Genomic DNA, 60,948 nt, shown 5'->3' on the forward strand with positions numbered 1-60,948 from the left:
TCGACCTTTTATTGATAACAATTAAGAAAGCATTTCCAGAGTATTATGGCGACTTTACCCGTATCCGGTTCGATACCTTTAATCCCTGGAGTACAATTTCCTCTCACGTCACCCGGCAAGATAGCAAAGGAATTGTCGATTGATACGACGTAAGTCCAACGTAACCCATGACAGTAGTCCCGGAGGAATGATGACAAAAAACTCCCCAAAGCTCTCTGACAGGTTAACTAATTCAAACTTCCCAATACGGCATTACTAAACCTTTAAAAGTACCGCATAGTGACGTTTGACATTTCTCCCCAGTAACCCATAACAAACTCAAAAAAAACGTAGCAGAAGTTCTAACTAGACCCAAGAGGACTCCTTATAAGAAACTACAAAAAATCCCAGGTGACCCCTGGCATTAGCCCCAGGTGATGTATGACAAAAAGTCCCTGAATGAAAATTTTTTTTTCTTAAAAAAAAAAGTCATCATGACACAGCTTTCTCACCTGTGTTCACGCGTGACGGAAAACGTGATTGATGGTGCTTCACACATACCACCCTCCACCCACCCTTCCCCATCGCTCCCTCCGCCCATCAATCTCTCTAATCACCTCTTGAATATTTATCGGTTATCATACAGGCTCTAAATAACTGAAACCATTATTACATAAAATATTCAGTTTAAATCATCACATACTGGATTTGCATATTGGGTAATGTCAGATCATATCTATACATATCAATTTCCGTAGAATTAATCTGGTCTGTCGAGCTCTTTGCAATAACTGAAAAACCATATGATATCGTTTCATGAATGACACTGATCGGATTGGCTAATTGCCACACACCATAATACTGGATTTTTTGGCAGAGTCCCGATTCAAATTTGGCCGTAGAAACCCATACCGAATCGAAAGAAAAACACGATCTCTTTTGTAAGTTGATTAATAATGAGAGACCACAGAATTGTATTTTGGCATAACCTCGATTCAAGATTTTATACCATTGCTAAAACACAAATATTGATTGCGACGAAGGAAAAAAAATTGGGACATTACCTTTATAATATCATGGTACTATCACGAAGCATTTCGCAGACATAATACGCTGTCTAGACCTGGAAGTCGATAGTCCCCAGTTCATTATCTTGAGTAACATGTACCTGAAAAGGATATAAAAATTTCGTGTATTCCTTGACTCCGATATAAACAAGTAGAAAATGCGCCGGAGTTTCTTCGGCGCAATCGAGTTTTCTGTACAGCGTAAAATCAAGGCCACCGAAAATCGATCTATAATCAAGGTCACTGAAAATAGATCTATCTTTCGGTGATCTCGCTATAATGTTGTATGGGCCGCAGCCCACGAGACTTCCAGCCTTGGCTCAAGGGTGGCCTGTCCTACAGCGTTGCTAACGCACGATCATGGTTAATTTTAACCTTAAATAAAATAAAAACTACTGAGGCTAGAGGGCTGCAATTTGGTACGTTTGATGATTGGAGGGCGGATAATCAACATTCCAATTTGCAGCCCTCTAGCCTCAGTAGTTTTTAAGATCTGAGGCCGGACAGAAAAAATGCGGACGGACAGACAAAGCCATCTCAATGGTTTTCTTTTGCAGAAAACTAAAAAGGTTTTAAATCGTTCGTCAAAGAACAACTTGAACAAAATTATTTTTATTTACAACACACACTACGATGCATCAGAGGTTTTAAATTCACGATTCATTTAGGAATGGAATATAAAATTTAGGCCAAAGGCCAAGCGCTGGGACCTATGAGGTCACTCAGCGCTGAAATACTGTTGAAACATTTGTTAGGAGAGGGTGGAAAGTAAGATGAAAGAAAGAGAATGTGCACGGAGGTAAAGTAAAAAGAATGAAAGGGGCTGCAGATAAAGGCCGAAGGGACGCTAGAAAAAACCTCAAGTAATACCAACAGTTTACCGCTTGAGTTGCAGTGACAGCACTAACACCCCCCCCCTAAAAAACCAACACCCCCCTACGGGATTTTATAATCATAATAAACATTTTTTTCGTCGATTAAATACAGAACAATATTACATTTCCATTTGTTTATGAAATGCTATAATCATAACTCTTTATTCCCTCCTTGCTTAATAATAATAATAATAATAATAATAATAATAATAATAATAATAATAACCCCACAGATCCGGCGAAAGTAATGCGGAGTATGAATCGCATGACAGAGTCTGCAAGGTTAAATAAACAGCTGAGCGACATATGGCGCCAGGCGCAATAAAAAGATAATTCAAGGAATGCAAACTGTCACTGATTTCTAAATACAGTATGTGTAAATAATTTTTAATCGATGATTGTATAAATAAACAGATCTTGGAAATATTCTATACTTATTATTATTATTATTATTATTAAATAATAATAATTATTATTATTATTATTATTATTATTATTATTATTATTATTATTATTATTATTATTATTATTATTATTATTATTATTATGTTAAGAAGAATGGCAGCATCAGCGGAAATGATTTTACATAAAGTCTTTGCAATTCTTCTCACTAGTCTCTTTTCTTCAGGGCTGATATCTGCTTTATATAAAATCATTTCCACTGATGTTGTCGTTCTTTTTAACAGAACATGCTTAAAAGAGGGTTTACTCCCTTCATATACTATTATTATTATTAAGTGATGTCCAAGTATTTTTTTTAATCAGACTTTGCCATCAACTTTCTGCCCGTGGCAACCTGCCAAGAATTGATTGTTTTACGCCTCATCAGCTAATGAGGGGGTCCAAAACATTCCCCTTCCTTGCAACCTCTTGCAATGTTATAACCATACCATGACTGAAGCAGACAGCAGATGACTGAACAACATCAGTCACTGGTGTTGCTTTCTGTCGAGTCACGAAACCGCACACTGATGACGGCTAGAGCACCATTATATCCGTTCAGATTGAGAGGATCGGTAATCCCGGTTCTCTGGGAATCTCCACAGCTTCTGTAATCCCAGATTCATATAATCTCAGATTTGGATTAATTAAGAGCATGGTGATCGCATCATTCCTTTGAAAGCAGTCTCCTTGCTCCTGCATGTCAAACTGGTGTAATTAATGTCCGAGCGTTGCATAACTCACTTGTTGCTTACTGGTTAGTTGTGGCGTTACAATTACCTTTCTCTCTCTCTCTCTCTCTCTCTCTCTCTCTCTCTCTCTCTCTCTCTCTCTCTCTCTCTTTCAAAGGGTTCTATAACCCTTTAGAGTGCTTATTAAAGTTTGTGCTGACGCCCTAGTTCAAATTCACTCCAAAAGCCACTATTACTCCGATGTATGTTTTTATGTGGGTATTCTTATTATATATTATTTTAACAATTTGCCTCCTAACAGCATAAAGTATTCTGCTGTATATATGATACATCCCTCTTTAAAATGCTGAAATAGCTGATGTACGATATCTCACATAACTAAGGAAACAAGCAATGTCGCTTCCCTGTCATCATCAGATTGTGCCAGGTATTTTTTGTGATGAAGCAAACTTTCTTGAAGTAGCGCCGTTCTGCACTAAGCACCAGCAGCGTTGTAGCAAAGAAAAAAAAAACTACTCACCATCCGTATTTTCACAAACAATAACAATAACAGTAAATGACATTAGGTTTACACTATTCAAAACATGAAAATATTATGGTTAATAAATAACCTCGCTACCAATATCATCTATCAACAAAGTGAAGAGTAGGCAACATTATTATGAAATATATTCTGCAAAGTCAACTTTAAGCATATTGCACGCTATGTAATTCCCACAATGACCTCTCAACTTGTCGATTCTTCACACTTTTCCGATACGCTCGCCACAACGGCGGCTTAGATCCAAATGAAGTCATTCTGATGTCCGTAGCAAGTTTCGAACCCGCAACCAGAATGAAATAAATGAATAAAACTATTTCTAGAAGTGAAGATTCTCAGCATCCGCAGTGAAATAAATAAATTAAATTAATTAATTAAATTAAACTGTGTCAAGAAGTTAAGATTCTCAGCATCCAGAGTGAAATATATAGAATAGATAAATAAATAAATACATAAATAAATAAAAATGTTACAAGGCAAACAAAATTCTCTACACCCTTCGTCCTCGTTATTTAAAACATTTCCATCTTTCTACATCTCCCATCTCAAACGTAACCGTCACAAGCAATCTTAAACGAAACCGTCACAAGCAACCTTAAACGGAACCGTCACAAGCAACCTTAAACGGAACCGTCACAAGCAACCTTAAACGAAACCGTCACAAGCAACCTTAAACGGAACCATCACAAACCTTAAAGCGGAACCGTCCAAGCAACCTTAAACCAAACCGTACAAAGCAACTTAAACGGAACCGTCGCAAGGCGACCTTAAGCTAAAACCGTCTGACAAGCAATCTTAAACGAAACCGTCACGAGCAACCTTTAAACGAACCGTCAAACGATCTTAACGAAACTATCACAAGCAATCTTAATCCAGAGGCAATCACGAAGGCAATCTTAAACAAGAAGCCGTCACCAACGATCTTAAATGAGCATCACAAGCGAATCTTAGCGAAACCGTCACAAACAATCTTAAAGCGAGCTATCACAAGCAATCTTAAAGCAGAACCGTCTGCAAGAAGCAATCTTAAACAGAAGCATCAGCGAACAAGCATCTTAAAAGAAACAGAAATACGCAATCTTAAAGCGAACCATCTGAAGCAGTCTTAAAGCGAAACTATCACAAGCAATCTTAAACGAAACCGTCACAAGCAATCTTAAACGAAACCGTCACAAGCAATCTTAAACGAAACTATCACAAGCAATCTTAAACGAAATCGTCACAAGCAATCTTAAACGAAACTATCACAAGCAATCTTAAACGAAACCGTCACAAGCAATCTTAAACGAAACCGTCACAAGCAATCTTAAACGAAACTATCGCAAGCAATCTTAGACGAAACTATCACAAGCAATCTTAAACGAAACTATCGCAAGCAATCTTAAACGAAACCGTCACAAGCAATCTTAAAAGAAACCGTCACGAGCAATCTTAAACGAAACCGTCACAAGCAATCTTAAAACCGGGCAAGCAATCTTAAACGAAATCACAAGCAATCTTAAACGAAACTATCAGAAAGCAATCTTAGAGTAAACTATCACAAGCACTTAAACGAAACTATATAAGCAATCTTAAACGAAACCGTCACAAGCAATCTTAAACGAAACCGTCACGAGCAATCTTAAACGAAACCGTCACAAGCAATCTTAAACGAAACCGTCACAAGCAATCTTAAACGAAACTATCACGGCTGATCTTAAAACGAAACTATACGCCACGCAATCTTAAACGAAACTACAAGCAATCTTTAAAAGAAACCGCTTACAATCGCAATCTTAAAAGAAATCATCACAGCAATCTTAAAGAAACTGTCACAAGCAATCTTAAAAGAAACTATCGCAAGCAATCTTAAAAGAAACCGTCACAAGCAATCTTAAAAGAAACCGTCACAAGCAATCTTAAAAGAAACCGTCACAAGCAATCTTAAACGAAACCGTCACAAGCAATCTTAAAAGAAACCGTCACAAGCAATCTTAAACGAAACCGTCACAAGCAATCTTAAACTAAACCGCTACAAACAGTCTTAAGCTAAACCGTCACAAACAATCTTAAAAGAAACTATCACAAGTAATCTTAAAGAAAAACCGTCACAAGCAATTCTTAAACGAACCATGCAACGATCTTAAACGAGCCGTCACAAGCAATCTTAAAGAGCATCACAAGATCTTCGAGAGCGTCACGAACGATCTTAAACGCGAAACCGTCTCAAAGCAATCTTAAAGCGGAAGGCTAGCCAATCAAAAACAATCTTAGGAGAGCAATCTTCAAGCAATCTTCACAGAAACGTCTAAGCAATCTTAGACCGTCCACAAGCAATCTTAAGCGAGAACATCACAAGCAATCTTAAAAGACGTCACAAGCAATCTTAAAGAAACGTCAGAAACAGTCTTAAAAAGAAACCGTCACAATCTAAACAGGAGTCACCCAAACGATGCATGGGAACTGCAGTCTTAGAGAGCCGTCACCAAGCAATCTTCAAGAAACGCCAACAAAGTCTTAAAAGAGACCGTCACAAGCAATCTTAAGCGAAACTATCACAAGCAATCTTAAAAAAGAAACATACAAGCAAATCTTAAAAGAAACAAATCTTCAAAAGCAATCTTAAAGCCGAGAACTACAAGAAACCAGTCTTGAACGAAACTTTATCTGAAACAATCTTTAAACGAAACCGTTACAAGCAATCTTAAAAGAAACCGTCACAAGCAGTCTAAACGAAGGCTATCACAAGCAATCTTAAAAGAAACCGTCACAAACGATCTTAAAAGAAAACCGTACAAACAGTCTTAAAAGAAACCGTCACGAGCAGTCTTAAAAGAAACCGCACGAGCAGTCTTAAAAGAAACCAGCCATCGAAAGCAATCTTAAAAGAAACAGTCACGAGCAATCTTAAAAGAAACTGAGTCACAAGAACAGTCTAAACGAAACCGCTCACGAGCAATCTTAAAGAAACCGTCACGCAGCAATCTTAAAAGAAACCGTCACGAAAACAATCTTAAACGAAACAAGTCACGAGCAATCTTAAACGAAACAAGTCACGAAGCAATCGAAAGAAGAAACCACGAGCAATCTTAAAAGAAACCGTCACAAGCAATCTTAAAAGAAACTGCAAGCAATCTTAAAGAAACCGTCCAGCAATCTTAAAGAAACCGAAATCCACGTAGCAATCTTAAAAGAAACCGTCACGAGCAATCTTAAACGAAACCGTCACGAGCAATCTTAAAAGAAACCGTCACAAGCAATCTTAAAAGAAACCGTCACAAGCAATCTTAAAAGAAACCGTCACAAGCAATCTTAAAAGAAACCGTCACGAGCAATCTTAAAAGAAACCGTCTGAAACATAATCTTTAAAAGAAACCGTCACGAGCATCTCTTAAAAGAAAAATCACGAGCAATCTTAAAAAGAAACCGTCACTAGCAATCTTAAAAGAAACCACGAGCAATCTTAAACAAAGAACCACAAAGCAATTAAAGAAACCGTCACGAGCAATCTTAAAAGAAACCGTCACGAGCAATCTTAAAAGAAACCGTCACGAGCAATCTTAAAAGAAACCGGCCACGGTAATCAGTCTTAAAGAAAACCGTCACAAGCAATCTTAAAAGAAACCGTCACAAGCAATCTTAAAAGAAACCGTCACGAGCAATCTTAAAAGAAACCGTCACAAGCAATCTTAAAAGAAACCGTCACGAGCAATCTTAAAAGAAACCGTCACGAGCAATCTTAAAAGAAACCGTCACGAGCAATCTTAAAAGAAACCGTCACGAGCAATCTTAGGCTCAGCATTCGAAAGCTGTAAAGACAAACAGATCAAACCTACACCAACTTCAATCGAGTCGGCATTTCTATTGACTTTCAGATCGTTCGTGTCTAGGGGGATTTGAGGGATTGCGTTTTATTCAGTGAATGGGATTTGGGGATGTATTTGTAACCCCGCAGCGTGGTTCCTATTTCACATATAAGAAAAAAAAACACGTTTTGCTACTTGGCATGTTCCCTAGGCTCTACCATAGCTCCTTTTTTTATGTCTGTAAAGAGTAGGTCTTCGCGAATTACGAAATATTACTGAAAATTAAGTAAATAAAAGTTCTTTTTGTACGCATTAGCAAAATTATTATTTTGATGTAAACATGTACAAAATCCTTCTGAGATCATTCTTTTGAAGTACGTATGTGCTAACCAATTTCTTGTAAACTGGGAGTGCATTACGTTCTTTGAAAAAATATACAGTATGCTTTTAGTTTTCTATAAAAGAAAACTACTGAGATGGCTATTTGTCTGTCCGTCCGCACTTTTTCTGTCCGCCCTCAGATCTTAAAAACTACTGAGGCTAGAAGGCTGCAAATTGGTATGTTGATCATCCATCCTCCAATCATCAAAAGTACCAAATTGCAGCCCTCTAACCTCATGAGTTTTTATTTAATTTAAGGTTAAAGTTAGCCATGATCGTGCGTCTGGCACCGCTATAGGTGCCAACAACACAGGCCACCACGGCCCGTGTCTGAAAGTTTCATGAGGCAGCGGCTGAGAGTTTCATGGGACGTGGCTGAACGTTTCATACAGCATTATACAATGTATAGAAAACTCCACTGCGCCGAAGAAACTTAGGCGCATTTTTTACTTGTTTATCACTGGTAACAGTATCATGCAAGATGTATCGTATAATCTTTTACAAACAAAATGGTGTCAGTTACTTTCGTTGTTGTGAAACCAATCTAAATTACAATCTACTAACTGTAAATTAAAAAACAAACTTGAGGCAAACGAGAGAACTAATCTCCGGCCCAATCTGCACTCCACCCGCACTGGCATATGGCAGAAGTCAGGGATATAATTCTCCCGCAAGTCGTCCTCGAACTGAAATAATACCGAAGTCAAACAGGTGTCCGAGATGGGCGAATGCCAAGAACCGTCGCTGAGAACAAATAGGGAGTTAAACCTCCTCTTTATTTATATCGGAAGGTGGGTCTGTCTTACGCGATGCAAGGGGGCCCTTAATTACCCCCTTTCCCTGGCGGGCCAAGAGCCCTACTGACCCCACTAAATGGAATACCAAGTTACAAAAGATACAGGGCCATGATCAGCCTGTGGACGAGGGGAAAAAAATAAAGGGGGCCACAATAGGCAACAGAAATAGTGAGTGAGTCTGCGAGCTAGGCCTCTGGGGGCAACAGCGTCTACATACCTCAGTCCATGAGGTGACAGATTAGTGACGTTCGCGCCACATCACCATGTGGAATGTTGGCCTGGGTTTAGGAATGCTGAAGATGAAAATGAATTGTGGGATTATCAGGTTCAAGGTTTAGACCTTAACCCTAATACTGATTTGAGTGCATAGCGAAGGTCCACGGGAAATGATATGACGTTCGAACTACCAAGAAAATACGTGCGGGTATCATTCATAAGATAAGAGATGCAGTGCTTAAAATCCGTCTTAAACAATCCTTTTTCATGTGTGCATCAAGATAGGTTCACAAAATTTTCCCAAAGCCTGTGAGAGATGATAGTCATAAAATTACTATTTCATTTAAACAAATTTGTTCAGTGATCATAAGAGTGTATATCTTCAAAACGCCATAAGATTCTTCATCTCGGTCTATTTCTTGAGACCACTGATTCCTCAAGGAAGGGATCTGGTATTCACAAATTTCCCAGATAGCCTTCCTAAAGAATAATACCCATCATACATTTACGTTGATGGTGACGCGAAGGAGTAAGGGTTCGAAGTATTTTTTCACGTTATTACTGGGGTATCTTCCCATAAAAATCGAATATCCATGCATGATTTGGCAGGAGAATTTTCTTGAATTTTCTTACGCAGCAAGGCGTTTAAATCATTATTAACACGTACTGCTTTAATTCCCACACATACACATTCAACATACATACGTACAAACATATAGTATATACATATATATATATATATATATATATATATATATATATATATAATATATACTGTATATATATTATATATATTTATAATATATAATATAACGCGCGTATATATATGTATATATATAAGTATATATATATATATTTTTTTATATAGTATATATTATATTTAAACTATGAAATATATGGCAATAATGAGTTTTTTTAGGGCATAGTTTTCTCTTAAACAATTTTCGAAAAATACGCAATTCCGAGTGGCAACGATGAGTTTCTTGCGCAGTCTTCATAACGTGAAGTTTTCCCGATTCTCGGGGGCAATTTCTGACGTGAAAAAGACGCAAGAATCTTCATTGACTGGAAGGAAGAAGTCTGCGCATTTTTCAGAAAACTGAGCCCTAAAGCACACGAAAATCGGAAAAAAAAATCTCGAGGTTATATATATATATATAATATATATTGATGCATATTACTTTCAGCGAAAATTTTATATATATATGCCCTAAAAGCATACACACACACACACACATAATATATATACATATATATATATATATATATATATATATATATATATATACTTCGCTGGGTAGGCAGGTTCCCGCTGGGTGAGGGTTCCATTCTCAGCGCTACCACTCTGTTGGTCGAGTTCGAATCTCCGACCGGCCAGTGAAGAATAAGAGGAATTTGTTTCTGGTGATAGAAATTCATTTCTCGCTATAATGTGGTTCGGATTCCACAATAAGCTGTAGGTCCCGTTGCTAGGTAACCAATTGGTTCTTAGCCACGTAAAAATAAATCTAATCCTTCGGGCCAGCCCTAGGAGAGCTGTTAATCAGCTCAGTGGTCTGGTTAAACTAAGATATACTTAACTTTTGTATATGTACATTATACACACACACATATATATATATTTAATTACTAAAAGGACCGATAATGTGGACTGTTTGTCCAAGAAAGCTTGTAACTTTTTCTGAATAAATACTCCATTCAGATACCATCCAGTTTGAATGAGGTCCTTTTAGTAATTCTACTGGTGCACAGAACAATTGTGTATGTGATAAAGTTAACATTTATACATATATATGGTTTCAAGTATATTAGTGCGTTGTGTACCTGTCAATGCTGAAGTAGCTCAGATTTTGTTTTAAACTTTTTAGTCACAAAACAAAATCCATGCAACAAAAAGGCAGTGCCAACGCACAGCCTTTTCTTTCTTTAACTCAAAAACTTGAAAAGACTCTACCTTCCCCTGGGATGTTTGTAAGAGCTGGATATGACTACCCCTTGGCTCTGGCCCTTCAGGAAGGATGAGTAATTTCAGAAACCAACAACTTCAAAGGGCCCCTGGCATTTAATTAAAACGAATCATACCTCAGAGAGAGAGAGAGAGAGAGAGAGAGAGAGAGAGAGAGAGAAGAGATAGATTTTTACTCCTTACAGAGGGTGGCCAATAGACAGAAAGATATATTTACCATACATGTGTATGTTTAATATATAGTATGTATGTATGTATGTATGTATGTGTGTGTGTTTTGTGTGTATGTATATGTGTATGTATATATATATATATATATATATATCATATGTGTGTATATATGTATATATAATCAACATTATTAGGCTTCTTCTCTTTACAAGGAATAGGTTCAAAGAAAAATAAGGCAATGAATTGAATTGAAAACAGAATTTAGGCCAAAGGCCAAGCACTGGGACCTATGCGGTCATTCAGCGCTGAAACGGAAATTGAGAGTAAAGGCAGTGGTTACCGCCCTGTTCACAATTGAAGAAAACTTCCTGGAGGATCCTGAGATCTTTACTTTGCAGTACCCCTTTGTAGCATTTCTCCACTCCGCCCTCTTTAACACTTAAGAATTATACGCTTTTCAAAAATCTAGCGTCCACTATACTACGCATCTTCAGCAGTTTCCACATTGCCTCTCTGTCAGTACTATTCAAGGCTTTTTCTAAGTCCATGTGTTCACAGATCACTTTTCATTTTACTTTCAAACTTCTCATATTACATTGTTTCACATTACTGTTTTCTCACATTACTATTTCATTAAACATTCGCATTACTGTTTCAATAAACTTCTCACATTACTACTTCATTAAGCTTCCCACATTACTGTTTCATTAAGCATCTCACATTACTGTTTCATAACAAACACTGAACGTTCCACAAACCCTTTTCCTTGTATAAAACCCTACTGTTCTTCCCCTTTCAATCCTTCTATTGTGTGTCGTACTTGATGTAAATCTTGCCATGCACCTTACCCCATATGTTTAGGAGTTATGTCCATGTATAATTCTTAGAACCTTCTCAATCACTTTTACCTTTGAATAGTGGAACAATTATCCTTCTTTACCCTCCCTTAAAAATCTTGTCCTCAAGTAGAGAAATAACTTCCATGCATTAGTCAGCCACAGAATCACACTGTCACACTGCACCCCAGTATCTCGCATACAATCCTGGGGTCTTTCCATTCTTCAACCTCTTTATTATTCTCTTTAAATCTTTAGCAGTCACTTCCACATGCATTATCCTTTTAACTCATTCCACTCTGCCTCTCTTTTATACTCCATGCTCAACTTACCTTCAAAACACTCATTCCATCGACCAAAGGCTGCGTTCACATCAAACATTTCTTCATGTGCATTTTTTTTTTTGTGACCAATTTGTTCACCAACCTTCCGACCTGCATTGACCTACCTTTTTAACAACTTATTCTTCATTAAATCCTTGCTCGTCTTTATCCGTGCATTTTATTACCTACCTTCTTTTTCTCCCCTGCTTTTTCTCGACAACCCCAATCCATCCTCCTGTATGTGACCTTCCCTTCTGTTATGCAATTACACATCAATTTTTCTTTATCCTTTACTAATCCTCTCGTTTCCTCATCCCACCATTTACCGTGTTGACTCTCTCTACCCTCCTGCACTCGTAAACATTTCCTGTGGGTCACGTAAGCCCCTAATGAGACTTCACGAATTCTGTTTTTAATCAACCAAACTACTTTTTCTTTTCCATTTTCTCGTTTTTTCTCAAATATACTTATATGTGTGTGCGTTCAGAGAGAGAGAGAGAGAGAGAGAGAGAGAGAGAGAGAGAGAGAGAGAGAGAGAGAGAGAGATTAGGAAGTGGCGTTCTGCTCTGAGATTCATTTACGAACCATTGATCCCAACAAAAACCTACAAATGAAGACGACTTTTACTGAAACGCCAAAGATATATTTCGAAGCTTCACGTCTCGGACCTAGAGTGTGTGGTTTCGATAAGAAACGTGCTCTGAAACCTGTATGTGGCTTTCCAAGAAAACTCTCCATCACCTGAGTTTTCTATTTGAAGCGTTGGCTTTTTAATCAGTTGATTCACTCTCCAGTTTAACATTTTCTTGGTATTCATCCAAGGCGGAGAAACAATATTTTATTCCTCAACCTTATGACAGATGTTACTAAGTCCATTTAAAAGCATGACAGGTGTTATAAGTCCATTTAAAAGCCAAAGCTGAAAATTATTTTGTCCACCCAACTTCCTTGGACCATTCTCTCAAAATTCTGTACACACGTTGAAGGACATACTTCACCCCTCCCACACACACCTACAGTCAAAGACAAGGAAAAATTAATTTCGTGATGATTAACAGTTTCCAACGTTACCCATCTTATTCTTTCAGCAGCTTGAACCTTCACAAATGTTTACCTTAGGCTTTTGTACCGTTTCTCTTAATATCTCGTCTTGGTCCTCGACTGAGTAATGTTCCTCTAATCTTTCAAAGGCATATCTCATGGCGTCAGCATAGCCTATCCATTTCGAATATTGAACCAACAGTTTAACCAGCTGAACTTAAATGCTGTTTCGAAAAACAAAACAGATTATACACTTCTTGATTCTCCACTTTCGTTTTTTTGATATGTCGACTCTGTTAGCCTCTACCTCATCAGGTTTTCTCGAGGCTGCTTTATTCCTGTCTACGTATGGCCCACGTTTCTCCTAATTAACTTTTTGTAACATTAACCCTAATCTTCAAATGGATCCTTGTTGCTTTAAACCACGCCCACTCCCTGCTTCCAAACAATCCGTGCCGCGTTAACTTCACTTCCTAAGAAATTTAGCTCCTCTAATGGTGTTCTATAGCCATTCTAAAATGATTTTTGCTTAGTGTGCGTTCCATTCTTCCAGCGACCCCTGAATGAGAAGTCTAAAAGTACTGGAACCGTTAAAGAACATTAAAATTCGTTCAAAGTAACTGATACTCAGTGAGGACATGTTCGTTATCTTGGCTTATTAACTTAAATTTTCTTTAATAAACGCTATTTAGTAATTTTTAGGAGCATAATATATATATATATATATATATATATATATATATATATATATATATATTATATATATATATATATATATATATAGTTTTCATAAATATATACAATATATACCGTTTTTAATATATATATATATATATATATTTCTGAGATGTTTGGTTTATGACTTATATATCATTTATATTACTATATATATCCAAATCAGGAAAAAGAACTCCAAAACTCCTCTTTTTTTGCAGATAAGATATATATATATATATATATATATATATATATAGGGTTTTTCAGTGATAGGTATATCAACACCCGTTTTTAACAGACCAGGAGAGAAGGCCGTGGAAAATATAAAGTTATTAAAAATTTCTGAGATGTTTGGGCGGTTTTACACCTTGACTTACCACCAGGTCATTTTCATACAGGACGCAACATCTTTCGTCACATTACTATGTTATAAATTAATCAGCCGTGTCCAAAGTCAGGAAAAAGAACTCCAAAACTCCTAAGTTTTACATTTTTTTTTTTTACGGAATAAGATATTTTTTCGATAAGTTCAAATATTTTTATAATTTTTTTATGTTTTATGTATATATACTTTATATATATATATAATATCCTATTTAATTTTATAATATAGATGACACATGATGATGTGACCATGGGAAAAAATATATATACATATATATATATGTATATATATATATATGTTATACATATTATATATATATATATATATATATATATATATATATATATATAATCCTGTGTGTGTGTTTGTATATTCACCCCTTAGACTGGCAGCCACGAAGTGTAACCTCAGCTCTGTGTAAGCACTTTAGTTTTCTGTAAAGAAAACTATTGTGCGGGTTTTGTCTGTCCGTCCGCCCTCAGATCTTAAAAACTATTGAGGCTAGAGGGCTAAATTGGTATGTTGATCATCCACCCTCCAGTCATCAAATATACCATATTGCAGACCCGTAGCCTCAATAGTTTTTATTTTACTTAAGGTTAAAGTTAGCTATAATCGTGTATCTGGCGACTACATAGGACAGGCCACCACCGGGCCGTGGTTAAGATTCATGGACCGCGGCTCATACAGCATTATACCGAGACCATCAAAAGATAGGTCTATTTTCGGTGGCCTTGATTATAAGCTGTACAGAAAACTCGACTGCGCCGTAGAAACTTCGACGCATTTTTCTTGTTTACTGATTGGATGAGGTTGTCAACCACATGGTTTTTCCTTCCTGGTTGTAAACGAATAGAATAAACTAGATATTATGTACATGAGCTAAAACTTCAGTCAACAGAAAAAAATGGGATTTAAAGGAATATGCCTCATGCGTTCCACCTAAATTGGAAACTGAGCTCAGGTCTACTCGCTAGTTAGGAGAGCATCTTGACCTAAAATACAAGGATCAATGAGTATGTGTATAATATATACTGTGTGTGTAAATATATATATATATATATATATATATATATATATATATATATATATATATATATATATATATATATACATATATATATATATACATATATATATATATATTATTATTATATATATATATATATATATATATATACGTTCTCAACAGCCCATTGTATTATAGCTTTATATTGTTTATAGTTTAGTTACATTCATTTGAACTCTATTTTTATATTATAATGGAGATAAACAAACTGTGTAATGTGTATACATGTATGTATGTATATATATAAAAATTTGTATGTCTGTATATACACATACATAAACACAGTTTGTTTATCTCCACTATAATGAAAAATACAACTTCATTGAATGTTACCGACAAATATAAAGCTGTAAACAACGGTCTGTTGAAAACAGTGTCCTAAATTCAAGACGAACTTCTATAACAGGATTAGCCCATCATGAAGATCGTACAAACAAAAGTATCCTACATATTAAGGTGCGTAAATAACGGAAGTATTTCCCTGAGATTGCTAAAAAGAACAGAAATTGTTAAAAAAAGACAGAAACAGCTAATGGTGAAAGATATCTATTAATAAGAAAGGCTAAATGCAATAACATCGGTTAGCATCTCGTTTTTGTTTACTCCCGCCATGGGTGCGTTCTCTTCTACCTTCCAGGATTAGGAGCCTGCCTTCTGCTTTGACGTGATAAGACCCCTATTGACGGCAGCATCGCTGCTGACAAGTTATGCTTGCTCCACTGGGCTTGAGACGACCATTTCGAGAGCCTTGGCAGAAGCTGCGCTGCGTAAGATAAACTGTTTGGTAGCAAATATAAACACACACACATACACACTAGTTCTATTTATATATATATATATATATATATATATATGTATATATATATATATATACATATATATATAAATGTGTACATGCGTATGTGCTTGCGCGTGTGTTTATTTGTTACCAAACAGGTTATCTAATGCAGCACAACTTCTGCCAAGGCTCTCGAAATGATCGCCTTAAACCCAGTGGAGCAAGCATCACCTGTCAAAAGGTATATATATGTATGTATGTATGTGTACGTGTATATATACTATATATATATATATATATATATATATATATATATATATATATATATATATATATCATTCTAAATATTACATAAACCAGTTCCTCATACGGCTCATTGACAAAATAATTATGTCATAATTATCAGTAACCAGTTTCCTCATCCTCATTAACGTGTGAATGGATGATGAGCTATTTCTGTAATTCCGATGAAAATCATGAAGGAACTGAATTACCTTTCCCAATACGAAAACATAGTGGCATATACACGTACTATTATTATCATTAGCATCGTTATCACAGCCACGTACGTAACATCTAAATATGGTATCATTCACACAAACACGCATACATACATACATTATATATATATATATATATATATATATATATATATATATATATATATATATATATATATATATATATCCACTCCATACCTTATCAACGAATGCAGTATTGATGCCTTCTGCCATCAACCAAATACCGCCCTTCCTAAATATCTCATATTATAAAATTGCGTCATTTCTGTCGGCCCTGAACCAACTGGTTAGGCAGCATTACTTAATCGATACACTGTAATTATGTTTAATGGCCTTGAAATGTTCATCAGTGATGATCGCTATCAACAACATGCAAAATAAACCTCCTCTTCGTATAAAAGTTAAAATAGTATTCCCTGTAATGGCAGGTTTATACCTATTTTTTTTTATTGTTCATCGATGACTAATACCTGTCATTTTCTGTTGTTTACGAAATTATTTCCAGTCAATACTTAATCGTTTATAATTTCTTATCCTGTCTAACGAAAAGTCGATTTTCTTGGTGATAGCTGGGAAAATTCAAAACTATGTCGCTTGAAGCAAAATTATTGTCAGGAAAAATAAATGTTCATCATCTGTAATATACATACACACAGACACGTATGTGCGTGTGAGTGCATAACTTACCTTTAACAGAACTTCGCTGTCTATTGGATATGAAATCTCTATCCTCTGAAAACTTGGTACAAGAACCTACCTTACACAATTATACGTACTACTTTAAGTGAAATATATGATATATGAACTCTCCAGTATCTACAATTACCGTACTTTATAAATATAGGTACTGTCAACTATATACTAAAGTTACTGATGAATTTTAGAACGAAGAACATCCAAAGCATATGCTTAACTCTTTATTTTTGAGGTTTCGGTACAAATCTGGTACCATTTTCGAAGAATCAGCTGAAATGAGCAAAAGACATGGGTATGGTAAAAGTACATACAATATTACAAGGTCTAAAAATTAAAGGAAAAATCTAAAGAATATTTTAAAAACTAGGACATGATAATATAAAACATATTTACATTATGTACAAAGGATATGCACTGCCATCAGGGTTTAATGCTTGTTTATTTAATCTAATCAGTATAGATTCTAAAATTCTAAGTTCTTGTTCATTCCTGGACCTTTAAAGTCCTCTCTGTTTACAGCTGCGTGACATAAATTTTTACAGCGATCTCTTGTTGCTGACTGTAGTATCATCTCCGTTGCGTACAAGAAGGCTTTCACCATAATTGTGCTACATGCAATAAAATGCTTCATCACAGAATAGGCGAAGCAAGGAAGGTAGCGAGGTGGATGCAAAAGTTGTGGTTTATGAATGGAATGTTGAGCCAACTCTCCTTTAAGGAGATGAGGTGTAGATGTTGAATGCAGATGAAAGTATAGAGGTTAAAAGTAGACGGGCATGGTCAATTAACGACCTACACTGATGAACTAAGCACTAAACTGGGCATTCGCTAATCAGTATAGCCAACTGCAAAGGTTGCAAACATAGCTGAATAGGGTATAGGGCCATCAGCTTTATCCCAAAGACTTACGATAAGAACACACAAACACACACATATAATATATATATATATATATATATATATATATATATATATATATATATATATATATATATATCATTAAGATGTTGTCCTTGTTTCACAGATAAACAAGTCACTGCCATGTTTATATTTCAAAACTGATGAACCAACGATTAAGCCCTGTGCAGAAAACCTCCCTAACACTAGCAGTTTCATAACTTACATAGAAGGCTCATCAGTAGTGCACTGTGCCCTTACAAACATTCAGCCATTCACCTTTACCTTGCACAGGTTCTTTCATTTCCTAGATATTTAGGTTCTTTCTTTTCAACACCTCTTCCATCCACCTGTTCAACCCTTTCCAGGTCGTCTCTTTCCTACAAAAGCTTCTGATGAATTATACACTTTTTTCGCCCAACTATCATCCACCATTCTTTCCACATGATCAACACCTCTCGATACACTCTGATCCATCTTTCACTTAAAAAAAAGTGTTTACACCCTCCAGTGTTCCTTCAAATTTCTCAACCTTCTGAATTCCTCAAATGTCACGAACACTTTGCAAACAGATTATCTCAACAGCTTCAATTTTTTTTCGATGCCTCCTACATTCAAACTCTACCTCCACGAGGGAGACTGGTTCTAGGTTCACTTTGTACATTAATATCTTAGCTTCCATAACCAAATCAAGTCTCTTCCCAACCTTTTGCACACACCCTGACACTTCTATAGCCTCACCTATTCTTTGACCCAACACTTGTCTCATCCTATTATCATACTTATTCTTTACTCCCAAAGACCTAAGTGAGTCAACGCTTTCTTTCTTCCATCAGTTATATTGCATTCATTGCTGTATGCCTACAAATGACCTTTTCTTGCAGAACAACTGAATTAACCTCGATTTTACCTTCACTAAACCTTTCGTCCCTGCGTCCCATATACTTACTGCTTTTTATCCCATCTTCCCACATTCCTAAATGTACAAACATTCCCTGGTGTCTCTGTGGCACATCCTAGGATTATTTGAGCTCCTAATCTCCTCTGTCTATATCCTTGTCTTTAACCCTGACCCTTATTTCATCCATTTGCACCTTATAATTTTCAATTCCTTCACATCAGACTCACTTGTCTCAGGTGCATTTACAGCCACATCTCCTCGTAGTCCTTTCAACTTACAATCTTAACACTTGCTTCAACCAAATAATGATCAGATGTACTTCCTGCCGCTGCTCTCCTCACCTTAACATTCATATACTTGCCCAGAAAAATAATTTAGCAAAGCCTTTTCCTCACTGTTCCCTCTTGCCCTTGTATTTCCTTCAGGAAATTCATCTTTGGAAACCATCTGCAAAAGACCCTCTTCATTCTTACCTACTCCAGGAACTTTATATATATATATATATATATAGTATATATATATATATATATATATATATATATATATATATATATATATATATATATATATATATATATATATATAATATCTACGGATACTTGACAATGAGGACCGTTGGTCATAGAAGCTTGCAACTTTTCCTGATTAAATATCTCAGTTTTAATGAGGTCCTGTTAGTAACTGTATTAATGCACAGAACAACTGTGTAACAACTGTGTAAGTGATATATATATATATATATATATATATATATATATATATATATATATATATATATATATATAACATATCACTTACACAATTGTTCACTTCATAATTGTCTTGTTATATATATATATATATATATATATATATATATATATATATATATATATATAGCACGTGTTGGCCGTAGGGACAGGTGTAGTTTTACGTAGTGCCATTTTGAACAGTATGCATAGTTATGGTAATTTTTTCTTAACGATACTGATGACTCTTGGTGAAATTAGAATTTGCTAATCAAGGAGATGGAATCTGACGTCCAGTAAAGAAATTTGTAGTTCCCCTGGCGCGTTACTTTTATATTGTGTATAGTAATAAGATTGGAGTTACTTGCATATTTTTTATTTTTCTTTGGGGATGTTTTACATCTTTCCATTTACACAAATATATATATATATATATATATATATATATATATATATATATATATATATATATATATATATATATATATATATATATTATATATATATATATAATCATATATATTAAATACACACACATATATATATATATATATATATATATATATATATATATATATATATGTATGTATGTATAATCCCAATATCCTGGCATCCTAATCATTTGCGTCTGATAAATTTTTGCGATGGCAAAGGCCGATAGGACAAGCAACACCAAAGCACCTAGCTATCCCACACCTGGTGGGAAAAAAGGCAAAGATTAATTAAAAATGCATTCACACCGGTGTCGTGGCGAACAGCAGCCTAAAAAAAAGCAATTCGACAGCTGCTGATTTCCACTGCAGATAATAAGAGAATAGGGCCACTTACCAAAATACGACCTGTAGAATATATTTTCCGAGTATACCAACATAGAGTAGAAGAGAAAAATATAGGAGTGCCTTACTTATTCTTGATAGCTCATTATTTTACACTGGGAAATATATATGAAATTTTGGCCAAAAGGCCAAGCGCTGGGACCTATGAGGTCATTCAGCGCTGAAAGGGAAATTAAGAGTAGAAAGGTTTGAAAGGTGTAACAGAAGGAACACTCGAAGTTGCACTATGAATCAATTGTTAGGAGAGGGAGGAAAGTAAGGTAAAAGAAAGAGAATATGAACGCAGGTACAGCAATAGGAATGGAAGGGGTTGCAGCGAGGGTTCGAAGGGACGCTGCAAAGAACCTTAAGTAATGCCTACAGTGCCCCACGTGAGGTACACTGACGGCACTACCCTCCTACAGGAATTAATTTCTATTTAAAAGGTATTCAAGTATGATAATCGATATTCATTTAACATTCTGTAATGCTGATGTATTTCTGTTACTGCATCTCCATATTTAAAATAAATAAATAAATAGAAATCGTCGCTGACATACCAAAATCCACCATTACCGTAATGTGACGATGATTCATCGGAAAGAAAAACCTCCCGCACAAGAGCTATTTTCTTCATAGCGCTCACCTTTACCGCATTACTGAAGGTCACCAACCATAGGGCCTTAACTGCACACTGCCTATTACCTCCACGTGGTTAGGGAAAGTGAAAGGGGGGAACTGAGACGTCTCACCGCAACACTCAGGAGTTTTCGTCATTACATCCACTGATGAAGTTGTTTTTATCTTACTGATGTGCAATCTCCTTTCAGAACGCTTTCAAGATTCATCTTTCACCATTCTGTTTCAGGTATTTTAAGCAATACTTGATCTGTACTTGCTTAGTTGCTGTGTAAGTTACAATAACTAAACAAGAGCAGGTCAAGTGTTGCTTACAGTTACCTGGGAATGTTTGGCTGACTATAAATAGGTCTGCGCAATGATCATTGTTAAGACTACTGATTACGGTGTTCCAAAGACTTAAATTATAGCTATGCAATGAAAACTCAACCTTGGCTTAATCGCTCAAACATGATATGAATAATAAACTGGGCAAGGTTACAAATTTTTAGCGTTCTTTCACTCCTGAAAGAGAAAACCTGACCTTTAAATTGGAGGACCGTCATATATTCCCGAAAGCAAAAACTACGACGACCGGGAATTCAGTCGTGGAAACAGAAAATAAAGGAGGGCAATCAATGTTTTGTTTCTGGGTCCACAATCTCCATGCACTGGTAAACTCACTTTTCCAAAACATACACAAAAATAATGACAAACTTGAGGAGTTGACGAGAAGGCCCCAATTAAAGAGAAATCCTAACAAAAACAAGGACATATGAGCCTTCAAGCATAAATCACGACATTGGGTGTATGGATATTATAAAGCAAAGATCCCAAATCGAAAGGAATTAATCTGGTCAGTTCTATGGAATTCGCAAAACAATGCATATTATAAGGGATAAGTGTTGACACAGACATGCAGAATATTGTGTGTGGAAGAACAAAATAGTATGTTTGCCAGAAAGCTACCAAAAATAATCACAGACAGAGGCGCATATAACACACATAACTGTCAGTTACAGCGCTCGTATAACCCACTATACATAAATGGCCTTAATATTCGGAAAGACTGAGAGTGCACGAATATAGAAGTGAAAGGCACAGTGTATAAAAGGGTAGTGGACATTCTGCTAATGCAACTTCTGTGTACGTACATGAAACAGCTGTAATGCAATGGAAGATATTTCCATAACGGCTTTATCCTCGCTGACAGTGACTGCTGCCTTGTCTTCTCAAAGGCCCTCCTTTTAGGGAAAGACCTGTGAGGGGGGGGGGGACCAGACCTTTTTAATATGCTATCGTCAAATTTACGAGTCTTAGAAGAATTAAAATTCCTTGTACGTAAACTCAAATATTCACACTTAGGCTTCGCTCTTCCCTTGACCTTTCCTGTAAGCGCCATATCAATTAGGCCCTGTGCCAACTCCTGCAACTTTGGAACCTAAACGGTCTGCGAATAATTGAACAAGTTTATAAGAGGTTTCTCTGCTAAATCTGAATTAGAGAGAGAGAGAGAGAGAGAGAGAGAGAGAGAGAGAGAGAGAGAGAGAGAGAGAGAGAGAGTGGTTGTGTACAGCGAATCATGGTCCACAGACTATCTAACCTTTCTCATCTCCGTTCCAAAATAGCCCCCCATTTCCTGGTTAATTTTCGCATGTCACTACCAGAAATGCACCTCATTTTTGCTTCCAGACAAAAATATTCATTGGCAAATTGTTTTTAGGCAAAGACTGAATACTCAAGCACTGTACGCCTTCAGTGGAAGAGGTTGAATTGAACTGAATTGAATACAGAATTTAGGCCAAAGGCCAAGCACTGGGACCAATGAGGTCATTCAGCGCTGAAACGGAAATTGTCAGTAAGAAGGTTTGAAAGGTGTAACAGGAGGAAAACCTCGCAGTTGCACTATGAATCAATTGTTAGGAGAGGGTGGAAAGTAAGATGGAAGAAAGACTATGAAAGGAGGTACAGTAATGGGAACGAGAGGGGTTGCAGCTAGGGGCCGAAGGGGCGCTGCAAAAAGCTCATTTCTAAGACAACAACAGACATATGAACGACATTTAAGACTCACATTTAGATTTTGAAACGTCACAATTACGACAACTTGAATGTTCATTTCTCAACTTAATCAATTTCCCCGTGATTCCAAAAGGCTTTGATCCAATCAAGATTAGGATTCTCTTCGTTATCCAAGAGCCTCCGTAATTCCCTAGAGGAAATTGGCATCGAATGACATAAGAAATTCTTGTCCAGCCTCAAGTCATCGTCTCCTTCTTTCTTTCTTTCTTTCTTTTCTCTCTGGCGTCTTCCGCGAACGGGTTTTATTTCTATCCCCTTGTCTGAGTCACCGGTCACGTTCCGATACGATGTTCCCTTTATCTATTTCCTTTAACTATGTCCCCTTTTTTTTTGTTTTTCGGTTTATATCCTTTTTCCTATTTTTTATTTCAAGTCTTAGTTTTCTGAAAAAGAAAACTATTGTGCTGGCTTTGTCTGTCCGTCCTACCCTTTGCTGTCCGCACTTTTCGTCCGCTCCTCAGATCTTTAAAACTACTGAGGCTAGGAGGGATGCAAATCGGCGTTGACTATCCACCCTCCGCTTATCAAACATACCAAACTCCTGATCTCTAGCCTCAGTAGTTTTTTTTATTTACGGTTAAAGTTAGCCATAATCGTGCATCTGGCAACGATATAGGCCAGGCCACCACCAGGCCGAGGTTAAAGTTTCATGGGCCGCGGCTCATACAGCATTATACCGAGACCACCGAAAGATAGAGTTATTTTCGGTGGCCTTAATTATACGATGTACAGAAAACTCGATTGAGACGAAGAAACTTCGGCGCATTATTTACTTGTTTACTGTTATCTCTTCTTGTAGTCTGAAGATTTGTTCAGAGTCTTTCCCAAAATTTCCCTGTTTATCCTGTGGAAAGTTTTATCTTCGAGCTGATCCCAGAGTTTTCCTATTACGAGTGTTGTGCATTATATAGCTGCCGAGGAAGAAGGCAACTTGGAACACATAGCCAACTTGCATGTCTTTTAGGTATATCTGTTCGTCATTATCTGTTTTAATACGTTTAGCTTTTTTTTTTCTTATGTTTACTTTTTTTGGGGAAGTTAAGTATATCTTAGTTTAACCAGACCACTGAGCTGATTAACAGCTCTCCAGGGCTGGCCTGAAGGATTAGATTTATTTTACGGGCTAAAAACCAATTGGTTACCTAGCAACGGAACCTCCCAGGCTTATTGTGGAATCTGAACCACATTTATAGCGAGAAATTAATTTCTATCACCAGAAATAAATTCTCTTATTCTTCACTGGCCGGTGGAGATCTGAACCGCGGCCAGCTGCTCCCCAACAAGGGAACTTTTTTGAAGCTTTATATATTTGTTGAAATGATGTTACTTCTATGTTTAATACTGCTTTGATGCAACAGAATGTGTACAAAGTCTAAGCTGAAGGACATATACTGTATAACTTGAATGAAATTACTGAAACAGTTTATTTTTTCTAATAGTCAGTAGACCTTCAACTTCTTTCGTCTGAGCACAGTTCATTCAAGTTCAAGCTAAGCACAAAACAAACAGATAATCTGTTTTCATTCAATTTTATACTGGCTTAAAATCATCATCATCACTATTTTCATTATTCGCATGCGCATATGATCTCATGAGACATGACAATAGACGAGCGACTCCATCCATAAAACCATCAGAGCAAAAAATAAAACTGGATAAAACTGGATCGTACTTAATTACTGAGAAAAATCATTCCAAAACAAACAGAAAGCTTGAGTTTAAGTGGTTCCAATCTTATCAGTTCCTGCTGTTTTAAATATAAACATCTAGGGATGACAAGCCCCCCCGACCCCCAACCAAGCAACTTGAACAGAGGGGTACCACCTGACTCTGTGACGGAGTGACGGTGTGAAAAATGTGGCCTGCGTTTAGCTAAGGGAAGCGCCGAAGCCATTGCGCATGCGTTTAGGGGAAGCGTCGAAGCCATTGCGCAACGGAAGTAGAAGGCTATTAAATGTTTCTCAACAAAGCTGGAAAGTTCATGGTTAACTTTCATCTGAAGGCTGTCGTGTGTCTCAGTATGAAACAAACAGCTTGCGATCTATGTAGCCTGTATTTAAATCGACTCTAAGTGATTCAGAAAACTAGCATATTTCAACTTGATGAACCCAAATATTTGCTCACATAGCTCTTGTGCGACTACCGGGTCTTTGCCAGCGGTGCAAGTGTCCCAAAATAACACGAATATTTAGGAAAACCATCTTTTTCGGAATTCATGCTATTTTGATGTTTTGTTAGCACAAGCATCTCTATCCCACCTCGAAATTTCAATGGACTACACAGTGGTCTGACTCCTATGGTTTGTTTAATTCAAGCCCCTGCAGAGGATGAGAGTAGTTCGGTCTTTCTCGACTGATGGGATCTCTGGTTATTCTCAATGATGAGAATATTTCAGTCACTTCAGTCGTTCTTATTGATGAGAATATGACAATAACTTCAGTCTTTCTTAATGATGAGAATATTGTAATCATTTCAGTCTTTCTTAATGATGAGAATATTTCGGTCATTTCAGTCTTTCTTAATGATGAGAATATTTCGGTCATTTCAGTCTTTCTTAATGATGAGAATATTTCGGTCATTTCAGTCTTTCTTAATGATGATAACATTACAATCACTTCAGTCTTTCTTAATGATGAGAATATTACAATCATTTTAGTCTTTCTTAATGATGAGAATATGACAATCATTTCAGTCTATTTTAATATGAGCATATTACAATCATTTCAGTCTTTCTTAATGATGAAAACATTACAATCATTTCAGTCCTTCTCAATGATGAGCATATTATAGTCATTTCAGTCTTTCTCAATGATGAGAATATTTCGGTCATTCCAGTGGGTAATCTTACTCGTAGGTTTACTTCGAGGACTCCACGCAGAAACAGACAACAAACAAACGAACGAACGGACGATTCTCCCTTCCCAACAGCCATCATAGAAGTAAAATAACCAGATTACAAATCCTCTCCTAAGAGGAGGCAACAGCATATTCGGAGAACATGGTAGCAGAAGATACGTGGGTTGGTGGTGATTGTAATGTAGCCTGAAGGCACAGCCCGAGCGGAGGACACTTCTGACGAGAACTCTCTTCCTTCCTTCTCCATTCTTCGAGGGCACCATTATACCGTAAGAAATTTCGTGAGGAACATCTGCTGGTTCGGGGGAAACGAGTTTTCAGTTTTGCTTAAAACTTCGAGAAACGAGTTTTAAGTTTTGCTTAAAACTTCGAGAAACGAGTTTTAAGTTTTGCTTAAAACTTCGAGAAACGCGTTGTAAGTCTGCCTGCAACTGCGAGCCATATAAAAAGTATTTCATGTATGTATGTGTACAAATACATACAAATATACAAACGTGTGTAAATAGATAGATAGAAAGACAGATAGATAGATATATAGATAGATAGACATAAGGTCAAGATATAACAGAAACGAAAAAGTCCAAGACACCTTAATTTCTTAGAAAGGTTTCTTGGGATTTTTTTTTTTTTTTGTATGATTACTACAGACTTCGGCCGTTAAACTGCCAAAAATTAATTGGGTATCAAAACATTCCTATTTTAATTTGTTTTTAGCTTGGTATTACACTGGCGTCGAATTTAAATATACAAATTGAACCAAGTGTACAACAGCTTCTAAAAGCTTTGGAAGAAAAAACGCCCCCTACATTTGCCTACACCCAGACTTCAGGTCGCATCATGAATGGATGAATGCACTATAGTTGGGCCATATGGCCAGGTGCAGCAGGGGCCGGTGTTGAATCATGGGTTACCCCTACGAGTTCCTAATCCAGTTCCTGCCTTTTCGTAAATGTGATGGAGAGTTTCACCCCTTTTTTCCGCCTACGTAGAATGCAGGGTCCTGGTAGAATGTAAAAGTGGTGGGGTTAAGGTCTGCGGGAGATTTCAAAGATTACATCTGGATTTTCTGATTGAGATACACACACACACACACACACACACACACACACACACACACACACACACACACAGGCTTGTACAAAGAAACGTAAAATAAACTCTGCTTAGTCTAGGCTGTGAGTCAGTGGATGTATATCACTTCAGAGTAGCCATTAAAAGAGCTGTAATGTTGAATATGCTGAATGGTTCGGCTATAGTCATGGCCAAATTGATTATTTCAAGTGTTGTCGCATTTTTAGAGTTCCCGCCGAATATTTATAAATATCACAGAAGCACAATAATTCACGCATTTAAATATCGCTACATAAAAAGCTACCAACGCCTGTTGCTTACAATAATAATACAATTTTCATATTGGAATTATAAGAAATTCAAGACCCCAGCCTTCCATGAATACCAAAATCGCATACCCTACACAAGCTACGGCAACAAAAGCTAGTACAATAATATGCTTAACTGAATGATCTCATGCCATAAAGAGGCTTTACAACAACTATGGTCAATAACGCCGAACAAAAAAAGTAATTTCTAAAATAATTACTTGCACGTGGCACCACTCACGCAGCATTAAGTAACGAAAAACAAATAAAATTAAATTTCACTATATTTATCTCTTTTCCAGTACAAATGAGCCTGTCATATCGGTTCTTCCGTTTGCGAGAGAGAGAGAGAGAGAGAGAGAGAGAGATTTATGATTCCCAATCTTCAATGATTCACACCTGATGCAGGGTCATGCAAGGACTGGCGGTGACGTAACAAACAATACTGTACCAGATAACCGAGATAAGAATAAGATGGAATTTGAGGAAACGGCACAAGACTCTTCCTAACTTCTTCTAAAAACATTATCACATTAAAGAAATGAAATCCGAGATACTTTTCAAAACTGGAATCTTGAAATCACGCCCATATTAAAATTTCTTACTTATTTACTAAAACTGTAAGATATACGATTGTAAATAACAAATTTACCCCTGATAATATGACCAGAATCCGGGTTTACAATATAATCAGCGTTTATTTCCCTTGATGTTTTAACACAAGTTGAATAAAATAATCACTCGGCCACAACACATCCGTTCAACTTCAGAATCTAAACTTATATTGTAAAGTTGTGCAATAAATTCTGTGGCCTTAAGAGAACTCAATACAAACTTGATTTCTCAAATATGAGGCCAGCCTACTGAAACTATCTTAAAACCATTAAATTGGATCGATTTAAGAAAATAATTAAATCTTCTGTCTACACGTTACATATCAAGTCGTAGAAGAGATTACATCGGATTCAAAGAGAAAACACTCAACACACAAGTTCTGCATACAGTACATACAGTCTATAAGTGACAACACTTTCAGTCCGTCATTGTAATAACATGAATAAGCTTATCGTAACTTATTTACCATGCCAGGCGAATAATTTGCAGAAGTTAGTTACGCTAAGAGTCAAATCCCTAAACTCCTAAAAATAACATACAACACAAGGGAATGCTCTCGATGTTATACAAGCCAGTTAAGACAAACGAGAAACCTTCATACATCGGCACGTCCTAAATTCCTAAAACAACAACAAAAATATGGAAATCATAATGGTACCGCCATCCCGCCCTTCCGCAAACCCCCAACCTGATCAATTACCCTCGCCATTATGGTCCCGGCAAATGATTTGTAAACACCTCTTCTCTCTCTCTCTCTCTCTCTCTCTCTCTCTCTCTCTCTCTCTACCGTCTAGCAAGCTAGCGGTCGTATTTGGAAACAGCGATTAGTACTCACTGGTTTGTCGAGGAGAGAGAGTGATGATCAAGTGAGCTGTGTACATTGCACGTCGGACTGACACTTCTGTTTGAATGGGAATTGTTATTGTTTTCATGTGACGAAATACTGTAACTTTTTCTTATATGATTTGGCATTGATACGTTCGATGAATAGTTAAATTCCTTAACGGAATGGTGTGACAATGAATTCACTTGCAGTGCACAAACACACACACATGCACACATACACATAGCAAACAGCTTAGTTGAACTATTTCAAGTCATTTGGTGTTTAGGAAGTGAAACCAAACATACATATATACATTATATATACAGTATACATATATATAATATATATATATATATATATATAGAAAGACAAAAAGGTCCATAAAGACACTATATACACGTTGGTTGGCGTACAGAGTATAGTGTTTTTATGGGCCTTTCCATCTTCATAGTGTACAGTTAGATCACAATAAAAAGACACTCGGTGTGTATACATATACATACATATATATACACACATATATATATATATATATATATATATATATATATATATATATATATATATATATATAAACCCTTTCAAAACTTCTCTTCTTGATAAATAGGAACTAAATGACTTCGTTAAGTCAGTGACCTTTGAAGTGGACATGTAACAAAAGCAACAAGAGCAAAGCAAAGTCTTACACAGCATCGTTCCGAAACGAAAAAAAAAATCCGATTCGAAAAAAAATGGCGAAACCGACCAACTGGAAGCATCTACGAGACCGTAGCGTGGGTGAGTAAATGAATTTAAATGCAAGTTTATTTGCAATGGCAGTAGAGTAAACAGACGTAGAGCATATGCAGGGAAATCTCGAGTAATAGAGTTAAACGCAAGTTTATATGTAGACGCCTTTGGCTGAGTAGAATTAAAAGCAAGTTTATTTGCCACGGCAGTACAGTAAACAGGCGTACAGCAAATGCAAGGAAATCTCGAGTAATAGAATTAAACGCAAGTTTGTATGTAGACGCTTTTGTCTGAGTAGAATTAAATGCAAGTTTATACGTAAAAGGCCTTGATCGCACAGAATTAAATGCAAGTTTATAAGCAGGTAAATTTATGAGCAAACGCCCTCGGTAGAACGGAATTAGATGCAAGTTTATAAGCAAGCAAATTTATGAGCAAACGCCCTCGGTAGAACAGAATTAAATGCAAGTTTATAAGCAAGCAAATTTATGAGCAAATGCCCTCGGTAGAACAGAATTAAATGCAAGTTTATAAGCAAGCAAATTTATGAGCAAACGCAAGTTGATAAGCAAGCAAATTTACGAGCCAACGCCCTTGGTAGAACAGAATCAAATGCAAGTTTGTAAGCAAATCAATGGCAAATCCTATGCTAGCGCCAATGGTTGAATGGAATTAAATGTTAGTTGAATTAACAGGAGTAAATGTTAACTGTCTAAACGCCTTAACGTAAACAGAATTAGATTCAAGTTGAAATGCAAGTGCTGTCGAATAAATATGCTAGCTTTACATACAAATTTATATGCAAACGCCTTAAAGTAAACAGAATTAAGTCCCATTTATATGCAAAATGCCTTTCGCCCCAATATTAGTAAATGCTAGTTTATATGTAAACGACTTTCAACTAATAAACTTACTGCACATTTCTATATATACATTTTTACAGAATAATTGAAAGTTTTATGTAAATGTCTGGTAAAGAAAAATAGAATCAAGGTTTGTAAGTAATCATCTTTGAACCAGTTATAATCAATGAATGTTTTCCATAAAAACTCTTGACTGATTTCATTTGCTAACAGTGAAATCTCTGAACAGGTGCAAGCTCTGATAACGCGATCCGTGATTTCTTATTTATCTTATCAACTCTGTAAGTTCCATGCGATACAACTCATCAACTCTCAAGTTGCTTCTAAAATAGCATCACAGATATAAAAGAGTAATAAACTGACTTGGCAAAGGCAATACAAAATAAAAATGAGAGAGAGAGAGAGAGAGAGAGAGAGAGAGAGAGAGAGAGAGAGAGAGAGAGAGAGAGAGTCACCCGGCACTGCTACGGCGTTTTCGCTTTCTAGTTCCACGGTCTAGTCCATGACCTTGAAACAGCTACAGTGAGCCGTAGATGTGACGCAACAGCCGTTCCTTCAATGGCTTACAAGGAGTTTCTTGAACGTACCTCAAGTGTACCGTCCCGTATATACATGTAGCAGGCCTTGACATTATTTTTCTTCTTTCAGTTATTTCGACATAACTTGGTAGAGGCTGGTGTAGATCTCGTTGTAATGTTTCGACATGTATTGATGTGCCTACAATGAGCGTTAACAGATGCTTCAGAAACCTTCATAGTCGAGCTCTCTCGTTCTCTCTCCCATGGCCAACATCTTTTAAAAATTAGTATTCACGTCAATCCAAAAATTAAAATGCATGTAATGAATTCCACGAAACAATGAAAATTCTCTCGAAAACAAAACAAAAGCAGGATGATAAAAAGCTATTTTATTGAAATAGTAGATAACACATTGGATCACTAGAAACATTTACGAAACGCCAGAAAAATATTAGTCTTTCTCTCTCTCTAAATATATATATATATATATATATATATATATATATATATATATATATATATATATATATATACATATATATATACCAACAGCAACTTCTACTTTAACTTGACTGTAGATCAATATACAAGTATCAACTCTTTGTCTTCATACACTATGAGCACATCTAAACAGCTTCTTTATCTTCAAAAGAAAATATTAATTCTCATTATACTCTTGCGGCAAGAGTTTAGTCACTTAGTGGTATTAAACAGTCTATAACCGACGACTGGATTCCGTTCCCACTACCACTGTGGCGAGGCGTTCTCTTCATTTGTTTAATTGATGTCTAATTTTTCATCTTTAAGCGGAAATGTAAATGGCATTCTTTGCGGTTAAGCCCCACTTTCCGCTCAGGGTTTCTTCACCTTTAGTCCCTAATGCATCATTGAGATCAAGTTTTTCGCTTAACAAAAAGTTCAAGCTACCATAAATGAAAGGAATTCTTGGTAACAGTTCACCGGAATGTTTTGTACTTTCACCAACTTTCCATACCGCCAATGAGAACGTGTGCCAAATACTGATTTGGTAGAGGCATCCTAGATCATGACGCGTACAAGAAACACAAAGACAATTCGAACGTTCTTCACCAAATGAAAACGTTACGAAAGGTTCAAAAATGAGAGTGAAAATCCTCAACTTTGGAACTTAATCCAAATATCTCTAAAAACGTTTCGACGAATGTTCCCGTCACATGACAGTTAAAATACGTGAACAAGTGAGGTTAGTTACGTGTCTGTATGAATTTTGGAGTAAATATATTTCTTAAAGGTTTCGATGAATGTTTCCGTCACATGACAAATAAAATAAGTAAACACGTAAGGTCAGCTACGTGTCTGATTAAATTTTGGAATAAATAAATCTATAAAAATGTTTCCACAAATGTTTCCGTCACATGGCGAAGAAAACAATGAAACACGTACAGATTAGCTACGTGTCTGAGTTAAATTCAGTGGTTTTTATTTGTATATCAGAGGCTAGGTTTCTTAACTGTTACTGTTCTTTATAATTTATTCCCTCAAGTTGATCGATTTTAAAAATGAGATTCTGTTATTGTGCTTGAACTGTATTCTTATTGAGAATACAGTACAGTACAGCCAAATACTAGGAAAATGTTCTTAACGCAATCTTTTGATCGAGCAACAATAACCTTAATAAAATAATACATATGACAATAAAAACACCAACAAATGCACCAGCAGCTCGACAATTTAATAACAGTCAGTGGCCGGAAAGACGTTCCTAATATATTGTTCGAGTAAATCCAAAAGAGTCCTCGAGAGATTCTCAGGTCCTTTAATTACGACGCTTCCAAAAAAAGTTCATTTCCCAACGTTTCTATTTTTTTTACATATGCCACTTTGTATCTGATGATCTTCAAATGTCATATATCATAAATCCGTTTTGTATAAGGTCCACAATATCAGTGGCAGATTGTGAGACTTTATAAAAAAATGTATAAAATGCTTTCGAACCCTATCCTGGGTTTATATTCAGTCCAACTACTGTAAGTAACTATAACATAAAACGTGACGAGGTAAACTTCTGAAAAGATGACATATAGGGTGGATAGCGGTTGGTGGTTAGCTATGTCATCTTTAGGTCATCTTTTCAGAAGTTTGCCTCGTCACATTTTACGTTATACTTACTTAGTTGGACTCAAGATGAACCAAGGATAGGGTTCGAAAGCTTTTAATACATTTTTATAAAGTCTCACATTCCAACACTGATATATTATCGTGGACCTCATACAAAATTACTCCTGTCCTCGACATTGAGAGTTCTGCACATGAATCCATTACCACAGGAAGGAAATTAAATCAATTTAGACCTCAAATGAAACACTAACATTTGGGTGCGGGTGTCAGCACGGAGTATTCTTGCACAGACGCTGAAAATATCGACAACAAAAAAATCTTATGAAAAATAAAATTATATATAAATACCATGTAGACATATAACATATTCCTTAACAAATCTTATGGAAAAAAACTTTATATAAATACCATGTTTTATGCATAGAACCTATTCCTTGATATGTGGATAATCTTTTGAGCAGAACGATTTGGCTGATGTACAGCAATGTCTAGTCATTCGTACGATTACCAGCTGTTGATATCCAAATATGCCAGGATATTTCGTTGTATAGTTTTATTAAAAGTAAACAACTCTATTCATAGAAAAATTTTAGAGCGAACTTCACCTCTGCAGGTAAAAAAAAAAATTGTCAACATCTATGCGTCGTAGAGGTTCTGAAAAACTTTTAAAGTATTCTAAGAGGGGAAAACTTGTCATCCGGAGGGGTGGAAAATTTTCCTTTGCCGTTGATGACACAATTTCACTTTTAAGAACAAGTAAAACATTGATTTTTTTTTCTTTCTCGGAAAAAATGTTTGTAAGTAATCAGTACAACAATAATACATGCTCTCGTGACTTTTTCAGTTAACAAGCTAACCAGTTCTTCATATATTAATAAATATCCTATTTCTTTCTAGCGTGGGTGATGGCGGGTTCCCGCACCAAGAGCCTGGCCCGGATATTGGGCATAGGCGTGGGCGCGGTGGGCGTGGGCGTCCTGACAGCCTCTTATTTTATGGAGGACGATCAGCACACGAAGGTAAGTCTTAACAACACTGGAGTACCCAAACTGAATAATGCTACTATTACTACTATTACTACTAACCTAAGGTGAGTCCACAGCATAGTAAAACATGCCATAAACAAGTTGGAAAACTATTGCATACATATCAAAACATGTTGACAACAAATCAACGACCGTAAGTGGAGAACGAACCTTCGGCAACTGCTGGATAATCGCATGAAGCACTGGTCAGGACTACCAATAAGTCGCTGACTTGTATTCAACCTGTCTGTGTGCCTGTGAGTCAATAATATATCCACTTACTATTTAATCTGAAATATGTATGTTTTTTAATCAAAGTTATCCACGCTGCCTTGTGAAACATCAATTGCTTCCAGACAGACTGTATGAAAAAATGGAAAAAATGCCCTATGGGAATATTACTCTAACGAAAATGTTCGTGTCTGACATGCTGGCGTTTAATAATAGCGCTCTTAAATAGAACAGCATTTCCATTCTAATTTGGCGCTATTTTGTCACACGCGGCTCACAGCCCAACATGAAATCCCAAAGAAAATTAGTGTATTTACTAACAAAATATTACATTAGTGATGAGCAGAACCTGACATCCCCAAATCGAATTTGTCATTCATATGACCTAAACATCCAAAAACACCAGTCACTTAGTATCCTTACATTATGTCCCAGTTATGGAATAACATGCCCCCGACTTTGGAAGAGCAAATGAAAACTGAGATTTGAACTTTACAAATAAAATTAATCTTATTTTATGCATAAAAGCATTTCACGGTTTGTTGTGGTTGAAATAAGCAGTCATCAAATCAATACAAGAAAGACGATCTCATCAAAGTTCGAATTTGGAAAGTGCTGGCCTTAAAGGTTATTCTGTGACTTCAATGATTCTTAAATGCCAGTGAAATAATCCCATTATTCAATAATCAGTAATATCTCTTAAAAGCCAAACACGGTTTCAACAAATGAACTGTTACAATACTTACCCCCATCCTCCTTTTTTCTCCAATTAATGACATCTTCTTTCCAAATGGTCGAATATGCTCGAAACACAAAGGCAACTTCTGAAAAAGTATAGAGTTCATGTATAAAACTGAAAATCAAGGAAAAACATACTAAAAAGCATGAAAATGTGGCAATGGCAATTACAGGAACGCATCTTTAACTAACCTAGACACAGCGTCCTACCAGGCAGGGGAGGAAGGGAGGGACAAGACACCCTTTTACCCTTTGCTAGAGAGGGTTGCAGTTGTGTATCCATGTTCCTATCGTCATTGGCACCACCAAAATAAAAATCATTGCTATATACACTTTGCTGGCAGTAAAAATTGCATCATGCCAAAATCACAAAATACCTGCATCACCGGAAAATGAACAAATACTACTTACTGGCAACAGATATTTTAATGCAGACCACGTGAAGAATGTATGGCAAAAACGAATCACTGGAAGGGACTTTCACCATTAACTTATTCAAAATATAGCTATGGATAAGGAAAAGTGCTTTATATCCATTGGAAAAAATAATTCTTAGGATACCAATAAAGATTATTCACTGCAACACTACAGGACCCTATGAGATTCTGATGACAAGTTGATGCATCATTTGCAATCCAATCTAGAGATTTCTTAGACTTGACGGCGGGTTACAATGAAATCAATCGTACGTAATTCATCGTAATGAAATCAGCTGTAACTGAAATTGTAATTGAAATCCACTGTATTTCATCATAAATAACAAACACAATGTTACAGCAAAAGAACTTGAATGTGTTTTTTTAAATTATCATTATTATTACCCCTTTGGTGTCTGCATACACAGAAAAACTTAACAGTGGCACCAGTTTACAAAGTTAAATTTGTATGCTATGAAAAGACGGTAGGAAATTCTTATGTAAAAGCATGAGTGTGCGTTTCTCCTGATCTTTTCTAAACATCTAACTCTCTCAAGTTTTTGGTGAGCTTTTCAAAACATACAGTTGCGGTGATATATATTAATCTTTGATCAAAACATGTTATACAACCAAACAGCAAAAAGTACGTCTGTTCAGCATTAAAATGACACCAAAAGCTAGTTTCCATATCACGATTAGTACCCACAATAATTGATCACGGAAAGTATTATTTAGCATAAAACACTATCATGTGAGAAAAAGTATACCTTTTAGTTTAACTTTGTGACCACTGAGCTGATTAACAGCTCTTCCTAGGCTGGCCCGAAGGATTGGGATTTAGTTTACGTGGCTAAGAACCAATTGGTTGCCTAGCAAACGGGACCATGCGCTTATTGTGAACTAACTACATTACAGCGAAAATGAATTTCTATCACCAGAAATAAATTTCTCCAATTCTTCATTAGCCGGTCAGAGAATCGAACGCGGGCCCAGCAGAGTGCTAGCCGAGAACGATACCAACCCCTCCAATGAGGAACTACTATCAGCGAGAAACTTCAGTTCTCTGAAATGTCCATAATTTAACGTGGGCTAAAATGTCGCTTAGTTTATAAAAAATGAGCTACTTCCTTAGTCAGAAAAAATATGTCATACCTCTAAGTTAAATTTCACGACTTAGGAAACTGGAGAGCTCTTGAATTTAAGAGAGCTTCTGCAGGCATTAGAGGTAGAAGCCAGCTTTAAACCCCTGACAGAGACATACAACTCAGTGAACTGAATGAGGCCATTCAGCGCTGAAACGGAAATTGGCAGTAAAAGGTTTGAAAGGTGTAACAGGAGTAAAACCTCGAAGTTGCACTATGAATCAATTGTTGGTTGAGTGTGGAGAGTAAGATGGAAGAAAGAGAATATGAGAGGAGGTACAGTGAAAAAGAAACGAAAGGGGGTTGCAGCTAGGGGCTGAAGGCACGCTTTAAAGAACCTTAAGTAATGCCTACAGTGCACCGCACGAGGTGCACTGATGGCACTAACCCCCTATGGGATGCAACTTTGCAAAGTCTTCTGTGTCGCAAAAAATTCTTTAAAAATAGCACTAGGGAACTTTTTTACTCTTATTTACTGCTGTACATATCAATACTAAATTATAACCTTGTACAACAAGCACATAGATAAGATTGGCATATATTTTATCTCAAGAATCTCAATGGGTTTTTGTATTACTGTCTATTTTAGTATTATAATGGTCTCAATATCAAAGTTCAGTGAGGCCAAAGGAGAACTAAAAGCACTAACTATTCAATAATACTCAATAAAAGTGACCATTTCAATCAAAATATCTAATGATTCTAAAATAATGAAAGACTTCAAGTAAAGGTTTCTTTTACCTATACTCCAATCTAATATTGAAATGAGATGTACCTGTCCTTTAGAAGTAAAAAAATAAATACACTTTCATAATACATGCACTTGAAAGGACACTTTGTTATGATGTAAAGCAATCTCTAAAATATAATCATTTTTGCACATTTCTATGCCAAGATTAAATATTACTCTATAGTAGCCTTCACCTTGAGTTCTACTCTCTTAGGGATTCAGAATACAGCATATGCATGGGAAGTGACCACAGACTCTCTAGGATAATACACATTACACTTAGTATCCTTAAGTTTAACCACAGCAATGAAGGTTCAAAGCTTCAAAGCTTCCACAATGGTGACCAACAGGATGTTCAAATATTTAAGGTTTAATTTTATGTCCTTTTCAACACGATTTTAAGGGTCAATTTTGTTTATCCCAACAGCGGCAATTTGCACGAGTAGCTGCAGCTGAGCATCTAAATCAGAGGCCAAACCGTCCCCTACCAAACAGAGAACAGCAACTCAAAAGTCTTGGAAGTGAGACCTTTGATGTCCTGATCATAGGAGGCGGAGCCACGGGAGCAGGATGCGCCCTGGATTCTGTGTCTCGAGGATTAAAGACAGCGTTGGTAGAAATGGATGATTTTTCATCCGGAACTTCCTCCAGGTACTGAAGGATGTTTGAATTTCATTATTCGATAAGATTCCCTGAAATCAGCAGATTTCTTCTGACAGTGTTTGTATGTTGCAATATGAGCAATTTACCTCCAATCTGGAAGATGTCATTCATGTGATGATTAGATATCAGATTAGTTTTCTTAAAAATAATAATAGATATAATTGTAGTAGAAGGCTCTTTTACAATTTTCCTTTGGTGTTCACCAGATATTTTTAAGGATTTGTACCTTCAAAATAATATTTTTTGACTAGCCTTGTCACGAGGCATTCCCTCGAAAAATTTCTTCAAATTCAGTGCCTGTGTTATCTGCCGATTGATATTTTTTCTTTTTTATATATATTTTCATTCCAATTTTCACTTAGTCTCTATTTTGGCTGCAAGACTTTACTGTGAGGCTTTTCATTATTTTCCTGGCATTAAAGGATTCACTAATTTTCTATGCGTTTTCAGGTCAACAAAGCTTATTCACGGAGGAGTGAGATATCTACAAAAGGCCATCTTGGGACTGGATATGGAACAATACAGGATGGTGAAGGAAGCACTCCATGAAAGGGCCAATCTTTTAGACATTGCACCTCATCTATCATACCCTCTTCCAATCATGTTACCAGTGTACAAGTGGTGGCAGCTTCCTTATTTTTGGTTCGGCATTAAGATGTATGATTTAGTGGCAGGCAGTAAGTGTATCAAAAGTTCCTACGCCATCAGTAAAGAGCGTGCGTTAGAGCTGTTCCCAATGTTAAAGAAAGACAAGCTAGTAGGTGCTATAGTGTACTTCGATGGGCAACACAATGACGCTAGGATGAATCTCTCTATAGCCCTCACGGCAACGAGACTGGGCAGTACAATTGCAAATCACACTCGAGTACTGAGTTTATTGAAGGAAAAGGATGAGAATGGGGTCGAGAGATTGTCTGGTGCTATAGTGAAAGACGAAATAACTGGGCGTGAAATAACAGTGAAAGCTAAATGTATCATCAATGCAACGGGACCCTTCACAGATTCGATTAGGAAAATGGACAACCAGGCAACCAAAGAGATATGTGCCCCAAGTATGGGAGTCCACATTACCCTGCCAGACTATTATTCACCAGAGCAAATGGGTCTTCTGGACCCTAATACTTCAGATGGCAGAGTCATTTTCTTCCTACCATGGGAAGGTCGTACAATAGCCGGAACCACTGACACTCCTTGCAGTGTAACACACAATCCTGCTCCAACGGAGGATGATATCCAGTTCATTCTACAAGAAGTAAAAAATTATCTTAGCCCTGATGTTGAAGTAAGTTTTGGGTTTATCTAGTCTATAGTTGTCTAGATTATTTACATGGCATCTTACTCATATCTTAAATAACATAAAATTCAAATTTTTTAGACCCCAGTACAATTCAGAATTTACTTATCAAAGACATTTTTCAGGTGAGACGGGGTGATGTCTTGTCTGCTTGGTCTGGAATCAGGCCTCTTGTTCAGGATCCCAATAAGACAGACACTCAGAGCATAGCTCGCAACCATATAGTTCATGTCAGTGACTCGGGCCTAATAACAATTGCGGGAGGAAAATGGACAACTTATCGCTCAATGGCTTTAGAAACTATAGATGCAGCAATTCAAGGTTAGTGGACATCATTATTGTTTAAATACAAACATAAGACATGTTTAAATACAAAACATAAGACTTAGTCCACTGATGTAAATATTTCAAGGTTTAAAAACTATATATGTGAGCATCAAAGCAGCCCTTGATGTGCTCTGAATGGCAGTATACAGCATTTCTGATTTGTCCTGAGAAAAAAATTACTGATGAGAGCCAAGTATGTACCTTAAAAGGTTTTTCATCACTACATACCATAATAAAAATGCTTTCACAGAGCAAAAAAAACTTTTCCTTGTAAAAAAAAAACTTTGGCCTCAAAACCAAAATCTTTGAAGCTTTTAATACTGCAGTATAAAAGCTGACCCACCAGATAATTTACTGTATACCATTTATCCTTTAAATGATATTTTTTCTTCGCTTCAATTTTACAGCTTGCAACTTGGAACCGAAACATCAAGAATCTCAGACAGATGGCCTTCTCCTTGAAGGAGCACACAGTTGGACTCCGACAATGTTCATCAGACTGGTGCAAGACTTTGGCCTCGAGTCAGAAGTGGCAAAGCATTTAGCTCACACCTATGGAGACAGAGCCTTTAGTGTTGCAAAGCTCGCTGCTCTTACTGGGAAAAGGTGGCCAATAGGTAAGGAAATGGGGCTTAGAATGCATTCCTAATTTCCCTACCTTAAGTGGCAAGCACATTCAAACCATGTAACAAGCCGATAGCCTATGTTTCAGTGACGTTGTACCTGCTGCAAATACCTAGCTACTGTATTTCTAACTGTAATAAGCTAATAAAATATTGAGATTATTTTGCTCAAGTAGATACCTGCCTCTTCGATAAATAGTGACAGTGTTAAACTTCATTCACTTAAAATGTGGTCCTGTGGTCTCATTAAACTAGACTATAATAAAATTGTGTGGAACTAGCTCTGTAATGTCTTTCAGTAAGTTACCAAGTTATTACAGCTTTCATCAACTCTAGAGCAACTTCACATTATACAACAGGCATTAATGCATTAGCGCAACTTCACATTAAACAATAGGCATTAAATGCATTATGAAAACAAATTGTTTCAGGTACACAACACCAGCTTATTAAAAATCAGTGTTACTGTATAATGTACATGTTCAACTGATGCACAAGATTAACAAGGTCTAGCATTTTTCCAGTCGGCCGTCGTTTGCACAGCGAATTCCCATACATTGACGCTGAAGTTCGTTATGCCTGCCGAGAGTATGCAGCTACTGCAGTTGATATTATTGCTCGAAGGCTTCGGCTTGCCTTCCTGAATGCCCAAGCTGCAGAAGAAGCTCTTCCTACTATTGTTAATATAATGGCTGAAGAACTGAAGTGGTCGGAAGCTGAGAAAAAAGTAAGAATGACTTGCTTCATAACTGGTTTTATTCCCTGACACAAAATTTCTTCATTGCACAATACATGTACTGTTCTGTACTGTTTACAATACAGTATTACTGTATCTCTTGTGAGCTGTTTCATAATTCTGTTGAATAATCACAATCTGATTCAAATCATCTCATATTTCTTAGGCTGATTTTTTGGAAAGGAAATCCATCATTATTTTTTCACTTACTGTACACATAAAGAATTTATATTTAGACACTGAAGAAAATGTAGTTTACATTACTAATCCTTTCAATTAAATTATGCATATTCCACACTATATCTCCATCAAATGGTAATTCCCATTATGAGCAATACAATAAATGCTGAAAATCCTAAACCTGACGTCTATCACTTGTAATAAAATGTGATTTTTTTCATCCAGTAATATTCATCAACAATATAAATTCTTTTTTAATTCCAACATCTTTAATATACATAAAGGAAAAAGTCTTGCTCAGCAGTGGTTATCTACAAAAACACTAGTTCCAAATTAGCTTTGTATACTACGTCACTTGTTGGGAGCCAAACAAGAACTTTCCATTACTTTAACCCTCTTTTAGAAAGTTTAATCACAATGATAAAATTATATTGTTTCTTAATACGAGCAATCAACACTTTCCCTGTAACAAGTCAGTAAAAATTACATTTCCAAATTAATCTATTCATTACTTCCTTCCCTCCATTTTTTTTTTAACCAGAGACAACTAGCGGCCGCTGTTCAGTACCTCCAGCTAGAGATGGGCCAGAATGTGAATCGAGCATCGAGAGAGAAAATTCCAATCAACCTTGACAAAGAGCGAAATATCTGAGTACGTCAAACGCTTCAACTCACTCGACACTGACAAGAAGGGTTACATATCTCTGAATGATCTCAGGGCATCCCTGAAGGTAGGAATCCCACATTTACAAACTTTCTGTCTAAAATGTAATACATTCTGTCTATAATGAATACATTGACTTTCATGCTTAATTATAAAGTAATACTGTACTGGCAGTATATACTGATGCTCTCAGAAGCAAGCTGGAAATATTTAAATAGCTGAAAATAGCATATCAGTGTTCATAATGTTCTTATATTTCATTCTCATTTTCGAAACAATCAAATTCAACAAATATAATTTAGTTTTGTAATAATTAATCATCATTTAATTCTGAATATAAATTTACCTTAGTTTTCTCATAATTTATTCTCATTCAGTTCAATTTTCTAATAATTTAATACTCAACTTTGCTTAACCATTTTTATAAAATATGATATACAGTACTGTACATGGTACTTTAATCTGTAATAAAAGTTCACCATTTTTATAAAATATGATATACAGCAGTCCCCGGGTTACGGCTCGGGTTCTGTCCCGGTGGTGCACTGAGTCGAAAATCGCCGTAACCCAAAGCATCATAATTATAATGGGAATAAATAGAACTTACAGTAGCATTAATAACGCACCATAAAGCAGGTAATGGTGCCATAAATCCGAAAAATCACGGTTAACGGTGTCACGAGTCAAACACCATAAGTCCGGAACGACATAACCCAAGCCTGACGTAACCCAGGACTGCCTGTACATGGTATTTTAACCTGTAATAAACTTGACCATATTTATACAATATGATGTACAGTACATGGCACTTTAATCTGTAATAAAAGTTGACCATTTTTATAAAATATGATAAACATGGCATTTTAATGTGTAATGCTGTCCAAAACCATATTGAATTAAGAAACAGATTACATAACCACATAATTTTTGGTTGTACTTTTGAACATATTTCCCACACAAAGCTACACAGCAGGCAGTCACATTCATTAAATTACAACATCTCAATATTGGACTGCCTAGTTTACAAGCTTCATTATAATGTACTTGGTACATCAAGCCAACACTATCATTAATTAGCATGTCAATTTTTCATACACAACAATGAAAATTCTTATGCAATTTATTTTCCCTGAGGTATTTTTTTTCAATACTTTTATAAATAACATAGACTAATGGAGAGAGAGTAAGTCTTGACCAACTACACGACATTTTGAACGAGGTTGATGTCCACAAACATGGTCAAGTTGAATTTTCGGATTACGTCCAGGTAATAATGCAAAACAAGGTGATAAAAAACTGTAAAAAAGCAAACTACTACATTCTTCCTTGTGGACCTATGAGCTTGGGGTGCGGTTTATGGCTTTCACCTCTTTCCTTGTGGGAAGGCTGACCATAACAGTGCTGAATTTATTCTTAACTTTTTTGTGTATTTAAAATGTAACTAGAAAAAAAAAATCTATATAAAAAGGAACAGATCTAAACCAGAAGCTTTCTGTATTATGGTAGTACCTGTACCTGCACATAGAGTAGAAAATAAAGGAGGAATTTATTTTAGCATTTTCTGGTAAAGACACTACAAAGTTCTACACATATATAGTAAAGGCACAACGATGTCTAACATTAACATAAAGCACAATACAGTACATTTTTGTATACACTGAGCAAACTATGTCATAAGCATATATACTAAAAAGGTTACCCACTCATAAGTCACGAATGGAAGCATTAGCAAGGACACTTTCTCACACCAAAAAAGCAAAACATTTTAGGTTAAATTCTATTCACCCATCCTTAACCAAAAGTTAATTTATGACAGGTGTCTATATGCAATAACACCAAAATGTTCTGTAACATTTCCCTGGTGAAGTACATACTACAATATAATGAATGTTTCACTAGAGCAGAAAATAAGAGGTCTAGACACTGAAACGAGCAAATACTGTACACTCATAATCACAAATCAATGACACACATTCCAGCTAACTTACAGAAACCTACCTCAGTACTGACAGGCTAAAAAAAAGCACAATAAAATGTAACAGCAAGTAAAAGAAAGACAAAAATGCAAAATATATTCAGAGCAAATAAAAAGGTTTATCTAAGAAGGCCAAAGATTTCCCCATTCATCATATAGTCTGAAATCTTATATAAAGAAAGAGGGCAAAAATTAACTTTGCAGAAGTTTTTGAGGAGACTATGATCACACCAGTTAATATTTAAAAAAAAAAAAACAATGTTTACTACAGTGTATAGATTTTCCATGTGTACAGGCAAAACTTGGGGATTTTCATCAGCAAATATCCTCAAAAAGGGAGTTAAGACTCTCCCAACTAAATCAAAACTGGATCTAATTTACCAGAAAATTACCATGAATTGCACTTAGTCCACTCCTTTTCAAATTACCAATAATAAAGAAATTCTAGGTCTACTTTAAATAACAGCAATCGAACTGTAAAGTTTTCTTCAGAGATCTTACATGTCAACAAAACCTAATCGGCTAATACTCTGACCACGAAAACATTCAAAAAGTTTAATACGAACCCATTTCTGTATATGGATTCTCATCAAATTAAAAGCAAATACCCCTTAGTTATTGACAAAAGTTTCTTGAATAATTTCAGGATATCTATCCTTATGTTTTTCTAAAATGCTCGATACAGGTTTCCTCCCTCGAGACTACAGTACTACAGTAAATCCAAATCCAACCACTTTCAAAATATAAAAGATTGCTCTTCGCTCATAAAACAAGCCCCACAGCATTTTAAATACAAAAGCTGACTCATTTCTTGCAAAAAATAATTTATATCAGTTCATGAAGAGATTCCCACATCTTTAAACAGGCTGTGGATACCTGAATAATGTACAATACTAATGAAGCATTTTCAAGTAGACCAAATATTATACTGTACTATGTTTATGAATTTTCTTCTTTCCGTCAGCAAACCCAGTCAATAATAACGCCTGGCTTTGCAAGAAAATGTTAAACCAAATCATTTCAACTGAACATTATCTCTGATTTTTGAAATGCTCATTTATGATGACACTGAATACTTGAAGTAAATCTTATGGAATTTGAGATGTGCAAAAAGACCTTCCTTAATGACACTTACAGTAGCTGTAAAACAGAAGGGCCAATTATGGAAAAGTCCAGTGCAGTGATTAGTAAAAAAAAAAAAAGGTAAGCAATAAAATGCATAAAACTTACATTGGATAATTTCAGTTACTTACCAGTAAAAACTACCATTTTCATAAACAGCCCAAGTTTACAAGAATTACTCATAAAAAGGTGTAAAAATTGGTAACTGTATCAGTAACTATAAAGGATATTATCAACAATCACACTTAGGATGGTACAAGAAAAGTCAATGGAATACAGTAGTACTTTAAGTATCAATATACCTGTAAATAATTTGTTAGGCAATACTTGAACATCAATAAGTATGGTTCTTTGGTCTCTGGTCACCTATCTTTCAATCTTTTTTAACTTTACCTTAATCTTACTTTCACCTCTTATTGAAATCCTGAAGAATATGGTCAAACAAATTTATTCCTAATGGTCCTTAATGACATTTCTTACCAGTTCCTGCAGGTGAGAAGCCTAAAATAGGTCTTGACTGAATGCATGTAATCTATATTGGCCATTAACCTGCAAGAAAGGGAAATTAAATCTGAAAAAATCTGAAAACTGCAGAAATATAAAAACAGTGTCTACTGCAAAATCATAAGCCTTTGTTTACAGACAATAATTCTTATGCAAGTTCAAAAAGTAAGTGCGTATGTTACATGGCCTAAACTATCCCATAATGTAAGATTACTGGCACAAAAAATTAACAAAATTTTCTAACTACAGTAAATTTTGGAGTCTTTTTCAACCTACTGGGGTTGGCACATACTGTAGTTAGATAACCCATAACCTATTTGCAGAAAATATCTATAACAAATTATCAAAAAGACCTGCCACATGAATAAGCATATAGCAAATTTTTCCTTATTTTGAATACTGTACAGTAATCTCTTATCTTGCAGTATACAGTACAGTACTGTATTAGAAAAAACCAAACTTCATACAAAGGGACTCTGAAAACTAAAAGCAGAACACTCAGATATTCATATAGAACTGACACAGTAAATTATTTTTTTCTCTAAATCAACAACTCCTTTTGATATGCGAGGCAAGTTAGTTTATCCTCAGAAAGCATACTGGAATTTTTCACAGTTATGATTCTAAAATTCACAAAATTGCACTTCATTACATAACACTGTCAGTCCATTAACAAACACCTTATAACACTGTACTGTACTTGGCTTCCTTAATACACTTTCATATACTGTACATACAATTATCCTAACAAATTACGTAACACTGTAACCAAGGAGGGTGGATATAAAATGATGTTTACCTTGTACATACTGCACCCAACTGCCTACCACATCAGCCCTGTGGTATGGCTGAACTGCTTTACAATAACAAGAAGCTTCCTGCCACACTCAAAAAACTTTCATTTGAACAGAACCATATTAGTTGACGATTTCTGCATATACAGGCAAATTCATTTTCAAGTATTTTTGCATAAAGTAAAACTTGAAAGCATCTACACAAACACAGAATGAATACAGGGACTTTTTAACATTATTTTATAAGTAGTGGTCTCAAATCAATCATATCTGACTTAACTATTTACAACCTTTAAAAAATACTATAAATATTGATTCAGTTTTGCTATAAACTGTATCAAAATATACTTCCAATTCTAGCAAGGGAACCCGCAAACTCATACATAGTTTCAAGGTTTCTGTCAAATGAAAGTCTATCCAGACTCCAAGGCAATGTAAAACACTTTGAATTACAATTTTCTCATGACTGTAGTTAGTGACACTTTTTATATGGTATTCTATAGTGTTTAATGAGTAATCACATTACAACCAGTTAGTAAATGAGCTACATGTACCATTGCAAACGTCTGTCCATACATTACACCACTTTGAATTACAACTTTCTATAATTAGTTTGTGACACATTTCCATATATTCTGATTAGTTAAATGAGTAATCACAATAGGACCAGTTAGTATGCAGCCTATACCATTTCAAACATCTACCCACAAATCACAAAAGTAAGTAAATGGTTTCCATTTCATCACAAATCATCAGAATAAAATATTAACAGTTAAACTGTCTCTGCTCTCAAGTGAAACCGAGGTCTCGTCATTTTCATCTTGTGTATTTTTGTGCATATGCTTTATGTCCTTTTCTTCAGTTTCTGGCTGCTTTGTTTGTCCTCTCTTTGTGCATCTCTTACTGAGGTGTCCTTTTCCATAATGACTTTCCAGGCCAGGGGCCAGGATGTCCCTGGAGAAACTCTTCATGAAATACTGAAGGAGATCGATCTTAATCTTAACGGGCAGGTGGAATTTGACGAATACCTACAGGTGACTTATCTTGAGTTTCTTTTGATATGCAGTAGTGGTTCTACCACAAAGTATTTAGATGATATACAGAGCTCCATTAATTTTCTGATAATGTGCCTACAGTTTTAAGTTGCAGACCATGTAGAGTTCCTTCTTAGTTTGTGCTACAAGCATTTTGTGAATTTTGGTGTCTGTCATTTTCTCTAAGTAGTGCATATTCTTATACTGTTTTACTTATATTAGCTTTGGTATTCTCTTTTTCACTGTCATAACCATGGCTATTCCTGGGCATCCATTAGAAATCACTGAATGTAAGATGCATGTTTGTATCCGTTTTCCTGTTTACTTAATGCAGACATATCCTTTGTTACTGCTTAGTATTGTACTGCTTTAATATTAATTAATTCAAATTTTGCAATGCTTAGTTTTATGTAACATTAAAAATTATCTTTGCTGTGCAGCTATAATTGCATTAATTTTTACAAAAAAAAAGGTAAGAACTTGTGGATTTTTAGTCTTAAAACTTAATTTATGACAGAATTCAGTTTACTAAATATAACACTGCTAATAAATACCTTGAATCTATCAAAACTTAATCTCTGAAGTAAAAGTATAAGCAATAATATTTGCAGTAACTACCTTTTTTCATGGAAAATTGTGTCCATTCACTTAAAAAAACATTCAAATAATTTAGGTCACATAACAGTACATTGCTGGCATACCAGTTTTTCTAGCCTTTGAGAGGAAAGAATCTGAATCTAAAGTAAATCTACATACTTACTAGAGACTCAATCCTTCAGATGGTACATCAGATTCAAAATACTTCCGCAAAGGAAGCGTGCTGGCACTGTGCCAATTTGTGGACCATACAGCTCTAATTAATACTAAAAATTTCAGATGATGGCTGCGATCAAAGCTGGATCACTTTCACACTCTCGCTTTGCACAGCTGGCAGAGATGGCAGAGGAGTATCAACGAAAGAAAATATCAGTTGACAGAAGTGGCGGTGGGCTATAATATACATTGTCTAGATAAAGAATCAGGTTATGCTCTACTGTATACTGTATGATTTTTATATGCAGTAATTTATTTATTTACAAGAAAACCTATGTAAATGGAAATTACAGACTTTTTTAATGTACAAAATTCACTGTAATATATAGTTTATCTTAATATTGATGGTTCACCAAAAATTTCCCATCAACTAGCTATGAGACTGGCATGTCTCCATAACTCCAATATCTTAGGTAATTTGGGGAAGAATCCTAAGGACATTCAGGCCTGCTTTTGATATAATATATATATATATATATATATATATATATATATATATATATATATATATATATATATACATATATATATATATATATATATATATATATATATATATATATATATGTATATAATGCATTCTAATGCTTGCTAACATGAGGTATAATCCAACCATTGACAGACCAGCTAAGCAACTCTGAGAATGCTCATGAAGACAGGAGCAGTAGATAGGACCTAGAATATTCATACATACTGTACAATACAGAATTCTGTTCAAGTATTTTGAGCTTTTAAGGTCTGCATTGAGCATTATCTGCCTGAAAAAATATCTTACATAATAGTTACATCTATACAGAGTATCACATGTATCTAATGAATAAAAGATGCTGCTAAAAGGAACTTTATAGGAATAGTCCAGAAAATGCTTAAATGAGAAATTTCTAGTGTGATTTTCTAAACAGTAAATCTTTAGCAGGCATTACAGACTGTGCCATACCATTCTATATAGCCAATAGCTTTACTTGCATCTTCTACTATGACAACAGAGTTGTCTCAATGTCTAACATGACTGGCCCTGAATCTAGATTGAAGCCAGAAGCATTTTGCATATTACAGAGGTAAAGAGGGTATGAAAATTATTATCATAGATATTATAGTCCAAAGTTAATTCTGAAATGCTCTTTCAACCAAAGAATTATGCAATGTTAAGTATGGTACAAGATTACCTTAAAATATAGTTCTTCAAGGAACTTTAAATACGTATATTGTAAAATCAGCATCTTTTGTATGCATTAATTTTAAAATTACTGCGCTGTACTACAGGTATTCCACTGGAAAAATAGCATTCTACAGGAGCAAGGATATCTAGTGGCATGAGATGAGAAGTAGAAATTGTGATGATATCCCAATGTCCCAACAGCTTCAGGCAACTGAGGAATGCTCTTACAAAGAAACATGGCAAGAAACCTCCCACAACATATTCACACATGGCAGGAAACCTCCCACAACATATTCACACATGGCAGGAAACCTCCCACAACATATTCACACAATCTGTATCAACAACAGCTCCAAGAACAGTTTGCATTTGTCCTCCTTTACAAAAGTACTGTAATATTACCTGTACCGTATTTTTAATTACCAAAAGTCCATTACAGTATTACATTTGTGCTGTTCTGGGGATTCACATCAACTTTTTTAATTATTCACTCATTTAAATGGGTATTAGAATATCCTGAAGATTTTATATGGCCCAGCACAAACAGTTGTATGTTTTGTAATGCTTTACTTGAAAACTGCATCATACTGTATATATATTTTATACTATTAGCTATAAGAACAACTTTCATGACCCCTATGAGCTAAAAAATATGTTCAACAATTATTCACAAGATATATTCCTTTCCAAACCAGCAGTCACTGCAACGTAAAATACAGTTGTGTACTGTGTGTCTTTTACTCAATTACTGGAAATGTGTGGCAAGACTAGAGAAAGTACTTGTTAGATTTAAATGACAAAATGTTTGTTAGATTTGAAAGACAGTATATTTTAAACTTAAATTCTTGTTGTGAACAGTGAACATGTATTTATTAAAATGCCATATTACTCTATATCCAATATTTATACATAATATCATACATTATCCTCTTGAAACAATTCCATTAGTGACTATGTATATTATCTCTTTTTCTGGTTCCTTTTATCATTATTACAGTACACTGTTGTACAGTGCGCTACAGTACAGAAAAATATTTTTTCCAAGCTCTATGATACTGTAAATTATTTACTTATCCTACATTTGTATTGACACTACACACTAAGTCACAAAACCACATACTGTACTGTAGCTTGTCCTTATAACTATCCATAAAATACTGTAACATGCTTTAAGACATTCTTGTGAGCATATCACCAGTTTTTTTTATCTATCAAAATATTCATTCATCTTCAAAACGTGAGTTTGTGCTGCACTGTACAATACTTCTTACAGTATAATTACAATACTTCTTTCAGTGCACTAATTACCCTGTAAGAAGCAATACATTTCACAGACTAGTTATGCTACCTAAGTAATTTTTTAAGTGTTAATTGCACTGTGCAATATAATCTCAAGTTTCTATGGCTCTTTTGTATTGTGGGGCCTGTGTTTCGACTATTCCTATGATTGACTGGAATATTTCAAAGCTAGAAAGCTAAATATCAGAGGAAATTAAAAGACATCACAAAGAATATCTCATTTTGAGTTGGACATACTGATCTTTATCAGTATTCTGTATATCACAGTTATAAAATGTAATGAATCAAAACAAAGTTCATATATACTCTTAACTTATCTTCCTTCTTACAATCACATTTGGCAGTAAGGAAGCATAATTTTACAAGGGTTTAATGCGCTGTCAATTTCTTCTGTTATTACGGTATATAGTATTCCGAATTAATGTGATTACGGTAACTATTTTTTACCTCTCTGAAGTGTTGTGAGTTAAAACTCTTTATCTTTATTGTGATTAGTATATTTTGTAAATTTATAAATATAAACCTAATAGAATGTTTCACTCAACTCTTCCTCCTCTATAAACCAGCCCATCTGTCATCCAACCATTCCATACCATTTTTTTCTCATTATTTTATTAGATGTCATTTAAAATGTTCACCCTCCATTTACATCAGAATCTTTCTCTCTCCATCAGTAAAAAAAAATTACCTTCTAGTTTCTACCTAAAGTTTTTTAGAGCAAATAAACCAGACTGTACAGGCTTCTATAATTTAAGAATTATTTTGTGGATGATATTTTATAATGTTTTACCAAATGTTTGTGTCAATGGTTTGAGAAATGTCATGTATTTTTAACAGAATTTCCATATACAAATCCCTAAATTATATAAACATCAAACATTTACCCACTGCATATTTGAATTTTATATTTATCAGAAAGAAACACAGCCTTCTTCTAAGGACAGTTATTCTGGTGACAGCTGGTTCTGCATATGTTGTGTTGTACTGTACAGTGTGCCAGAGGAGTGAACTTCATGTACTTTTTGTATTTTTAAAACATTTCAATATACTGTACTGTACTGTACTGTACAGGAATGTACTGTAAACTGTTACTTCGATGGTTTCTTGTACACAGTACAGATAAGTACAGGACTAAGAATGACTTAAGATAAAGAACTGTACATGAATGTCAAAACCTCAGTACTGGACTTGTAATGAACAAAATAAAACCATAAATTTGAGGATTTCAACATATTTTCACAGACAGTTTAAAGCATCACATCTCCTCTTCAGTGTAGACAGTTCTTTATCAACCTCGAATCCTCAAACTTAAGGTTTTAATAAACTGTACAAGAATTTACAGACCTGCTTATTTTTGTTTTGCATAAAGCATAAAGATTATATTGTGTGTAAAGTCTTAATTTATGTTGTTTTATTTATGCAATAAATGTCTATATTCAATTATTTACATTTGGTGGTTCTTTGATATCACCAGTTCAATAAAAATAAACAGTAATTCATACGTAGTTTTTTTATATTAACCACACATTTTTTATAATAACCACACACAAGAGTCTACAAGCAACATGGGCTACATAGTCTGAATTGTAATCTGCAGTGCTAGATTGCACTTAAAATTGAATCACAATACTGTACAGTACGTAGTAGTGTATCTGTATTTTATCAGTATATATTACAATCTAAAAATTGAAAAATCATCAGTAAAAACAGCATGATTCTTTACATAGGCTGGAGTATTTTCACAGCTACATTTCATAAACTCTTGAATGTACAGCATTAGAAGATACTGGAAGTACTGCATTATAATAAACAAGTGCTGTATTTAAAAATAAAAAAAACTGAGATTAAGAACTGGCATTAAGAGGCAACCAAATGTCTTTAAAAATGGGTACTTTGTGCTACAATGAGGTTCCAGGAATGGAATGTAGCATGAATGAATATACTACCTAGCAACAGAATAGCAATGGCCATAGATGCCAGTATCCAATAAAAGTATATTAATATGTTACACTATCAAATAAACCCTAATACAGTATAACAAAAATTCAGGAACTATTTCAGAAACTCTGCTCCTGAAATATTTGAAAAATGACACCGGCATCACACACTACTACTTCTCTGAGGATCTTGGCAAAAATGTACCTTCCGTTCTCCTCTTAAGCCTAACAAAACAGTTTATTTCTATGGTCTTTAAGACTTGGGCATTCAATTATCAAATCCCTCACAGTCAAGACGGACTAAGCACACTATAGCTGCTATTCAGTTGTCATTAAAGATATGTGTGTTAGACAGGTTTGTGTTACTGTACTTCCAAGGAGATATCACCCTCACAATCTCTCTAATTTTATTCCCTTGTACTGCATTCCACATTCCTGTCATCACCTTGGATAAAATTTCTAATTTCTGGTATTAGGTCACTGACCAAACATTGATGTCTCCTTAGTAGTAAATTCAGTGAAGCCTCTGCTTTACCATGCACGCCTACATGTGCAGAAACCAAACTAAAGTTTATTTCTATTCCTCTAAAGTTCATTTTGTGTAGCTATTGCACAGTCTTTACAACTGATGGATGTGTTATATATGTTAAAACTTTGATTCTGTTAAATACTATTTACACTGCTGAAATGGTAATATTTCCTTCTTCCACAGTTGTTATTTTCTCAATAGCAGTTATAATTACTTTTAGTTCTGCTATAAAAATTGACGTTATGATGGGAAATGCACCCTTACAATAACATTAATGACTAAATACAGTACTACTCCAAAACCAATGCTAGGGCTTGATTTGGAACTATCTGTATATATAGCACTTGAACGACTAAGTTACTTATTATGTTCCATGAACATTGCATGAGCTTCTACCTTTGTCATATTATCTTCATGCCAACAAAGTACCTGCAGAATGAAATCTTTGGGAATATAGGATGTAACTCATTACATTAACAATCTGAAATTCAAGAAAGCTGAAGTCCCTGCAACCTATACCAGTACAGACTGATGATCAACTGGCAAGGAAGGCTCACATGTAGCCCTCCAGCATTAACTAAAGGTTCTATATTGGTGCAGATCTGAAAGTTCCTGTGGTTAATCTAAAGCTAGTATGATGTACGGCACTAAAAGCTTCACTCAACTTGGAGTGGCTGATCAATATACTGTATTTCACATCCACAGCTTAGTTTTGAGAAAACTTAGGCATACAGTAATATAATTTCAAAAATGTTGTATAGTCTGTACCCCATTATGTGTGGCACTTTTAAATTATTTAAAGTTTCTATACATTTTCAGTGTTTTTAAGTGAGGAACTGGCATCAACTTGCAATCAAAAGTCAATTCAAAGAACCAGGCTTCCTCTACAAAAGGTATCCACTAAGGTTTGATGAAGATATCTGGGTCTGAGTATATCCCTAGAATAAAAAAAAAGGACTATGACAGTTGTACTAGGGGAGAACAGGCTATGATAAATGAACAAAAAAAGACATAACGGGTTATACCTTGTTCAATTAAGCTTCCTTGGTCCAGTAATTTGGGTAGGTTGCAACGTATGCCTCTTAAGTCATCATTGTTGCTAATGTGTATTTGGTCTCTGTACCCACAATACTGTAGCCAGGTTGGCCTAAAGCCCTAAGTTTAACATACCTTAACATAGATTCTTATGGAATTTCTACATTATAAAAAAGACCTACGAAAATGCATCCCATCAGGATTTGAACCATAGCTTCAGCATGAATTGTTTATGTATAAATTAATTGCCTATGTCTACCCTTTCCAAATTTTAGGTTCAGCTTCACCTTTCTTCCCTCCTGCCAAGACTAAAGAATATAAAAACTTTTCTTCCCACTAATGAGGTAGCTCCTGTTTCCTTAAACATGGCTGTGAATGTGGGGTGATATTTTTAACCAAATTTAGTAAACTTAACACACCGCACATCTATCAATCTGTGAAGGATAAACTCATTTTGTTTTATGGTCAAACTGATGGATGGACAGATATTATTACTGGAAAGCCAACACTTATTTTCTGGCCAACAATAATCACATATGCTTCCCACTAGATCAACCAATGAACTTGGAACAAGGCATATTTTGAGGCATTTGGCAAGATTTAGTAAGCATTTAGTGTAGCTAAACATTTTAAAAGGGGGCTTAATCAGGTAGAAATGTAGTGCTCTCACATTAGTTATACACTGATTCTGGATGCAGACCTATCCTCAAGTGAGCAATTAACACTACTAAACATTTTAGCAAAAGTTTAGGAGAAGTCAGGGGAGGGCAAAACTTTTCTGACCAAGTGTGAAACAAGCCTAGCACCTCGGGTTAGGTTAGCAAGCATCCCTATATTTCTTTTTTGGTGAGATGCAATGGATTACAGAATACTAGAGTAAGATACAATCCTGTATAACAAGTTTTTGTATGGCCCCATCAAAAACTTTGTTTCAAATGTGATCCCCCAAACCTGTTAGATGTTGGAGTAAGATTAGGCCTAGCCTATGTTAGGTTAAGGAGTAGGATAGGCCTAAGTGATGACTACATAAACAGTACTGGTGCCAATAAAAATAAATGGACAGCCATATTAAATGACCTACAGCATTAAAAAATAAATCTCAAATATCATCAAAACTGGAAGGGCTCTTGGCCTATTAATAGTGTCAACACAACTTCAAACAACAAAAGTGACTTTAATCACATCATGTGCTGAATACCAATGAATAGCCCAAGTACTGAATTTTTATTATAATGTTGTCCCGACTTCAGTTTGTAAAAAATGGGTCCATTTCATACCTACATTGTCTATTACACTCTAGGTTGGCTTCAATTTACTACACATCGCTAAACCTTCATAATTTTACAGTCCAGTAGACACCATTTTAAACCCATTTGAAACTTGCCAATGGTTTCGAAGTTTTCTTTCGTTCTTCCTTTTCAAATACAAAGCCTACAGCGACCACGAAAGTCTTCACTCTTTACAAAAACTCACTAATAAATTACTAAATTCGTAATTCATTCTCTCACACACACACACACACACGCACACACACACACACACACAAAAACGGCAACAAAGCCTTACCTTAGCACCTAGTCTCAGGCTAAGAGTCCATTTTTTCCTGGAACTTAAATTTTGGTTGCATCTTAAAATACTTTGTTGCTCATAAATCACTAATTAAAACACTTGAAATCCAGTGTAACGACGTGAATTAGCCTTATGAATGGTAGGCCTTAAAACGAGCACAATGAAATCACAAATTTATAATAAAATCTCATCATAATGGCCTGCGGTTTGTGCCGATACAGACATCAATCAAGGAGTCTGTGGTATAGGCCAGTAAATAAACAATACGCTAACGTTCGGCGTAACTGTTACGAACGTTTATGATGGGCCATAGAAATTATGCAATGTTAAAAAAACATAACTGATATCTAAACATCTAAAAGAACATGGAATTTGTTCATCTTCTCTGAAGTTATGAAGCTTATTTGTTTGTGAATGAATAGTTTTGTGTGCTAAGCTTGTTTTCTAAGCTTTCTTATATTAGACTAACTTCGGTGTTCTGGGAGATTTTCAAAGTAATTTATCTGAAAAGTAATTCCTTGTGAATGCAAAATACCACCTTCATAATTTTCAATAGAAGATTATTTACTGTGCTGATGTTATAAATTGTGCATCAATATCCAGTTATTATATTCTAATAAACACAACGCGCTCTGTGACCTCGCCGCGTAACAATTTTCTCTCTAATAATGTTCATTGGGTTTGTTTGAAATATCTGTTTTCATATACCTTTTTATAGTTGCATCTCCACATGCAAATAAGAGGGAAATACTGTATGGACAATTTACAAATTACGTTTTAAGGTTTAAAAACGAACATACAAGCAAAAGAAAAAGAACAGATAAAGTTGTCGGATATGTCTACACAAATGACAAGAACTCTTAGCAAAAAGAAAAAAAATTAAATGGCTTCAGAAAAGTAAAGGGCTTTAAGAGACAAACTTGACATAAGTAGGAAAAGTGTACAGAGAACTTGTACGCCCGAAAAGGTGGAAAGACCATAGGTTGAAAGAATTCAATAATAAGAGATGAAATCCTTCCAGAAGTACAGTACAAAGAGGGTGGAAGAATAAAAAATAGAACACCATGAAAAACGACAGTGAATTATGAGTATGACCATGATCATTTAATAAATGAGAAACTACTGAAATACGAAAATATTATAATAAATAATGAGACTGTGTATTAATGGGGAAAGAATACTTGGCTAAGCAAACATGCATCACAGATAAAAAAAAAAAAGTGTAATGACACAGACCACAAGTAAATTTCATCATATACAAACAGGAGGCGAAATTAGCGTGGGGGAGGTTTCGGGATGAGTAAGATCTTCCATGTAAAACTGTAGGCGATAACATAAACTTTTGTTAACTTATTTTACCGAGTTTGCCTTGCCTGTCCCTTATCAAGCTGCCATTTGATTTTTGAAGTAATTCGTTAACCATTCCCGAGAGTGGGAATATATCGAAATCTACAATTAAGGAGCTGAAGATGCAGGAGATAAGTTACTTGCAAGTATGGCCACACAAACCAAACACGTATATCCAGCAAGGTATCTGATCTTTTAATTTGAGAATGTATGGCCAAGTTGGAAGGACTGCCCAGATTTGATGCTCGTCCATCCAACATTTTTACGCCTATGTTCTCTGACGCACACTGACATTTGATCATACAAGAGCTGCAGTCTGTGGCAGTGTATGATCAACCATATTGGGCATACTGTAGGCTACATGTCTGATAGTTCGTGGTCATCATGTGCTTGGCTTGAGTGTTCTGTAGGTTCCTGTAGGAAATAAATAAGCTACTGGGTATCAAACGCTGGCGAATCGTGGCAGGAGTGAAATTTATGGTACTACCGATCCATCCTCTTCATGTCTGAGTACAGTAGTAGGACTTGGTCTCCCAGAACAGCTAGATAATGCAAAGCGCGTGAGCGAATAAAAAAAAAATTATCAAAATACTCAAAACACGACTTGCTACTGCTACAACAAAAAAGTAATAGTAATAATAGTAATACCAGTGAATGCGTTAACTGTTTCTGTAATTTTTAAAATCATGTGTTAAGCTTTAAATATATACAATCAATAATAGTCGAGCAGTGTAAAAGAAATTAAATTATTAAAGAATAACCATCATGATACAATTGTGAAATAAGACAAAACAGAAGAAAGAAAAAAAAACTCCAGAATTTAGGGTAAATTTTTAAAGACTGAAACGTGAGATGACTTGGGTATTGAGAAGAGGAAAATGTGGTTTATATATATATATATATATATATATATATATATATATATATATATATGTGTGTGTGTGTGTGTGTGTGTGTGTGTGTATCCTAGAAGCAGGAACAGACGTGAAAAACTTGTGTCAGTTTGTAAACGATTTAATGGAAAAAATGAGAGGGTTCTCTGGGAAGGTGAAAATAAAACCTTGCAAATAAATTTGCAAACGTATTTTATCATTAAATCTAGCGAAGTTACGACACCATCGCTTAAGAAACGTAGCCTTCAAGAAGAACTGATTAGATATTGATACGTTAAAATTCCTGAACACAATTATGTAATCACACGACTAAGCTACAATGGTCTCCCAAACTATTTGCTGACTAATTCAACAAAGCAGATAAATTAATAATGAATAAATCTCAACAGGTTAGAGTCTCGCCCATCTTTACTGACCTTCGCTGATCACCTATTGCAGAAAGAGTCGAATACAAAATATGTTTTGACATATTACGATATATATAAAGAGCCAAAATATGAAAAAGACCCCATACAGAAATATATAACCAAAAGTATAAGTACGCGTAAGAGCAAGGGCTAATATAGATTAATGGAGCCAAGATGCAAAAAATGTATCGGAAAACGAACCTCTAAATAAAATGCACCAAAATTACTCAATAAGTTCCTCAAGAATTAAAGAGATAAAAATGTAGAGATGTTTAGAAATAAAGGTAAGTATATTTAGAAAAAAAAACAGTCATTACAAGTAAGAACAAGTTATTCAAGAAAAATGTAAAAAATAACTGAAAAAATTAATAAAAAAAGACAGCCGGATGAACCTACTGAGTGGCTCCATAGATACGCAAGGCTGATGATGATGATGATGATGAATGTTGCAGACAATGCTTTCTCTCCTCGCGATGAGTTTACATAATCTTACATGTCACAATCTTCCAAGAATCTAGAGATTTTAAAAACAGTTCCTCATCAACATCTTCTTCTTCTCTAACAGTAAAATAGCTCTTAAGTTTCCATAATATATTTTCTCGTGAATGCGGCAGTAACGCTCTAGACAGCAGGCCGTTAAAACTTCATAAACGGTCGCTTTCAACATTGCCTCTATTGCTTCGAGGAATAGCCTAATGTGCGTCACCAGATTTTAAACTATTACGAACCTACTGCACAATCTTATTCAATTTCACGGACCATTTCATGATGTGCGGCAATTTTCATTCTCTTGAACATTCTGGGTAAGGTTTACGACTCTGTTTGATGTTAAAGTTTTGCAACTTTTGCATCAGCGTTTACTGTTGGCTACTATTGTTTTTGTTTATTCGCTTTAGCAGTTCCATAGTTACCACTGGATTCTTAAAAGGTCTTCCATCAAAGACCTGTCATAATACTAAACTAGATTTAGTCAAAATTAACAGAGCTGTTGTTACTTATTTTGGTGGAGCAATGTCTGATTGTGCGTGTCTGTAAATGCTTCTTTCCTTCTGTCGCAGGGATTAGGAAGTATCTCCACGCTTACATCATCCGTGGTCCCCATAGTCTTTCGGTTTGCTATTTTTCATTCTCTTACGTTTTCTCTTTCAATTCGAGTCTCGGTGAGATATGGCCATTGCATTCCCCGTTCCATCGGTTTTCAAATAAAATATATCATCACACTTTGTACCTAAGCCAGCTGAACTACCCGAGAACCGAATAAATATCAGCAAATTCCGAGGAAAATTACTAAATTCTTTTACTCTTTGTGGTCATAAAAGAGGCGGATTGCAGGTGAATAGAAAGATAAGAGACCCCATTACTCTCCTTTGATACTTGATTACTTTATTGGTTCTTTGTGGATTTTCCCCTGTATTGCATTATCAAAGATTGTGCAACAATATTATTTGGCTCTTTATAAAGTTTTCATACAGTATCTGCTAAGTGATTCTATCAAGAAATAAATTCGAATACGCTTTGCAAAAATGTAACTTTCGGTGTGAAATCCATTCAGATAAATAAATGCATTCGTTCACATTCAGAATAATAAAGAACCACTTTAGGCAAATGAAGGGTAAGACACGAATCGAAAAAGAAAGATCCAGTATCTAATGAAGAGAGCCAGCTTCTCCTATTAATCTCATTACCTCCTACGTCAAACAGACTAAAAATTACGCAATTTCCCAGAATTCTGGAAGGTCGATCATTACTCCCTGAGTCCTCTCATCTTCCCTCTCTGGAAAAGTCGGGCTGTTTTCCTTTTTCCCCTTCCCGCCAGTTTCATGGTTTTCCTTACACTTGGCCTACATCAAACCCTGTCATTTCTCTCGCTTTATTGACTGACTTTGCTCGCCCAATCTGCGGCAAAGCGCGCGTCAGTACGATGGATATCCGTGGCCAAACAAAACTACTTACACGGCAAGCAGGTAAGCCACGCCGTAAACCGATACAGTTGAGCTGTTATTGATGTGGCCTTGGGAATAACCGCACCGACGAAAACTGAAACTCGGCTGTTTTGTATATTCCAGTGACGAGATTTCGTCCTCTGAACCTCGCTCCGACTTTTATTTCGTATTTAAATGGCTATGAACTCTTCGTGCTTTTCAAAATTGTTTTCTTCTGCCTTGGGATGTCAGGATTTCGAAAAATGTTATTGCACAATAAATTATTTTTTGAACGTCTATGTGATTGATGTCTCTCTCTCTCTCTCTCTCTCTCTCACTCTCACACACACACACACACGCGCACACACACACACACGCACACACACACATTGACAACGCACATAAACAGCATTTTCACGTCACAGTTCAGTGATAGTAGATGGGTAATTATTATTATTATTATTATTATTATTATTATTATTATTATTATTATTATTATTATTATTACAATCTTTTTAGGTTAACACTGAAATGGCAATTACGTGGTATTATAAAACACAAACAACTATTAAAATACAAAAATTCTTAAAAAAACATATAGAATCACGAATTCTCCGACAAACCGGACATGAAATCCTGAAG

The 60,948-nt window shown here is 35.5% G+C and overlaps 1 protein-coding gene and 1 long non-coding RNA gene across 2 annotated transcripts; one reads left to right on the forward strand and one right to left on the reverse strand.

The window, feature by feature from the left end:
• The first annotated feature begins 28,991 nt into the window (after nt 1-28,991).
• LOC136840884 (glycerol-3-phosphate dehydrogenase, mitochondrial-like) lies at nt 28,992-48,560 on the forward strand. Its single transcript, XM_067107845.1, is given in 12 exon segments — nt 28,992-29,031; nt 29,599-29,768; nt 34,096-34,217; nt 37,908-38,131; nt 38,594-39,425; nt 39,563-39,758; nt 40,172-40,381; nt 40,912-41,114; nt 41,845-41,943; nt 41,945-42,034; nt 47,298-47,396; nt 48,273-48,560. Coding segments are annotated over 11 exon segments (2,241 nt in total). The 5' UTR covers nt 28,992-29,031; nt 29,599-29,722; the 3' UTR covers nt 48,393-48,560.
• On the reverse strand, nt 45,498-56,067 carry LOC136840888 (uncharacterized). The gene is made up of 2 exons (XR_010853774.1): nt 55,735-56,067; nt 45,498-45,613 (listed from the first exon to the last, which is right to left on the reverse strand). It is a non-coding gene; the product is annotated as an uncharacterized lncRNA (long non-coding RNA).
• Between the last annotated feature and the right edge of the window lie 4,881 nt (nt 56,068-60,948).

This window comes from Macrobrachium rosenbergii, chromosome 8, assembly GCF_040412425.1.
Source record: "Macrobrachium rosenbergii isolate ZJJX-2024 chromosome 8, ASM4041242v1, whole genome shotgun sequence".
NCBI lineage: Eukaryota > Metazoa > Arthropoda > Malacostraca > Decapoda > Palaemonidae > Macrobrachium > Macrobrachium rosenbergii.